Source organism: Lissotriton helveticus, chromosome 2_1 (assembly GCF_964261635.1).
Source record: "Lissotriton helveticus chromosome 2_1, aLisHel1.1, whole genome shotgun sequence".
Classification (NCBI taxonomy): domain Eukaryota; kingdom Metazoa; phylum Chordata; class Amphibia; order Caudata; family Salamandridae; genus Lissotriton; species Lissotriton helveticus.
The window spans coordinates 742,618,963-742,691,051 of NC_136059.1; positions in this window are offsets into that span (position 1 = coordinate 742,618,963).

Genomic DNA, 72,089 nt, shown 5'->3' on the forward strand with positions numbered 1-72,089 from the left:
CAGTAAAAACATTTAAACAACGAAGAGACCGTGGCAATTTCTTTTGAATTCCTGATGAGGACATGTTACTAGTTCTTTCAAATTATGAAAATTCAGAAGATGTTGCCTGGGGGTGGGTCGTCAGTAGCAGTCTGTTGTGCGAATAGTTCCAAGGCAGCAGAACGCGCTGAAATCTAGATGGCACGAAAGTGATGTCTAGTAAGTTGCCGCCCAGCAAATAACGGCGTGGGGCGCCGCGGGGGTGAGTGAGTCCAGTAGGCACCACAGCTATTCTTACCGGCATTGCAGAATTACTGCTGGGGACAATGCCTGTGCTGTAGCAGGGTCACAGCAGAAACAAAAAGGATTCTGTTGAAGATGTTGTTGGTTTTCAATTTGAATACAGTTCTGGTGTCAACTGCTATGCTAATGTAGTGGTTAATGTTTTGTTTTCTCTAGAAAATGTAAAAGAGGGGGAGGCAGTCCAAAGTTCCGTTAAAAGGGCAAAGGAAAGGATCGGTGGTTTGAACTATCAGTCAAAAAGGGGAGGGGGTGCAACAATTTTTCCTACCGGGTCACACTGTGCTTTCACCGGATCTGAGGTCTGCAGGATTCTAGTAATTCAAAGTGAGGCTGGCGCCAGCATGGGAGCGCCGACGTCCCGCGGATACAGTTTCGTCACTCCACGGGCGATCATGGCAGTCATTCCCCATCGGGGGTCGGAGACTCCCGCGGCTCCTCTAGAATCTTCAAGGTCGTGGAGGACTACGGTGGTGGAGTCAACCAGTGACCGGGCCATTTCTTTATGCTGGGCCCGCTCTTGCCAGGTCGACCGCCATTTTGAGAGTTCGGTAGCTACTGGCGATCGCGGGGTCAAATGAGCGGACGGGCTCCACCCTGCCGGGCGAGACGTTGCAGCATGGCCACAGTGGAAGAACCCTTTTCCGGGCGCCTGGAGCGCTGAGGGTGCAGCTGGGAAGCCTCCACCTGGGGAGGCGGGAGAGGCCTGTTCGCACCGTCTCTCCCTCCCAGTGCACCCCACGGCGTCTCGCTTGAGATTTGTTATGGCCGGACCAGGCGATGAGGACGAGGGGGGGGGGTCGGAGGCATGTGCAAGACATCCCCCCCCAGTGTTGTCGCAGCCATTATTCAAGAAAGAAGAAGTGTCCCGTCCGTCTTCGGGCCGGGCTTCCGGTAGATGTTGGCCGGACGCCCCTGGCTCTGGCCCCATGAACGGGTTTCTTGGTTTATCGGCTGCAGCCGGATCCCGTCGGCCTCGGCCCCCCGACCGTTGGTGGCCGGACCGGAAGAGCATGTGGCGGGACTACCTGAAACTGTCAAGGGCCACCGCGGCCGGACTGGGAGAGAGAGGGGAGGGTCGAGGAGACATTCCCCCCCCCTGCAACTGTTCAGCGTTGTAAAGGCAATCCCCTGGCCGGGTCCCGCTGGCCTCGGCCTCTCCTCCGGCTACACCCTACGTTAGGATCTCCTGGCCGAGGCGTGGCAGCAGGACCCGCCTTATATGGGCTGCTCCCGGCTGGGCGTAGCCGCAACCCTGCCCCACCTTGGAAGTTTCCAGAGTGGGGGCGGATGTTCTACTGACTTGCATTTTCCCTACTCTATCGATTTTTTGGGCGTGGCAGGCGGTGGGACAGCGAGGGGTGATTTGGTTTCTCTTACTGTTTTTCTGGTCTCTCACCACTGGCATATTTTAACGTTTTCTTGTTTCTAGGACATTAATAGGTTTTATCATTACGTTATGTTATCGTTTCTTTGTTCGTTGTTTAATAAAAGTTCATGTTCATCAGTGGCCTACTGATTTTCGTTTTCGTATTCTTTTCTTCCAGGTTGTTTCATGCTAAAGTTTCTGTTAACAGGATACAGTGATCACTTCGTTATTATTGCATATGTCCTTTTCACTAGGGGTGCTCTCTGGTCGGGCCAGATGACGTATCTCTAGTAAATGGTCCGGGTGAAACAGGTGCATCAATCAGTGGGGAGTAGATAGGCATGACAGATTACAACGGGGGAGAAAGGTCCGCATTACGTACCCTTTCACTATTTGCAAAGATTTTCCTACGTATATTTGCAAACAGGGAATACCTCCAAAAAGAACCAATTCCCAAACAGTCAATATTTGGGGAAACAATCAATCAATGAGGAACGAAATAGGCACGACGTGTTAAAGGTTTGCGTTACCTACCCTTCACTATCTGCAAAGGGAGAGAGAATATTCCTATTCTTCCTCATTTGCAGGCAGGGAAGATTCTTAAGAGAATCAACTTCGAACAATTCAATGCTCGATTCAAACAATCAACAAGGGGTACTGTGAACACAAATGAACGCCGCTTATGTACATACACATTGGTATTATCAACAGGTTGTTCCTAATGTTTCTATTTTAGGGAGGTCAAAAAGAGATCCCATTAGTGGCCTACTGATTTTGCTCGATTCCTTTTGTTTTTTTACACGATTTTTCGCTATCTGCAAAGACTAAACAGAGTATTGCGACTCTGTGCTTGTTTGTAAATAGAGAATGAACCAAAGAGAACAATCAATCAAATGGAGAGAGAAGCAGGCACGACGGATTACAACGGGGGCAACGGGGGCAAAGGCCTGCGTTAACTACCCTTCACTATCTGCAAAGAGAGAGTACTCCTAATAGAAATGAGGGGTGGGGGGCAGCATTCAAAGCAGATCAGTGTGCATAAACACGAAAATGTTTTTACTTACCACGTACTTGACATTCGACAGCTTATGATATTTGCTATTAAAAAAACATTGAAATTCACTGAAAAAACCATAGGTTATAGACCATATATAGTTAGGAATTAGCATTTAAAAAACCTTATTTTACTCACACAAAACCATTGAAATTCCATATATAGTTAGTTGCACTAACTATATATCGCGCACCCGCAATCCACTGCTGATGATGTCACATATTACATCATTCATGACATGGCCAGTGACATCACTGATGACATCACTGATGACATCTCAAATGACATCACTGATGACATCACTGATGACAACATCCAGTGACTGTATGTTTCTGTAAAGTTAAAATGTGTCTTACATATTGAAGAATGAGTGGAAGTATAAGTGTCTGGACAAAGGATTTAGTAGGTGCATGACTGAATGTATGAGTGAGTGATTAAATGTGTCTCACTGAGTGCATGGGTTAGTGACTAAAGTGTCTTAATTTGTGCATCATTATGTCTGTTGTTCTGTAAACTGCTGCATGTGTTGATCAGTAGCTATATGATTAACTATATGGGTTACTGATTGATTGTCCAAGTATTTGTATGGGAGACTGAGTGTGTGGGTGGCTGGCTGGGAGGTGTGTGACTCTGTGCAGATCAATGTGTACTTGTATCAATGATTGTATAAGAGAGTAAGTATGTGTTAGTATATGTTTGAAAATGTAAGGTGCTCTATGTTTAACTGTATAGACAAGAAAATGGAAGTGTGATTGATTCTTTACAGGACTGACTAGGTGTGTGAGTAACTCCATGGATGAGTGGCAGAGTGTGAGTGTCTGTATAGGTGTATGAGTGCATATGATAGTGTTGTAAAGATGAGTGATTGTATGTATGAATGATTGTATGGGTGAATGAGTGAATGTGTGTGTAGACGTAGGAATCAGTGAGTACATATGTAGTAACTAGTATTGGTGTGTCAATGGTTTAAAAAATTATACTCTGTATTTAACACTGGGTGAAACAGAGGTTATATTAAAATGTGAGGAGATGCATTGTATTGTCACATGAATGATATCATCAGTGATGTGGTCATTGATGTCAAATGAGATGTCATCAGTGATGTCATCAGTGATGTCATCAGTGATGTCACTGACCATGTCATGAATGATGTAATATGTGACATCATCAGCAGTGGATTGCGGGTGCGCGATATATAGTTAGTGCAACTAACTATATATGGAATTTCAATGGTTTTGTGTGAGTAAAATAAGGTTTTTTAAATGCTAATTCCTAACTATATATGGTCTATAACCTATGGTTTTTTCAGTGAATATATATATATATATATATATATATATGACGCTCAGAATCCCTCCGGTCTCTCCCAGGAAGGACAACACAGCACTCGAGGGTGGAGTTTCAAAACACGCTTAGATTTTATTCAGCGGGGGGGGTGCACACAGACGCGTTTCGGCGGTCTGCCTTCGTCAGTGTGTGATGCACTGGGGTGAAACTCGACATTATTTTAAACATTACACTTTTAGTTCACTCCCACCAATCTAGTGGCATTGACATCGAGAGGGGACTCACACCATACACAGAATAGTGGCGGCCATCTTACAGTGTTGATTTCTCATGGCGCTCATTAGCATTATACAAAACAATATTGCATCAAGATCACTCAAGCCCACAAATGGGCAGCCTCCTAATACTTAGTATGGTATATCATGTATATTTCGGTCTTCAATTAGACAAAAACATTTAGCCGTGGATCGGCTGGTGTCCCCTCATAGAAAAGTTAATCGAAAAGTCAATAACCAAAATCAAAGAACCTTCAATTGAGCATTCAAAATGCAAAAAGACTTTCGGGTGGAGTGAACAATATATACAGTGAGATGCGTTACGTGCAGCAGCAAAGGGTCATGTGAAAACATACATGAGCTGTCATTCGCATATCAGATTTCATTTTAGAGATACACACCAATTCGTATTTCAAACTAGAAATCAATTTTCAAAAGATATAGTGAAACACTGGGTTATATATACATATATACAAATATCTCCATAAATATATATATATATGAAATACCAGTATTTGTAAAGTGCACAGCTACCTCCAAAGTGGTGTCCCGGCGCTAGGGGCCCTCGGGAACATTAAGCAAGCTATTCCCCAGAGTCACATGGTGCTGGGCTAACCTGGCGCTGGCACTGGCGATCGTACTGTGAACCCCGTAGTCTGGAGTCAGGCACCTTGACCACTGCGTCACACCTCTTCCACATACATTAACCAAGGCTAGAGATCTTACATAAGTGAATTTCAGAATGACACACAATAAGTCAGGGGACACAGTCTCGATTTCCCTTGCCGAGCATCCTAGGTAGGTGGCAATCCATGCTGTCAACCCCCTTGAAGGTCTACTCTTCCTCCTGTCATAGCAGGTTTGGAGAAGGCTGCATAGCCAGGGTGCCTTAATTCATCCATTGACCAGGTTTCCTGAAAAGGCACCATGCCATAATTGTCTATAAATACCCCCCCCCCAAGTCACTAAGATCTAGCTCGTTCCTAAATCCTGCCACATTCCAGAATCTAATTTTATGGTATTTGTCAGGGTTTTGACAACTGTCAGAGCCCCGTCCACTTTTGGCTTTCGCTTACCCACCCAGGGTAAGTAGTCCATAATTTTGGGGCTAGGGGCACAGCTCAGGTCTGCAGCCCCCTGGTTCGCATCAGCTCTTACAGTTACCCTCCACCCCTTTTCATGCTAAGAAGACCCTCGTTCTCAAGAAAGGGTACCACAGGATTTGGGTTAGGACTTCCATCAGGCCCTTCTCCACCCAGGATGCAACCCAGCTGTGCTGCAGACAAAGCCATTGACAGAAGACCCTCGTTCTCAAGATAGGGTAACACAGGAATTCGATCAGGACTTCCCTCAGGCCTTTCTCCACCAATGATGCAACCCAGCTCTGCTGCAGACAGCTAATGTTGGTTAAACCCTGCTTTGATGACACACCTGACCTGGACTATCAGGCTCTCCCATCAACCAGTTTTGATGGAGATCTTCTGGTAGGGTGATAGGAGTTGTGGGCTCAATTCTGTTGTATACAGGTACAGCATAACTGCAAGGTTCGGATGTATAAAATTGATGGAGGGTGGGATTAGGACTAAGGATCTAGGGGTGGACATTAGAATGATGGAATCTACCTAAAGGAGGTCTGTAAAAATAGCCTAGTGGAAGAATAGACATAACTGTGTTCTCTTGCTGCATGGCTAGAACAAAAGAATCCAAATCCATTACCAGTTGTAGATCCCTAAAATTGATAACAATACAGTCCCCTGATTTGTCTTTTTGGCTTTTCCAAATCCAGCAAACCCTGAGAGTTAAAATTATGTCCCCTGCTCTGGAAAGGGGAAAGAGCCTATGCCTCATAAGCAAAATTAAACATTTATATTCAAATTCCTCATGTTATTCTCTCCGGTTGCTATTCAATTCTGAGACCCCAGTTAATATTGCCACATAGGGGCATAAATATATGACAGGTAGCTTCACTGCAACAATCCTGGGGACCTGTTCGGGCACCCCATGCACTTTACGGATATAGATATCTGCAGGCAAAATCAATTTCATGCCCGTAGATCTCAGCCTGGCCCTCTTACTATTAGCCTGTGCTGAGATGATACTGCCCTTTAGGCTCAGTGGTCGGAATTTGATCAGGCTGGCATCCTACAACCCAACAATCATTTTTAATCCTGCAGCATGGAAAATCAGGCACCCCATGAATCTATTTCAATAAATCCAATTGCATCGAAAGAAGATGCAGCTCTTCTCGGATAATGGTTTTGAGCTTCTCCAGTATGGCTCTTGTAAAATCCTCTAACCATGGGGGATTCTCCAGCTCTGGTATGCTGTTTCGAGCTTTAGGGGATAATATAGCCTCCCTAGATCCGAGAGCATATTTGTTAGATTTCTGCAGGCGACGTTGGTCAGGATTCTTTTTGATGACACCCCTAACTTGACTTTTCTCTATATTGGGACTGACAAGATCCCCCTGGCACCTGTAATATGGGTATGTGTCATTGAATCCCGTTATATGAGTCTGTCGGGGCTATCTGGTAAAATGTGCAAATCGGGCATACCCACGTAAGAGTCTGAAGTCAATGACAGCTATCTATTGGTGAGTTCTATCTCAGGGCTAAAACCCTATCGCTTTTTGTAGCATCTTATTGATAGAGGTTGTTTTGGGAGGAGAGGGTGGTGACACATGACTCCCTTTGCATGTCTTCTTCCCCACTATTGTGCTAAACCAGAGGTTACATGTAGTCACTAAAGTCTCATGGACCACCAGGCCTGGGAGTTCACCTCAGTCTTAAGTTCAAAATACCCAGCTGACACAACACTATAGGCTGGGGCAGGCCAGATAAGTTATGTTAAAAAAAATAACACTCACCATTAGTTGTCTGCTCTAGGTCCACAAATGAAAGAGGGGTGGTCCAGCCTCAAAGGTTTAAGTGGAGTCTCTGGCTTTTGAGTCTGGGAAAATCTAGGGAAAAGCACCTCCTTTTGACCACAAACAGATATGTTGCCCAGTCAATGTTGTTAAAACCAGGAGGTAAACTAAATGAACGTACTGGGAGAAAACCAAGAGAATGAGCCTAGCCCATCCTCCTCCGGACTCGGACGGGTGCTACAGGAGGCCTCTCAGTGCATTTGGGCATGTCTGGATACAGCTGGCCTTGTCAGGAATGCAGGGGGGTGTAGTCTCCTTCCCCTCAGCCATGCAGCACAACCAGAAGGCAAGCAGGCGAGAAAGCCCTGTAATGATGGTCCAGTTGGTCCAGTGGCACTGCAGTCCTTGGCCAACCAGGAAAGAGACCTCATCCTCACTCGCACTGCATCTCCAAGTGGTAAGTCACTCATGGATCAATACAAGGGAAAAGTGCCTCTAGCTCATTCACAGTGCCCTCCAGATGTCACTGGTCTCGACAACCACTCTACCGTCTCCTGGTCCAATGCTGCAATGGCGCTAAAGCAGCCCCTACCCAGACACACGCTGTGTCATCCTCAGTCTGCCCAGAGTTCTTTCATAATTTGTGTATTTGTTTGATATATGCTGGTGCTATATTTTTCTGTAGTCTTTTGAGATTCAATTATTAAAAATTGCTTCAGTCAGGATCCCAGTTGTCCAGTAGTGATTCAGTAGGGTCCACATAAGTCAAAAGGTTCAAAATTGCTGGTTTAGGCTAAATCCGTTGAGCTTGTCTGTAAGCGGGGCTTCAGTGTGTCAGAGTGCCTCCATTGTCATTTAGGTTGATTCCTCTGAATGTGAAACTATTGACCTGGAGCCTCTAGGGAACTTCAGCTGGGCCAGACAGGCCATTTATTACACCAGGCTTTTTCCTCGAGGCCATTTCTTAGGGCAGGTACCACTCCTGGTGCCTATATCACTTTGCCCAGCTTCTGGAAGTTTATTGCAGCAGGCACGAGGAGGCCTCAAGAGAAAGAGAAATAGAGGGAGGGAGGGCAAGGTAGTGTGAAAGTGATCAGAGAGAGGAGAGGAGAGACGGAGACTACATGAATGGAGAAAGAGAGATCATGCTATGAAATGAAGGTAGTGGACCTGGTTTGATAAATTTTTCCAGGGCTGTTTTATTTTACCAGTTCGGCACAACATATAAGTTATTAGAAACACCATTTTTATGTGGTCCTCACTATTAACCATACAAGTATGGACCCAGTAGCGTGTTTTCCATAACTACTAGAAATTGGCTCTTCTGTTTGCAGGCACAATGTACACTTTATTTTCAATTTCATTGGCTTTGCTTTGTTTTCAATGTTTTAAGGTGGTCTCTGAAGAGTAGGCTTATGTAACTCATTTGGTGCAAATAAGATTATTGTCGTGTGCTGAAGCTTAATTTATCCTAAATCCGCCCTTGAGCTTTGTCTTGTTGGGTCATCCATGTCCATTCTGAGAGTAATGGAGGCTCAGATGGCCAACTTTTTGTTGCACACCAAGTGACAGTTTCTTCTGGATTCCTCTGATATCAGTGAAATATTTGATAGTTGAATACTATGGGCTTAAGATGTTTGTGTAGCCTTTCCAAGATGTCCGCCGTTTTCATTAACTTTCTTAGCCCTGATGTCTTTCTACCATTTCTATTAGTCCTCTTTCACTTGTCCTATACTGTTTACGTCTTAGAATTGGCATTAGTCCTCTTTTAGTTGCTCCTCTATCGTGCCGCCATTTTGGAGTACTGTTTATATAGTGATATGCATTGTTTGACCTAATAGGCACAAAGAGCTTTATTTGCAGATTGAAATGTTCTACGCGGCCGCAATTTTAAAGTCAGGCGCGCCGCTTCGTTGTTTCCTCTTTCCTTATACTTTCAGGGTTAATTATTAGTTTCTTCGTTCAAATATAGCCTGCGCTAGGGAGCGCCAGGTCCATCCATCTCTCAGCTCGTGCCTCTAGTCCAGCGCCGCCCTGCCTCCGCTCCCGTCCCTCTCTCGGCTCGTGCCTCTAGTCCAGCGCCGCCCCGCCTCCGCTCCTGTCCCTCACCTCATCACTTGCGCAGGATGAGCCGGTCGGCCCCGCTTCCTCGCTCCTCCTGTCGCTCCGTCCAGTACGGCCTGTACGCAGGCTCTGATCGGGCTCTGTGTCTCGCCGAAGATCCTGGGGGCCAGTGGCAGTGCCTCCCGGAGGGGCACCGAGCAGCCTGGGGTAGAGCGGCAGCTAGCGATCGGATTCTCGCGTCCTTCGTGACTCTGACGTGGCGATCCCCGGTGCACCTAGCAGTCAAGGGCAGAGCAGTAGCCAGCGATCAGACTCTCATGTCCCTCGACGTCCGTGGCGATCCCCGGTGCAAGTGTCCTCTGGAGCCTCAAATCCAACAATGGGACAGTCTGGTGACCAGAAGACGTGCTCGACTGGAATCCCTCTTCTAAGGTAAGCCGCCACCAAACTTCTTGGACGTGTGGTCGGAGGGAGGTGGACTGCAGGGTTTAATCTGGGATTTAAACTATTAAGTTATCCCGAACCCTGGGAGCTCTCACAAAGAGCTCCTACACCGCGGCCATCTTGACCTCTAATAATTGGCCAGGTACAAACAGGCTAGGGATAGGTGCTGCTCCTTCTCTAGCAAGGCCCTAGGCCAAATTATCTAGAGAGGTGTGTTTGCCGAATAGTTCCACTTTGGTTTTATCAGCGAGAGCGGTCATGTAGATGTTGAACAGGGTGGGTCTTAGAGAAGAGCTCACAGATATGCCCCAGATCAGCTTGGTGACATCTGACTGTAAGAGGGGCAAGCTGGTCATCTGAAAGGTTCGGGACATGGATTCTCATGCAGTCTCTGGATGAGGACAGGGTGAGAGACCATGTCAAAGGCTGTCAAGATTTCCAGTAACATGAGTGCTGCTGTGTCCTTCTTATCAGTGATGAGGCATTTGTCACCTTAGCAATGATGAAAGCAGCCTCAGTTCTGTGGTTGGGTTTGAAGTAGGCATGGGCGTCAAATTCAGTTCTGTTCGCGGTTGTGCGGAATTTGGGTAATTTTGCATTCCGCGGAGAACGTGAAATTGCCCAAAATTCTGCTTCAGCGACTTCGTGAAATTTTTTGCATTTTCGCGTTCTCCAAGTGCGTGTTCGTAAGATATTTTCCCCTGAGCACGCAAACAACAATTGGGAACAGGAAAAAAGCATCGCAAACAAGCAATTTCACGTGTGCGTGGAATTTCTGCGTGTTCGCGGAGATTTTTTACCGTTTCGCGGAGATTTGCGTAACGCAATTAGGCAAATTCCGCCCACCCCTAGTTTGAAGCCCAACTGAGAAGGGTTGGTGAGGAGGTTAGTCCTGAAGTGATAGGTGAGGTGCGAGTTGACAGTTGTTTGCAGATCTTTGGCTGTTTGGGTAGGAGGGAGATGAACCTGTAGTTGGACATGGCCAGGGAGTCATCTCATGGTTTCATTAGGAGGGGTAGCATAGTGGTGTGTTTTTAGGATTCCAGGAAGTGGGTGATAGAGAGCGATAGGGTGAGTATGGAGGTGAGTGTAGAACTGATGTGTTCAGGTCCTCTTCTGAAGCTACAGTGAGGGTCGGGTCAGAGGGAGAACCAGGTATGCTGGATTTTGCCAGATTTTATAGATCGCATGGAATTGGTGATTTTCATGGTGGATATTTCTGTCCAGCAGGTTAGAAATGGCCCAGGCTTGACATTGGCCTCTCTGGTGAAGGGGTCAAGAGGCTATGAATCTGGTTGGGGGCAAAGTTGTTGCAGATGGTCTTCATTATCTCTGAAAAGTGTTTGGAATATTTGGTAGATATCGCCTAAGATGGGGGTCATAGCCTTGGAGCTGGTGAGTGGGCAAGTGAACACTTTGATGAAGGCAAAGATCTCTTTGGTGGAGCTCTAGCTATTATGTATGTAGGGGAGGATTGCCAGACATTTGGTGACTTTGAGGTGATGGTGATAGATATGGAGCGCTGATATGCATTGGGGTCATGTGTGTGCAGCGGTTTCATCACCAGCGCTATTTACACTGTTTGCAATGGTGCTTTGAGAATCAGAGGTTGATGGCGTAGTAACCTGCTTGGGGCAAGGTCTGTGGTTTGAGGCTGGCATGAATAGGGGCCAGGCAGCAGGCACAGGTGTTTATCCATTTGTTGACGTTGGAGAAAACGCTAGTCTTGACGGTGGGCTTATGGAAATGGTAATTGAGAGGTTTAGCTATCCATTCGACATCTGGGATTCTGTTCCATTGCTTTTCTGGCGGACTATGTTTTGATTGTTTTTTTCTGGTTTGCTACGCAGATGCTGAATTAGATAGGTGGTGGTAGGGCCATGTGAATAGGATGAAGTTACCCACTGAGACGTTAGGGAAGTTGGCGAAGGGTGAGTTTGGGAAGTGACCTAATGAGTATGTTGGGCCGCTCATGCTTTGGGTAAGCCCCAATATTCTAAGGTCTTCCAAGGGTTTTGTGGAGTTAGTGTCTATTTGGTCATCTAGGTGGAAGTTGAAGTTGCCAGCTTCATTGGCAATGAAGTCAGTGAGGGTGGGGCTGAAGTAGGATCTGAGTCCAGGGGACCGGTTGAGAAGGGTGCTACCTATGGTAGGGGTGTTGGGATTCTAGATTGGTGTCTGCTGAGGTAATAGTGTAACTGATAATTTCCAGCTGTAGGATGGCTATGCCGACCTATGGGTTGGTTGGATCTGTCACGTTTGATTATTTTTTTACCGGGAGGTGCGGCCAAGGCTATGGCTGGGGTTATTGCAGGGTTGAGTCAGGTTTCAATGAGGAAGAGAATATCAAGGGCAAGATCATCTAGAAGGTCCCAGACCTCAGCCAGTGAGTCAGTGTTAAGGAGGAGCCATTTGAGGGAGCTGTGTGTTTTGGAGTCTGTGGCTTTTCAGGGCGTGCAGTTGGAGTGGAGCATATGGTGTGTGTCAAGGAAGGGAATGCTGGTTGTCATGGAAAAAGAAGGTTCTTTCCATCCATGAGGGGGAGGACCTAGTATAGTGTGATTGTTGGTACCTAGGGTTAAGGGAGACGAGCGCATGGGCCAAGTAGGGGCATTTGAGGGCCAGCGAGGGTGGCTGTAGGGCCAGGGTTTCATGAGCTGGGTGTGGGTGGGGCATTGACAGGTGCAGACGAAACTGGCTTTGGCATTTCTTTGGTGCACCAGCGGTGCACTTACTGCACAAATCTGCTGCACATCTGTGCTGTGGCTGCCATTTTGATGTTCCTGTGGAGTCTGCAGTACAGAAAACCATAATCAGAGAATACATTAGTAGTTACCCTCCATGGAAGGAATGAATATGTTTAACTTAGACATTAATATTTCTTTTGATAACAATTGCATGTGGTCAAATAGAAATTCATAGGACAATGAAGATTTAAAATGGTGAATGGATACTGTGAAAAAATGGGATTTGGCAATGACAATGCACTGAAGCTTTGATGAAAACGGAAAGGAAGGCATTTATCCACACATAATTGGGTCCTCTAATGGTAAAAGAACAATTTGCAAAAGACTTCAGATAAGTGCTTCCAAGTCAGGTGCAGTTAGAAGGAGCGAATATGTAGAGCCTTGTTTGGTACCATTATTTATGCCTTCAGGGAAAATTGGCTATCACAGCAAGACGGTGATGGAGGTGTCAATCTGATCAAAGTGATAATTGCCTGGTAGAGATACCTTAATGTTTCTAAGAGGAAATTATTAGATTGCATGCCAGTAAGCGGCTACGTGTAAACAGGGGTAATCTATCCATTGTCTCTCAGTCCCGTTGGCGCCACTCTGATACACATTTATGCCTATTAGCTGAGTCATTGTTGCCAGATGATGGGCTTCTGATAGTAATGCCCCTGACAAGCCTAACAAAATAGTTGAAAATATACTTGTTTGGCTAATTGGTCTCAGACCATTCATATTTTCTTTCCATCTAATTGTCCTCTTTTATTTTTCTGTGATACTGTCCTTGAGATATGATACACTTGGGCAACTGTTTACACTTTACAAATTAATACATTTTGCATGAAATTGTTAAGCTAAAACGTATTTGGTAGTAACTCACAAATTAAAAGGTCAAAACACAACACAGAAAAAATCCCACAAGCAATTAGGGAAAAATATGCTGGAGTTATTTGTGCAATTTCAGGAATGTCATGTTAAACTTGTCACACAAATTCCTGAAGTTGCATCATTATGTCAATTTGTGTAGTTACATAGCATTCATGATGAAGTTACAGTGAAAACACACAAACAAAAAGATTTGGAATGGCTGTTATTTGCTGTGCCTTTAAACAATATTTGATGCAAGAACATGTTTCTCTCTAAAATGAAGACAAAGTGACAATTCACCTAATTACATGTGATTTTGCATAATTTTACTGAAATTTCACATCATTTCATGATAGCAAATTACATGAATTTCACACATCCCTAGTTTTGGCAGGAAAAGCTCAGAGTGAGAGAAATTCAAATTTAATGACTGCTGAAGTCTATGCATCAGGCAAATATTTTTCACACCTTCACCCAGTCATGATTTCTACTACTGGACGTAGGGCTTGATTTAGATTTTGGTGGACAGGTTGCTCCACCACAATGGTGATGGATATCCCATCTGCCCAAATATAAATCCCTTAGGACATAAAAGGATTGATATTTCAGCAGAGGGGTTTCAATCAGCATTGTAATGGAGTAACTTGTCTACAATAAGTCTACGTGATATCGGGCACTGTTTCTTTACGGTCTAGCAAAGCTCCTGAGATTTTGGATGTACAAAGATGTTCTAACTACCAACTTTTCAGACTTTCTGGAGTAGCCCCTCTTGGTCAATTCCTGACTTCTAGGCCTGCAGGGACAGCCCTAAGGGCCAAGACTGATTCCAGCAGAGGTCACCAGCAGGGACCAGTTCTAGTATATACTAGTCATCTAGGCACTTAAAGACAAATGCCTCTTGCAGCAGGGTTGTGTCCTGTAGCCATACACGATGTCAGTCAGCTGACCCTTGGAGTCCACTTCTTAGTTTTGAACACAAGTGGAAGCAAGTCCAGCCCTTCAGTTCTCCTTAACGTTCGCAAACAGAAGGACTAGTCCTATAATGTTCTTCTAGCTTTGGAAGTTTCAGTAGCCAATGGGTGACTGTGACTCCTGGATACTCCCTAACCCATGGGAAAAGGTTTCTTCTGGTCAACTCCTCCCACATTTACAGCTAATTATGTTTGACTTCCTGCAAACTTTCATAAAGTGCACTATTCAGAGGCAAATTCAACACAGCAGAATATTTCCATACCTGAAAGAGCCAGGGGTATGGTTTGGGAAATGAGCGGACCTCTTCTCCTCAGCTACATCAGACTAGTTCTGAGACCAGCTCCCCCACACTTGGGCTGGTGCTAAACTGGCTACTGAGGTCCTATGGAACAAATGGCTTGTCCTCCGTGGATTTCCTTTTAAATTTAACTATGAATGGGCAGGCCTCACCCTGGTCCTTTTACAGTTATGAAGTTCCTGAACACTCCCTTGGCACCCTTCCTGAATGAATGTCTGTCACATACCTCACACCCAAGTCTTTCAGTGAAAATGCCCAGCCCATTGTTTCTTCTTTGGGACAGTATACACATTTGAACAAGGGGAGGTACTGGGAGTTAATTCTAATTAGTCTACTGGTGGATCAGGCAGGTAAAGTATAATTTTTTAAAAGTTGTTTTTCCTAACGAGTTCCTACAAATTGGCCTTCGCTCAACTGAATTTAATAAATAATAAAAATAGTGGCTTGATTGTCTCTGTAGCTTATCCCAATCCACATTAGTAGACTTATGATTTTATTCTGTATTTTTATTTTTCTCATAGGATAGGTACCACATTATACAGTGAAAATAGCAGATGGAGGCTACTTAGTGTAGGTATATGTCAACATTAGCTTCTTGCATGTACCAATTTTAAATACGAGGCATCCTACCTTGTGGGCTACAATGGCTACGTATGGGTTCCTTGTTTAATATTTACAAGTATGGCTTTTGCGGAGTTTGGCCTTGTTGAGGGTGGCCACTCTCTAACTTGCTTCACTGCAGCCGCATCTGATGTTTTGATATTCCCTACTCTATGGGGGATGGGACTGCTTTGCTCAGCCTGGAATAACTGAGGGAGGAGCTGGTACAGTTTCTGGGGCCAGAAACGGCAAGCATTGTGATCCATGATCAGGGTGCTGCCGCCTCTCCTACAGCCCATGACTCTCTTGTGACTTTGTGGGTACAGGGCAACTACAGATCCTGATAGGCTTCTTCTTTTAAGGATTGCCTCGCGGACCTCCATGTTAGGTGCGGAGTGATTGTAGGCCATCCTCATTACTTCACTATTCCTGTCACTGCGACTGCCTTGCCTTTCCCGCCTATCCTTCCATTATTAGTCCCATATGAGCCCTATGCATCTTACAGAGAACAGCAGCTGCAACTGGTGCCACCCCGGTGGGATGCCCAATCTACAGGCATCCGCCACTCCTGGTCCTCTGAGTCTCCTTCATAGGAGACTGAAAGCCCTGCACTTACTGTCATGGCCATTTTGGATTTGGGAGGTGATGCCCACCTAGGTCTGCTTGGTCTGATATTGCACCTGTAATCCGGCCATCCATGTATCTTTTCTGCGCTTGCTAGGAGGTGCTGGTGCTGCCGCTTCGTCTATTCTGTGGTAAGCCGCCTCCCAGCTACTACTGATTTTCAGATTGCATGTCTTTTCCCACTACAGCTGTACTGCAAATATGTTGGACATCTTTAATTAGGGGAGTGAGCACTTGACCTACATCCTACCCATTACTATGGCTGCTGCCCACCTAGTTGGTGACTCTTCTTTGCCTCAGGGGAGAGGGGCTGGTACTGTTACCTAATCCACCCAGCATGAAGCCACCTCTCCCCACCTGCCACTTGTCTTGGGCTCCATTTCCACACCTTCAGAGATCTGCTCATCATTGGCATATGAGGTGCTGGAGTATTTTTCTCTCCACCATTCGCCCTTGGGTCTCAGTGGTGGCCCTTTAGGACTAATTTGGTGCAGTGCATTTTGTAATTTGTGGTCCCTGATATCATTGGTCCTGCTTTCAAGTTCACACAGCATCAGCTATCTTATGCTGTGAGGGGTCCATAGTAGGTGGCTTTCTTCCAATCTTGTACTTTCCACCACCTACACGCTGGATGAGAAACCTCTAGCCAAGTTCATCAGGTTGGTGCTGCCTCTACCTTCCTCCTTCTTCCATATTGCATTTGCCAATGTCAAAGAATAAACCCTCCAGACAACTTACATTTTCGGAAGCCCTCACACGACGGAAGGACAAACAGCTTCAACATGCCATTGAGCCTGGTTACACCGTCACACTAGAGCAGCTTCTGAAAGAACTCACAGACATCAAAAGCACAGTGCAAAAGGTGGAGTAATGTTCAACAGGTACAATGGCTGAGATGAAAAATATTTGTGCCACCCTGTCTGCGTTTCAATACAAACATGATGCCACGGGGCTGGGGGTTAACATACCAGAGGACAAATTCTACAACTGCCTGGACTGTGAACATGAAATTTGGACTTTGCAAGGTGAGGTCCTTTATCTGGAAGATTGGAGTAGGTACGATAATGTCAGAATCCAAAGTTTACCCGAAAATGAGGAATGTAAAGATATTCATACATTCCTTCAGGTTTTTCTGCTGAGATTGCTCAATGCCAAATTTTCCATATCCCTGGAATTTCAGATACTCACTGGATGAAACACTGTGCAACTACTCCTTCCAACAGACCAAGTCAAATCATCATGTGTCTCTTGTGTCATACTCAAGTCAGACCGGTGATATCGCCCATGAAAATGTACCTGCTTCCTGGGTTAATGAACATTCAGAATCACCCTCACCCAATACTCTACAAGAACTTGTCGCAATGGTTCTCTAAAAACACTCTCCGCAATCCGACACGGTCAGCCATGCCATTCTGGTCAGGAGACTGGAGGAAATTGGGGTGTCTGGCCTGGCTCTGTACTGGCTGGTCTCCTATCTTGGTAATAGACACCAGGTGGTAGCCTTGCCGCCCTACAGATCTGACATCAAAAAAGTGGGGCAGGGCGTACCCCAAGGGTCGGCCATTAGCCCTATTTTATTCAATCTTTACCTCCGTCCCCTGGTTAGATTGATTAAGTCCTTTGGTATTGCGGTCATTAACTACGTCGATGACACGCAACTTATCTTCTCTTTTGAAGGTAGGGATGCAGTGTCTTAGGAGACCTTCCATCGCTGTATGACAGCCACCGCGGATTGGTTGAGTCAAAGCTCCCTGCAATTTAACAGCTCTAAAACGGAGGTACTGCACTGTTCGCTGGATCGTACCCCTCGGCCGTTGCCGTTGGACTTTTGGCCTACTTCTTCCCAGGGTGCAGTTTTGGCAGCAGACTCTGTTCGGAACCTGGGTGTGATGCTTGGATCTAACTTACAGTTAGACACGTTTGTGAAAAAAACAGTGGCTACCTGCATGATGTTGCTCCGCACACTACGGAAGATCCTTCCCTTGCTCCCAGTCCATGCCCGACCAGAGGTAGTGCGTGGCATCATCTTAAGCAGACTCGACTACTGCAACGCACTACTTCTGGGTACGCCAGCCACCCTGGTGGGTAAACTGCAGCAAGTACACAACATGGCTGCCAAGCTGGCTCTTTCTCATCGGCGCTCTGATTCATCTTCCTTGGCGCTTATGGACCTTCATTAGTTGCCAATCTCCCAACGCATTGATTTCAAAGCACTTTGCTTAGTGGTTAGGGCCCTTCGTGGGCAGGGTCCGTCTCCTCTGCAGGAGCTGTTTTCTTGGTATACGCCTGCCAGATCTCTTCGCTCCTCATCAGCCTGTCTGGTGGTAGTCCCTAAGATCTTGAGGACCCAGATGGGCGGATGCTCTTTTAGCTTTACCGCAGCTAAATTGTGGAACTCCCTACCTCTGTCTTTGAGAAGCCTGGGGGACCTTTCTTCCTTTAAAAAAGGATTAAAAACGTTTCTCTTTCCTAGGATAGTGTAAGTATTGCAGCAGTGTAACATCGCGTATGGTCTGCTAAGAGTCAGAGCGCCAGGATACCCTTTGGGTGATAGTTTGCGCTATATAAGTATGCGATACAATACAATACATACAATACATACTGTGGTATCCCGGGAGAGGTACAAGTCCATATCACCTCTCAAACTGTAATTGCCTTTAGGCTCCATCCTCGGCTGGTGCTATTCATTCCTTGATTGCTCTGTCATCTTCCCCAGAGACTATGGTCCTTCTAGAACCATCTGAGAGAAGATGGCTCTTCCTTATTGTGATGTCTTTTATACTCTGTTTCTCTGATCACACCCCCATCTCATTATTGCTTAATTTTCATAGGCAGACCCCACATGAGAGGACGTGGATAATGGATACACTGTGTTATAATCTTCCGGAGGAGAAACAGAAAATATTTGGTTATTTAGCTGCCTATTTTGATATCAATGAAGCCTCCACCCTTTCCCCACAGCTGCATTGGGCTATGTGTGATCGTTAATAATACTAGACTTTCAATTAGCCAAACAACAATCTCATAATTGGAAAGGGGATCTGGAATAAGAAGTTAAAGTCTAATTGCAGGATTATCGGCGCAACCTGTCGCCCACTACTTTATGATGATGAACTTAAAAAAAATTACCAGCTAAACACTCTACACCCAATAACTGTTGAGAATGAGGGGAAAAGGCAGGTCAGCTTTTTGCTTTTCAATTGCAACAAAGAATGCTGCGCTCTTCCATCTCAGTGCTGCGCAATCACACCAGTGGCTTACTCACACGACTCCTGGAAATTCTCACATTACTACTTGGAACTCCATGGGCCTCATGTATGAAAAGTGTTGCATCGCTGCGAGAAAACAGCGATGCGTCACTTTTCATTGCGCCCTCCTTGCGACCCCAATGATGCGTCATATTTACAATATGACGCATCATTGCGCATGGGCTTACATATCCGTCAGTATTTCTGACGTATCTGTAAGCGCAAAAGTGACGCATTGCTGTAGTGTGTCACAAAAGTGACGCAACTCCAGCAATGCGTCCTTTCACATGGGCAAAGCCCCATGTGAAAGGGCTTTCGTCAGTCTTACGCCTGCTGTGAGGCAGGCGCAAGATTTTGACACAACAGCGTCCTAAAAGTGACGCAGTGAAATCACATAGATTTCACTGCGTCACTATTACGAGGCTTTTTGCGGGGGAACGCCCCCTCTGCATACATTATACCTGACGCAGGTATAATGTAGCGCAGGGGTTTACAAAGTGACGCATCTGCTTAGATGCGTCACTTTGTAAATAGTGCGCAACAGGAGGCATGTTTTACGCCACCGATGTGTCACAAAAAGTGACGCACCGGCGGCGTAAAAGTGACGCACGGCCTCATAAATGAGGCCCCATATTTCTAAGGCTCTAGAGGATCTATCTTTTTGACACCTAAAATTGAAAGGGACAACCTTCGATGTGAAAACTATCACTGCTCAATTTGGATGTAAAAATCTTAGCCAGAGTTCTGGAAAATGGCTTGATAAAAAATATTCCATACTTGGTTCATAAAAATGTAGTGGGATTCCTACCTGGTCATTCATAATGGAATCACCTCTACTCATTGTGCCACCTCCTATGAACATTCGACTCATGATACCAAACTAATAGCCCTTTCGTCCATGCCCAAAAGGCATTTGATTAGGTTGAATGAAAATGTGTGTACAGAGTAATATGGAAAATGTTATTGGGTCTGACTTTCCTACCTTGGGATCAATGGTTATATCACATCCCTCAGTGGTAATATGCTGCAATGCATTCCATTCCCTTCCCCTGTCCATTCATAGAGGTACTAAGCAAGGGTGCCCATTATCCCTCTTGCTATTTCTTTTGCCACTGGAACCCTTAGCAATCTTCACGTAAAATAGAGGGAACACCTACTGCATCAGGGGAATTGAAATTGTGCTCGATGTAGACAATATAATATTGACCCTGTCATCTTCCACAACCTCCATCCAGGTGTTCATGTAATAGTGAATGACTTTTCCACCTTCGGCAATTACTGTGATATTTGGTGAAAAGTGAGACTCTTCCCATTACGCCAGTCACAATGATGGGTTGCTTTTCTGGTTTGCATTTCAAATGGATGCCAAGGTGTATGAAATACCTGGGGATTCTCACTGGCACTTCCCCTCAATAGATTTTGACAGACAATGTTAACTTCTTCCGCGCTGATGACGGAACTGCTCGTCATCAGCCGCGGTAGCACTGTGCTGGTGACGGAGCGGTTCCGTCATGGCCCGCACGACGCGCCTGCACGGCGCGTTCTATTGAGCGGGCGGGGCCATGACGGAACCACTCTGTCATGAGCACAGCTCAACCGAGGCTGGTGACGGAGTGGTTCCATCACCAGCATGGGCGTGCTGCGCGGCCCCCACCCCCTTATCGCTGCGGCGGAATAGCCGCCGCAGCGAAGGTGTTAAACTTCTTACTGACAGATGGCAACAAGATTTTTGCAAGTGGGTACACTTGCAGCTCTCACGCTGGGGTAGAATTTGGACTGTCAAGGTGGTGACAGCCCCTCGTTTTAATTACATCTTCAGGATCCTGCTTATACTAGTCCCGACATCCCAGCTAAAACTGTTAGATTCCCAGATCTGATGTTATGTTTGGCAGGGACAGACCCTAAGGCTGGCAGCCTTAAAACTGTATGCCGGGACTACAGCAGGAGGGCTCTGCCTGCCGCAATAGGAACTGTATCATGCAGCCATACACCTTTCCCAGCTGGCTTATCATTTTCAGTCCTCCCTGGAAACCCAGGACTGACTAATTATGTAAAAACATCTTCGGGATGCTTCAGATAAGGTGTCTATATTGTATAAAGGTAGGTTATCTGTCCCCTTCCGCACTCAACTAAATCTCCTGGGTACCCGTCAGATCTGGTACTCTACTCATAAACTTTTGAATCAAAAAAGTTTTCTGCACTCTTCTCTATTCATATGGAATAATGAGGTATTTACATAAAGTGGTCAGCCACTTTTGTGGGCATCATGGATCAAACAAGAAATTTTGACCTTGAGCCTTCTCCTGCAGGGAACCAGCTTTAGATCCTTAGACAACCTTCAACAGGAATTTTGTCAGGAACCGATGCAGTTCATTCAGTATGGGCAATTAAAGGTTCTTCTCTCCCAGTGGTTGGTGAATGACTTGCAGTCTCTGGACGACTCCACTCTTTATTGGTACCTGAGCACATGAGGTAGGTATAAATAACTCATCTCCGTCTTATATCATACCCTCTTTGATTAAATTCATACACAGCCTACAATTAGTTTGACCTATCATTGATGGCTGCCACTCCTTGTCGACTCTAGGACAAGGCAGATTGGACATAGTTTCTGTGTGTCCACGATAACAACCTCCCGGAAGCCCATTTGAAATTCAGTTATTTTAAAAATGTACATGACTACTTTAATTTTCAGTATCTTTGTACTGAATATAATGTTTTCTTCAAGGTTTCTTTTTGCTTTCATTGTTGAATTGGGCATAAGTATTGCTATTTTCAGTATACTTTCTCTTTTTCTTTATATATTCTATTCTTTCTTTTATCTTCAATTGGTTTCCATATTCAATATCTGTGTACTTAATATATCTTTTCTTCCATGCTTTATTTTCATATTGTTGCTCAATTTATTGGAAATACTACTGTTCACAATGTGCAAAGTTTTCTTGGGTCACATATATCTCAATCACTCCTAACTCATACATGTTTTTAAAAATTATCACATGGAATGTCAGAGGCTTGAAGTCCCCCATTAAAAGACAGAGGGTTTTATCCCACTTATCAAAGTTAGATACTAATATTGTATTATTACAGGAAACACATCTCACTGAAAGTGAATCACTAAAACTCAAAAGAAATTGGGTTGGTGAAGTTTTCTTCTCACCAGGCGATGGTAAAAGGAATGGGGTTGTAACTCTCTGCCACAAAACACTGAAGGCCCAGCTTGTCTCTCAAGAATCTGACATAGAGGGAAGGTGGGTTTTCACAAATCTCTTGTTAGGGCGAACTTCATTATCACTGCTCGATGTTTATGCCCCTACCAATGGAGACGTTACTTTTTGGTCACGCATCTCCCAACTGCTCCTCAAATATCCGTCAGAGAACTTCATTCTTGCAGGCGATTGCAATCAAGTGATGGATCCATTCATAGACAGAAATTCTAACTCCCATTTTACCTCAAATGCAGCACACAAAGCTTTCATACGAACTATTGAACAAAGAAATTTATTAGACTAATGGCGCCTTTGCAATCCATCTGCAAGAGAATACTCTTTTTTCTCTCATCCTCACCGAACACAATCCCGAATCGACCATATTTGTATTTCGCGGAACATTTCCCAATCCTTACGCTCTGCTAATATAGGCCCTATACTTATTTCAGATCATGCTCCTGTTTCGATTCAATTGGACCTTCTAAACCACAACACATCTCCCAAAAAATGGCGCTTCAATAACTCTTTACTCTTTGATCCTAAATTTAACTTGTCTTTTGTATCCTTCTCTCAAGAGTTTTTCTCTATTAACCTAATGACAGATGTTTCTTTTCACACAGTATGGGATGCCTTCAAAGCTACTGCTAGAGACTTTATTATTAGATTTGTATCAAACAAACGCAAAGCTTTCCGCATAACACACAACACACTTCTTGATAAGATTAAAAAGCTCGAACACTCTTTTCATACCTCCATATCAAAGGAATCTCTCAAGGATCTCATTAATGCAAAGATTACCTTTAATGAATCAACCACTAAACAGGCCTCCCTATATTTACTTAAATCCTCAGCTTAGTACTACGGCGGACAAAATAAGTCAGGCAAACTTCTGGCTAATTATTTGAAAATTAAACAACAAAAACTTCACATTGACTCGATTATAGATGACAATCAAATTCCAAAACTTGGCGGCCCTGAAATTCTCCAAGAATTTGTACACTTCTATAAGTCCCTTTAAACACCAGAAAGCACACCTTCAGATACAGACCTTTCCCATTACTTTTCCACAATTCAAAAACACATCAATCCCCAGATGGATTTAACAATCCTGGAATCTGACCTCACACAAGAAGAACTTCCTAACGCTTTGAGAACCCTTAAAAAAGACACAGCCCCTGGCGGCTTTACAGTGGAATTTTACATGCACTTTGCTCATTTATTACTCCCACACTTATATTCTCTTATTGCTTCCTTCATCACTTCACATAAATCCATTGGCTCTTTTTCTGAAGCCTTGATTTGTCTAATTCCAAAAGCTGATAAGGACTTACGTTTTTGCAAAAATTATAGACCCATCTCCTTAGTAAACATAGACTATAAAATCTTTTCCAAAGCTCTAGCTCTAAGACTAGAACCCCATCTTCCACTATTACTTGGTAAGGAACAATCAGGTTTTGTCAAGGGTCGCAGTATCACAGCTAACACACGTCTGTTTTTTGACATTATATCCAAATCATCACCTTAGTCGGATTCTCTGGCAGCAATAGCGTTAGACACGGAAAAAGCCTTTGATCGGGTTTATTGACCATTTATCTTCCACGCTCTCAAATGGTTCGGTTTTGGACCAAAAATTTCATCCTTAATTGCCCTACTTTACTCAGATCCCAAAGCTGCAATATCAACTAATGGTCTTATCTCTCCTTATTTCAGTCTCAAACGAGGTGTTCGTCAGAGTTGCCCCTTATCACCTTTTCTTTTTAATTTAGCTTTAGAACCCTTTCTGCCAAAAATTAGCCAAAATCATTCCATTGAGGGCTTTGTCTCAGACCCTCAACAAATTAAAATAGCAGCATACGCTGATGATATTCTCGTTTTTCTCTCCCAACCACAGTCTTCCCTCACAGCCTTTCTAGGAGAAGTGGAAGATTATGGGCTAGTGTCAGGTTATAAATTGAACAAAGGGAAGTGTGAGATTTTACGCTTAACTAAATACACCTCCAGGGAGGATTTTAGGATCTCTAATTTCGCCTGGAACTCCAAACATAAAAAATATCTCGGCATCTGGTTCTCTTCCTCCATTAAAACATCCATTTCTCTAAACATTGATAAATGCTCTGCCAAACTTAAATCACTAACTGCAAGATGGCACCCCCTCCTTTTATCTTGGTGGGGTCGCTTAGACACTATCAAAATGATGCTCACACCTATAGTCCTATACATCCTTTCTAACATACCAACGTCCATTCCATCTCTCTTCTTTGAAAAAATTAATTCCATTCTAACATCCTTTTTCTGGAATGCTAAAAAATCACGAATGGCGCTACAGAAATTAACTAGACCAAAATCCGAAGGAGGGGTTAACTTTCTCCAGTTCTCTAATTATCATAAAGCCTTCCAATTAAGACAACTGTCAAATTGGATTACTACTCAATCTGAAACTAGACCTCTTTGGGTGGATCTTGAACTCTTATTTTTAAGCCCCTTCTCATTCCAGGAATACCTTTCCTTTACTCGGAAGCCACAAAAGCTCTCTACTCACATAATTAAGCAATCAACTAAACTATTATCTATTGCACCTCACTTAGCAACACATTACTCAGAAACTTTTCTCAACTCCACAATTTGGCATAATAAACTGATCCTTTTTAAAGGGAAACCCATATACTAGAAGGTATGGAGGAATAAAGGTCTTCTTTTGGTGCACCAATTTTTTGACCAAGGCTTACCTATTCAATTTACACAAATGCAATCTCGTTATCACTTACCTCCTTCCTTTAAACCTAAATTTATGACTTTGCAGAGTGCAATAATTGAGGCACGTGCGAAACTCACCACTCCACTCCCTTCACAATCCCGTCCCATATTCCCATGGCATAATCTCCTGCTCATAAACCCCAAGGCGTCCAATATTTATTCTCGTCTAATGACACCTCCCGATAATAGACAGAAAACTATAGTAGAACTCTCATGGGAATCTGATCTGGAAGCGAATTGGCCCATCACTCTATGGAATAGAATTTGGATGAAACTCAGGAAATCTTCTAGAGCGGCCAGTACAACACAAACACTTTTCTTTATCTACAATCCCTTATTTTTCAACCCTGTTCACCTACACAAGATACACAACACAAATCGTAACACATGTTGGACATGCTCCCGAGGTGACGCTGACTTCAAACACATGATATTTACATGCACACATGTTTTTAAATTTTGGAAACAAGTTTGGGACCAGATAAATGTTATATTTCATACCAACACACCCCTCTCCCTTACTAACATTTTCCTAGGTAGTTTAGCACCGGAATGGGGGGAACATCAACCCCAGCTAAGACTCATTGACTTGCTACTGGCTGTAGCGTTTCAACAGATTTAAAAAAATTGGAAAGACTCTTCAAAACTATCCTATTTAGCATGGTGGTATGCAGTGTGCCATAACCATCGTTTAGATACAGCCCTTGTCCACCCTATCTCTTTAGCTACGAAGAGATTACACCTCTGGTCTCCTCTCACACATTTTTTAAATACAACACCAAAGAACACTTCTTCACCAGTTCCTTCAATGCAAGAAGTTACCAAGCCGCCCTGACTTCCTACTGTTTATTTTCACATTATTGTGCTCAATTTATCACTTCCTATTACACCCTTTCAATTGTATATTTTTTGACATGTACTAATACTTAAAATATCTATGAACCTTTAAATGTATTCATATAATTCCTTAAGTGGAGAAGTGTGGCTCAATGGTTAGAGCGGCAGACCCTAATGCAGAGGTCTAACCCGGGACCAGGGTTCAATTCCCCGCCTTGGCGGGTCTTGGGCTCAAAAATTCCACGGACCTGATAATTTTCGCCTCGGTGCCTATTCCAATCATGGAGTCCCACTCTGCAACTCTGGGCAATAGCTTGCTTAATCTCCACAACGGCCCCCACAACGCTAAGGATGCCTGGCCTCCACCTTGGGGGTGCCCAGGAGTGGACACCTCACAGGGAAAGCTCCATCGCAGCCAGCCAGAACTTGGGAGGTTGTCTCCAGATAAACACTGTAGGCGCATTGCTCTTTTTTGAGCTATTTTCACCTAAATCTTTAAAATTGCATATCTCAGGATCATCTTATTGGCTTGTTGTTGTTTGTTCTTGTTTTATTAATAAAATTATAATCTATTTTTCTAACTTAGTGTGGAGTTTTTGTCTGGTGTTTTCACTGAGTTATTGCTTGAAGTGTTGCACAAATACTCCACATTGCCTCTTAAGTTAAGCGTGACTCCTCTGTGCCAAGCTACCAGAGGGTGAGCACAGGTTAATTTTGGGTGAGTATCGACTTATCCAGACTAGGATTGTGGTCGCTACCTGGAAAGGGGACATACCTCTGCCAATTTAAGACTCAATTTCAAACATTGATGATCACTGGTGAGGATAGGACTGGTGTTTATGCAGTGCTTTACAGTCATGTGGTGTACACTGCCCATCCACATCCAAAACCACGTTGAATTTTATAATTACTCCCTGATTTACATTTTTTGACTTTCCTTCTAAATCATGTCTCTGGCTGCATGTTCCACAACCGGAGCCATGAAATTTGAGCTGGTCAATTTGGAAACATACACAGTGGTCCTGGTTAAAGACTTTTGCAAAGAGATGAGAGTTCCCCCCAAGGGTGCCTCCAAGAAGGAGGGGCTTGTCAGAAGTCCACTCCAAGGAGAATGATGGATTGGGGGAGCCTGGGAATAGCTTTACTTAGGAACCACCAGCAGTGGCTGCGGGTGAAATCCCTGAATTTGTACTCCGTATGAGAGCAGGAAGCAGTGTCTTCTATCGACTCTCTCCTATCTCTCCTATCTCTAGAAGAGCAGAGGGAGAGTAGAGAGGGAAAATAATTCAAACTGTAGATGCTCAAGTTAAAATTGGAAGCTGAAAAAAAATGCTAAAAGGGAGGCTGCAGAGAAGAAGGCAGAAAAGGCCTTGAAAGAAAATAAATTGTTGGTAGCTCATGAGAGGAGTGTAAAAGAACTGGGTATCCAAGCCAGACAGGTTGTGTCCTGCAGTGAATTGTGGCAGCATACATGCGATAACTGATAGGGACTAGAGATTTTGTATGCTCAAGGATTTGGAGCCCAGTTATGTGGTGGGAGATGACATTGATAAGTGTTTTTTTGCTTATGAGGTTGTACTAAAGGTACACAGGGTTCCTGAGGAGCACCAGGGGGTGGGTCTGTGGAAATACATATCTACACACTGGAGAGGGCCACACTTCTCACACTAGAGGTTGGAGACCAAACCTAGTATACATCTATGAAGAGCAATTGTATTGACAAATTTGGGCTGACCCCTGGGAAGTATTGCCAAAGATTTAGAGACAGCCAGAAGCTCCCAAGCCAATCCTGGGTAGACTCTGTTGATTATTCCACTATGCAAACAAATGATGGACGGAATGCTGAATGAATCATGCATCCACCCCCAGTCAAGAGATCTAGGTTAAATCCGCTGTTCTTTTGCTCACCATGCCACCCCAGTTTATACCCAGCCATATGCAAATCAGTCTTGACCATGTGCCTCATGGGAACAGTCCAGACCGAACTGTCAAGCCGGGTCCTCCGTGGACAGGAAACAAGCATCCTGGGACCGGTTTCAGGGTATGTCAACCTTCATCAGGCAGGCTAGATTGAATCCAGTGGCACAATGAGTAAAGCACTGAATGGCTGGTTGAGGGGCAGCAAGGTTAGTGATTTTAATGGGTTGTAACATTTGATCATAGGAGAGCACATGCTTGGTATCTGTTTTCCTGTTTTGTGCCAGCATCTAGTAGACAGTATGGTAACTGAACCCATGCAGCTTGATGAGGAGGCAGACCTCTGAGCTAGGACCAGAGTGTCCAATAATGTACCTGGGAGTGACCCCAAGAAGGGAAGGTTAAAGGTGACCCAGGCAGATCCCAGAGTAAGGGGGAGGAAAGGGTTTCCAAGCCAGGTGTGGTTCTGATTGGCGACGGGCCCAGAGCACCGCATTTCCAACCCTGGTGCTTTGAGTGCTCCCAACTCGCACACAAGCAGGGGGGATTTGTCTGTCCAAAGAAACATCCAAACACCCACTTGTGGGACCTCGACAGGGTTGGCCAATGTGGCCGTAGGGGGAAGTGGTTCCCAAGGGGCAGGTCATAAACTATGTCAAGATCTCCCTCAGTTGGGAGATAGATTTAAGGGGTGTGCTGGTAATCCCTGAGGGTAGGAGTTGTCACTTTCACTAGGTGGAAGTGAATGGAGTCCAAATCACTGCTCTGATGGACACCAGGGCTAGCCTGACCATGGTAGTGGAAAGGCTAGTCTCCCCAGAGCAGTACACTGTTAAAATCTCTGAATAACCTAAGTACCTAAGTCTATTCCCCTCTGAATCCCCTTGAGGAGACATAATCATTTTCTGGGACATCTGCTTTTCCCATGTACATAAAATCTCTGACTGACCCCAGTTCTTATCTATATCTGACTCTGTGTACCAGTATGCCAAACTCACGCTTGCCCTTCCAGCATTTGAATGCCCTAATTGAGAGCCTCTATGACGTGACTGAGTTGAGTGCAGTATTCACTGCCTCTGATGGCTTACCAATGGCTACCATTGCAAATTATGAGTTCTTGGAAGATTTTGGCTGACCGAACTTCCATAGACATGGAGGCAACACTTTCAGTAAAAATCTTTGGCAGTAGGTCCAAGACACTGGAATGATGTATTGGCCGAGACTTTTTTTTTATTCTTCCATTCACAAATCCCCAAAGCAGGAACTCCATGTTGGTATATCTATATTAAATGTCCCTAGCTATAGTGTGTTTTATCTGTCTTGTTTAACCATGGTATACGTGGCAATTCCAGACAGTAAAATAGCATGGATTATGTTGAAGGGGCTAATCTAATTAGTGTGACCTCTCATACGCAATTCTCACAGGTAAATTGCAGGGGGAGAGATTGCCTGATGGCAAAACTGGAAGATACTCTCTTATCGGAAACACAGGATTTTGTGCACCTGAAAATAAAATTGGAAACACAAAGATTAGCAGACTGGACATCTGCCAACCTTTGGCAGAGTCCCGTCACTGACAATCCCTAATTGAGGTGCAAAGTAATTTTTCCTGAAATTTGCAAATTCCTTATCTACTTTGTAGCAGAACTTATTTCAATTACTTTCTATGCATGAACTTACTTTTCATCTTTTGGTGTTCAGTAACAACATTTCAGGCTGTATATTTACTTAGTTTTCAGCTTCAAATTGTAAATTTATTGGTATATAAAGCATTGTTACACTCCACCCCTCGTATATTCCCTGGTTAGAGTTGACTGTTCGCATAGCCATGCTAACACATGTTAGATAGAATATATCTCAAGATGAAATATTGGTTCTCTTTACCAGGTTGTGTGTGAGCTCATTCAATGTAATAACACCGATGTTAGACCTGCCTGCCTTAGGGTGACCTGCCACCAAACATTTTGCCCTCATCCCTACTATTTTTGCTGATCTCGTTGTTGTTGGCCTTAGGTCTATGTCCACTTTACCACTTAAACTAGTGCTAAAGCGCTTGTGCTCTCTCCCCTAAAGATAGCAGTAATGGCTTATACCTAATTAACACATGTAATTTACTTCTATGTACCTACTAAAGTGGTACCCCATGTACCAAAGATCTATAACTTAAATGCTACTAGTGGGCTTGCAGCACTGATTTTGCCATCTGCTTAGGTAACCCTGCAAAAACAGTGTCTCAAGCCTGTCACTGCAGCCTGTGTGTGCAGTTTTAAAAGTGTCATTTCAACCCATAAACCTTTTACCAGCCCCAAACTGTAATACATAGAGGTCACCACTAGGTGACTTCAATAGGCCCTGAATAGTGCAGGGGGGAGGGTTCAGTGAATTAAAAAAGTTGGAGATGTATTTTTAAGTTTTACATGTCTTGGTAGTGAAAAACTCTTACATTTGTTTTTCACTACTACAATGCCTACCTCTCCAATAGGATAGCATTTGGTAACCTTATTACATTTAATAAGTGATAGCTGTCAATTGGGAGCAGGTAGAGAGGTCGGGTTTGGGGTTAAAGAATTGTAAATTAAAGCCCTGCTTAATAGTAAAATCTTATTTTTCATCACAATTTTAGAAATGCTACTTTTAGAAAGTTGTAAAAAAGGGGGTGGTGATGGACGGAGCATCTGAACCAATCAAACACTCAGACCCAGTCAAACGATGGATTTAGGCCCAGATCCTTGTACTGGGGTGAATGTATGACATTGTTCTACATTCTGTCCATCAACTGTGTTTTTTGCACTTTTAGAAAGTTGGCATTATTGTTTCCTAACCATTTGGTGCCTTCAGTCTGTTCCTGGGTCACATGATGAGGGATAGCTGGCAGTTGTTCTTGTGTATTGCCTGAACACACTTACAACAGGTTTGTCACTAGTTCTTTCTGTCCCCAGACAAGCTGGGGCCTGGACAGGGAGGTAGGGGATGACACCTTACAGGGGTGACAGCTTCTAGAAATGTCTCCATTTGCAAAGTGATTACCAGGTATAAATATTGGACCACAGATCCCAACACTTCAGCACACATCTGGACCTGTGGAAGACTCAGAAGAAGGACAGCTATGCTGCTTTGCTGAGAGAATGCCTGCCACTTTGCTGTCCTGCTGTGCTGCCCTGCTGCCCTCATGCCTGTAGGAGAAAAACTGGACATGCATCTTAAACTCAGGACCACTAGAGTGACTCTAAGGGCTAGTTGGCTGGCCTTATGATCCGATCCTTAAGGGACAGAACAGGATCCAACAACCTTAAACCCAACCCCTGGACTCTAGTGGCTATGAGTCTTGCCCTCCCAAGTGGTGCTATCCAGTTCTGGACCCTAGGAAGGGGTCCTGAAGGTGCTTTGACAGCCAGCTGTGGTCTCAGCAGAACCAACACAGCACAATGCATTGCATTCCAAAACTTCGTATCAGAGCTACAGTATAGTGCATCACCTCACAGAGCTCCACATCTCCTCACAGAACAATGAATCGGAACCACTACGTAACGCATCTCTAAAACAGCTCTTCGCATTGCAAGTACCTCATCAACCGCATTCTTGACAACGACGCAGGACACCACATTGCAACTCCCGCTGCACTTCAAAACCAGCCAATGCAATATGCACATTTGACACAGAAATTAGCAATGTAAGCCCCTCATCAACTGCATCTTTGATAACGACACAGGACCTCATATCACAGTTTCTTAGCTTCCCAGAACCATCACTACATGGCACATCTCCACACCAGGAACGTGCATTGCCTCAGTTTCACGATGCATCCTTGACGCTAGATCTCACATTGCTCCATAACGATCCACAACTTTAAAGTTGCATATTTACAGTTCTACTGATTTAATTTTTGTCATTTTGATCTTCATTTATTTCTTACATTTGTATCTATTTGTCTAAATTGGGGTGGGATTTTCCTTGTGTTCTCTATCCCTTTATTACTGTTTGAAGTGCTGCATAATTTCTTTGCACATTGCCTCTGGGTTAATCCTGCCTGCTCTTTTGACAAGCTACCAGAGTGTTGAACACAGGTTAATTTGGGGTTTGCTTGGGACTTCACCCTGACAGAAATGGTGGCTTCTGCTTGAGTATGGTTTCACCCCTTTCAACAAGTAACAACAATTCTTACAACTTACCACCCAACTACATGACTAGCTTTAATACCCCCACAACAGTTTGTATATTAGTCATATGTAAAAAGTGGAATGTTTCACCCGTTACCCCCCTTTTTGGTCAATCAAGTGATTTCTCTAAAGTGGTGGCACACACAGGGGTTTTCATCTAGTGTGAGTCTAACAATGTCTCAACAGTAGATAAGCTATACTTTTTTTTATCGATTTGTTCTCTGATTGAAATGACAGTTCCTTCCTTTATGGATCTCTGCAGTGAGAGATGTTTCGCTCATTTCTTTAAAGGCAAGAAATAAGAACTGGCGGATAATCCAGGCACTGTGGTTCATTCATACCCAAGAATAGGTGCATACGTCTCTCTGCCACACCTGGAGGTTAATTCAACGTGTTTACTCAAAATCTGCCCCAGGGAACAGAGAGACTACTAGACACCAGGGGAAAAATGCGACCATTAAAATGAAAAAGGACTGGGGATGCTCATCCAGGCATTGTGCCATGCTCCCACCACCAACCTTTGGTTTTTCTGCCATACCCTGGGGTGGTTTGAGAGTGTGGCACAAAATCGGCCCCCAGGTGGCAGAAAGGCCATTAGACTCCATGGGAGAAAAAGGTCCAAAAATAAAAAGTGAGATTGCGGTTTACCCAGGCATTGTGCCAGGCATTAGTCTTTCTGCCCGCCCAGCGGTGGATTCAAGGTGTTTACCCACTATTATCCGCAGGGATAGAAAGACCATACACCAGGGGAACATAGGTCCACAAATAAGAAAGCGGTTGGGGGAATCTCACCCACATATTGAGCCTTGTCTCTAGTCCAGAAAGGCCACAGCAGTGTTTCTGAACCCCGTAGGGTAAATCTTGGGTAAACACCCCCAACCCCTTTTCTATATGGCACATAACAAATATCCCTGGTGTCTTGTGGCCTTTAGCAAACTGGAGGTAAAGTCTGCCTATATGCCCCCAAGGGTGCAGAAGAATGTTGGAGTCATTTTTAGGCTGGGGGCTCAGCCCATTATATGGACAGACTGCCAACACCCCTGCAGCAATAAATAACAACTCCCTGTTGGTTAGTGGGCTTTCTAACCCCCCTAGGTGTGGCAAATTGAGTAAAGTCCTTCAATCTGCCTCCTGGCATGGCAAAAAGACAGTTGGAGTGGTTTGGGGGTGGGAACTTGGACAGCATGATATGCACGATCTTCATTACAAAGAAAAAAATACAGTCACTGGCTGCTGGGGATTCTCTTCCCCAGCAGCCGAAGCTGAACATATAAAAACGGAAATCCTTCTAATGATCCCACTAGAGGGATTTCCTGCCTCTAGTGTTGCAACTTTCTGGAGCCATGCACGACACCTGAGGGCTGCTGTGATGGACAACTCTAGCACTTTCTTAGCATGGACGAGGTTAACACTTGCAGGACCCCTCAATAACCGACAGTGTGCCTTCTGCCAGCAAGGCCTAGAAGTCATTAGAACACCAAAGTTCCTGAGCAAAGGCATACTATGCCAATTGACTGAGGAGGTTGTCATTGAGGTCCTGTGAGCCATTTTGCTCATCTTTCTTAACTTAAGACAAGGTGACAGTAAGCTGAGGAGCAATCCAAGCAAGGGGGGTCCAGGCCAAATATCCATGGACAAATTTAGTTTCAGCAAGTTAAGTGATGTGTAATAATGCAGAAACGAATTGCACTTGATAAAGCACACTGTTACATCACTAGTGCAACCTGGCATGGAAGAATGGACTAGACATTAGACTGTTTAAACAGTAGAAGAAAAGAGACATTTCAGAAACATTTTTTAACATTCTAATAATTTCTATAAGAGTGGATAGTAGAAGCCAGTCCCTTCCGATGTTCAGCTGCTAAGAATGAAAAGGATTTTCATCTCACGCATGTTATCCTGATCGGAGGCATTTTAGACCAATGGGCGCAAGATTAATGAAGGGGTCTGGATGAAATGTTATGGGCGCTCACTGCTGAATAACCACTGGCCTTGCTTAGGAAGAGCTTGCTGCCAAATAGCAGGGAAACAATTGCTATTTGTCCAAGAGTAGAGGTATTGAGAGGCTGGTGAGAAGTCCTAAAAGCAGTATAGCAAATAAGTTTTGAATGAGCTGCAGCTTGTAGATAAGGAAGTTAGGAAGTCACAAGTGTTTATATTTCCCAAAGTAGACTTGAGATAAAATCAGTGGTTTAACTACACATAATGAAAGTCCATAAGAGGAAGGGCCAGCTGAGTGTTCAAATAAGACAACGCAATAAACTAGGTGCTACCTGATCTCATACAAGGATGATATTCCATCTGAGAAATACCCAGCAGATTCTAAGATTTAGCAAATGCAGACACCTGCAGGAACTCCTTCTTAAGGGTTTTAAACTGGAGATGTTATCATCAATTGTAGACTACCTTGTGAGCTTTAGGAACAGAGCCGCTTGACAGTTAGATGTTACAGAGTTGTGAGCGCAGGACAGATCAGTATAGTCTGACCCTTTGGACACAGTGTGGGCTGGGCACGAATCTAACAGAGACCACGATTCACTCAAAGAACAGGGAGTGCAGTAGTTTGATCCAAAAGTGAGAAACTATCAATGATCAGAGTAGTAAAAAGCATTGCAACTTTAGATACACGAGCCAAAGGCTTTACATTTTATCACAGAGGAATTCTGATAAAGAATTGAATAGATCTGGTGATGGAGGTTTTGACGTAGATGTGGCCCGAATTTGTTTTAAGTAAGATTACATGGCTTAGATTGCTATCTTTGTGCTAGGATCCACTTCTTACTGCCATATTAGTTGGAATAATGCACAGTGTTGCATGGCAACTAACAGCTTATTTGAATTACATGGAGCAGTGCAGAACAAGTAGAGGGTTTTCAGAGATGAAGTGCAGTTCACAGCTGCCTCCAACTACCTGTAGCAGGCCTCCACCTACCTGTAGCAGGCCTCCACCTACCTGTAGCAGGCCTCCACCTACCTGTAGTAGGCCTCCACATACCTGTAGTAGGCTTCTAAATTATCTCCACGTCTGTCAGAAAAGCAAGACATGGGGGGCGGGTTGTTAGACCACCTGATTAAGAATAGTTGACGTTACTGTAGACCACACTCTTGTGCTTTGAGTATAATTTCAACCTCCAGGTGATTGCTACACAGTATTTAGGAACTGGGAAGAAGTGGTAAAAATGTTAAAATTGGGTTGGGAGTATAACGCGATAGTTAAATGGTTGCACAGACCAACTGCATATGAATCATGATGGAAGGAAGTCTGTTATGGAGATATCAACCAGATGCCAAAGTCCGGTAAGGCAGTAAAATTAGGAAATTTAAACATAAGCTATATCCCAAATTCATTGGGAACAGGCCTGCGGGTGCCAGCAGTGTTCAGTGTGCTAGCAGTCAAGGAAACTGAACACCTCTGGCTGACCATGTTTTGTAAAAGAAGATTTGAAGCCATAGTAAATGGAGAGGATGTTGACATAGCCAGGGACTCCCAAAAACTAATGGCAAGGCCTCCTTATGACTTACTGGCATTCAGTATGTTATAAACTGGAAGCCCCACTCCTACAGTGTTAGAGCCAAAGAAATCTCAAGGCCAGGTCTCAGGGAGGAAAACAATGTTGAAGTGATTAGAGACAATAAGGAGAACTAATTCAGGTGTGTAGCATGGCAAGGAGTACACAACCTTCCTCTGTGAAGGGGCATTTTGCTAGTTATGGGTTGAAGCAATTTGATGAGAACTGCCAGGCAACACAAAATAATCGTTTTTTGATTGCATACTTTAGACCTCAATAGTATGGCACACTAGGTGCAGGTTTCATTGAGTGTATATTTCTTTACAAGGAAATGACATAATCTTAGCTATAGGAAATACTATATACATTCAGATAAAATAAGCATTTGTGAGGAAGTTTGGCCACCTAAAAACCTTAGGGACAAGGCTAATAAATAATGCTGGTCTAAGAAGCATGGTTAGACATTGTACTAAAATCACTGAGTGAAGAGATAATGTATAAAGTGCATTCATATGCTTTTTTCCAAAGTGTATAAACAGATTCAAGGTTTTAATAATTTACATTAACACTTAGGGATTCGAGAAATTCGCATAATTTGCTGTTGCATTGATAGACTTGGCATTGTTTCCCCTGACTTTTTGCTTTCTGACCTCCCGGTTTTTACTCTGTTTTTGCTGGTGTAACGATTCTGCGCTCTTTCCTCACTGCGGTCCAGTGGTAAAGTGCAAGTGCTTCTGTATAAAATGTGTTATGGATTGGTGTTTCCATGATTGGTATATTTGATTTATGTGTCAGTTCCTAGTAAAGTGCACTGTGTGTGCCAGGACCTATAAATCAAATGCTGTTGGTGGGCAGCAGCACTGGATTCTGCCACCCACGCAAACAGCCCATAAAGTGTAACTCTGGCCTGCCATCGCAGGGCCCGTGCACAGCCTGGGGCTGCCATGTCGAATTGGCAGGTGCACACACTTGCAATCCCTAAACCTTCGCTTTTCTCCATGTGAGTCGACCCTACGGTAGGCTCAAAGTACCCCCCTGGGCAGGGTGCATGGTATGTAAAAGGTAGGACATGCCCTGGTGTGTGTGGCATGTCCTGATAGTGAATTACAGCCTACTTAGTTTTTCACTATCGCAAGGCTGCCAGTTCCCCATAGGCCAGAATGGGCAGTTTGATCATTGCATCCTATGATCCTAACTTACTCAGGGAACATGAAAGAAATTTGAGTTTAGTATGCCTGTACTCAGAATGATAAAATACATTTTAGTGTAGATGGTTTTAACATTCTGTGTTTGAAAATACCACTTTTAGAAAGTAGGTATTTTCTGACTTAACCATCGAGCCTGCCTCTGCTAGCGTGTGTATTGTCTGTCTGGTTTGTGAGTGACAGGAGCTGGGTGAGACAGGGGGAGACAGCCGGCTGAATAGGCACATTTACACCTAGATGGGTGGAAGGAATAGCCTCCAGGTCTGAATAGGGCTGAGCTCACCTTCCACAATGTTGGCTCCACCTCCTGTGGTGTGTCTGAGGACCCTGGCCCACACTGACAAAGGAAGAAGGTGCACCCTGGCAGAATGCACCCCAAGCTGGTTTGAACTAGGCCCCAGGCCCCTCTGCCCTCAGAGGACAAAGGATCTGCTGGTATAAATATTGGGGCCCTGACCCCAGAGCTTAAGATTACTTCTGAATTAAGGAACCTGCCAAGAAGAAGAGCTGGAAGAGCTCCCAGGAGGAGCGCTGCCCCTTTGCTGTGTTATTGCTTTGTTGGGTTGGCCTGCAGCTGCTGCTTCTGCCTTGGGCAGTGAAAGGACTGGACTGAACTTTCTCTACTTGTGCTGAGTATCTCCAAGGGATTGCGGTAGAGCTTGCCCCCTGTTCACGAAGTCTCAGGAACATCAAAGACTTTAAGCCCGACGCCATATATGATGCCCCTGACGACACCGTGTCCTGAAGGCACCGCAGAGAGCACCGTTAAAACGCTGCACCACGACCCTGGTCTCTCCGACGACACCTGCTGAAGCCGCCACCGAGCTGCTGCTCGCACCGCGACCTGTGGGCACCGCACTCCGCACCGCCTCGCTTCACGACATCGCCTTGGTATCCCCGTTGACGCCGCTCCACACCGGACCTGACGCCGCTCTTTGCACCGTGGTTCGGGGGCACTGCTCATAAAGTTATACGATGCACCACCCTCATTCGGCACCACAGCCTTGGCCTACAGACGACGGTGCCATGACTCCAGTTGTGAGCCAACGACAACGCTTCAGCGACAGCGACGCCGCTGCTGCCCCGTCACCTGCCAGCACTGTGACGAGCACCGTTAATCTCACACCGCGACCCTAGTCTCACCGACGACGCCATCTGATGCCGCCACCGAGCTGCTGCTTGCCCCGCGACCTGAAGGCATCGCACGCCCCACTGCTGCACTTTGCACCTCAGCACCCGACGCCTGCCAATGCCAGCACTCCAGATTCCATCAGAGAGGAGATCGACCTACAACGGGCATGACAACAAAAGGTCATCAACGACCTGCATCTCTGAAAGGTACTGTTGGCGGTTCTTCCCGACACTGCAGCTGACCCGCGACGCCGCGGCCAGCCAGAACTGTTTGGACTTGCTTGTTCACGACACCATGATAGCCCGGACGGAGCTATCGACATCAAGGAACTGTGTTTTTAAGACATCTTGCAATGCAACTATTTTTAAATGACTGTACTGTGGAATTCTTATCGTAATTGGTCTTGTTTGGGTATATTAAAATATTGGACATTTTTCTAAATGCGTGTGGTGTACCTTTGTAGTGCTTACACTGTATTACTGTTGGTTATGTGCAAATGCTTTACACACTGCCTCTAAGATCAACCTGACAGCTTGTGTCAAGCCACCAAGGGGGTGAGCAGGGGTTATTTTAGGAGTGTAACTCCCTTATCCTGACTAGAGTGGTGGTTTCTGCCTGTCTTCGGTGCAAACCTTAGCCAACCAGAAATCCCATTTCTAATATGCATAATTCTACTTACTTTTGAAAAAGTCAATAATCCTTATAATAATGCAAAGTACAAAACTGGCATTTTGGCGCTATATTTTAGGGTGAGAGGTGTCCTTAAATCTATCTTGGATACAGGAATGCATTTTGTACTAAAAGAATGCATTTAAAAAAACAAGCACATCAAATAGCGTCCACTCACGATCTAGTCATCCACATTGTTCCTGTGCACTCATGTTTTTGCTGCAAAAAGCACATATTTACGCAATGTGCAATTGGTGGGCACATCCCCCAATCCATCCCATCAGGAGGATTACACTCCTCCCACATAAAACCGCCCTTTTTGTTATCTTTCATGGGAGCCATTTACACCTTCTTGTAGGGTGCTAGAAGGCTGCCTGACCATGTCATGAATGATATAATATGTGACATCATCAGCAGTAGATTGCGGGAGCGCGAGATGTAGTTAGTACAACTAACTATATCGGAGGAATTTCAATGGTTTTGTACAAGTGAAATGTCCAGCTAAGTATAACACCCCTAAAACCTACAGTTTGTTCAGTGAATTTCAACGTTTTTTAAATGCTAATTCCTAACTATATCAGGCCTGAAACCTTTGGTTTTTTCGGTGAATTTCGAAGGTTTTGTAAATGAAAATTTTTAAATGATTTAATTGTTATATTTTTTTAATTTTGATTTACTATATTTTGTAAACTATTTATTTTTAGATATTTTATTTTTTAACTTACATCGTAATTACATTATACATTACTTTACAAAATATACTTTCTCAGAATGAATTACTTTAGTTTAAATACTTTGCAAATAGGCAATAGACTTTTAAGTACAGTAGTTACAGTTGTTGCAATGGGCAACTCAATTTCAAACACAGAGCAACATTGGCCTCAATGTGTTTTTCTAGTTAAATGCAATTAGTTACTTTATGGATTACTTTTCTAACCACAGGACTGGATCGTAGATTCAGTCCTCGGACACCTCCTGTAAACGGTTGAGTAAAACTCTTTTAGTTACAGTAGTGATTTTTAAGGAATATTATTGTATTTTAAAAGTTGACAGAATTTTTTTCACATAGAATCACCAATGTTATCCTACAGGAGGAAATTCACTTAGCAGGTAAGTAGTGTTATCATTACTTTTTCTTACTCAGTCGTGTATCCTGGTTCCAGCACTGGTGCATCTCCTGTAAACAGTTGAAAGAATGTGTTTAAGTCATACAGGCGATTTTTTTGAAATATTTTTCGCTTGTGAAAATAGACGGAAACATTTCTGGTGCAAACCAGACAATGGATTCCTATTGTAGGAAATTCAAGTTACTGGTAAGTATGGTTAGAATTACTTTTCAGGATCAATACTGGGCTCAAAGATGCAGCACTGAGGTCTCTCCTGATAACAGGTGAGTAAATCGGAATTCGTAGTTCGGCTGATTTTAGAGGAATTTTTTAAAGTTCCAAAACTCCACACTTAGAAAAACTTCCAAGTGAAACCAGTCAATGGTTAGTCTATGGAAGGAAATTCAAGTTACTGTAGCTATGATTAGAATTACATTTCAGGATCAGTAGTGGGCTGAAAGATGCAGCACTGAGGTCTCTCCTGATAACAGGTGAGTAAATCAGAATTCAGAGTTCGGCTGATTTTAGAGGAATTTTTTAAAGTTCCAAAACTCCACACTTAAAAAAAATTCCAAGTGTAACAAGTCAATGTTAGCCTATGGAAGGAAATTCAAGTTACTGTAAGTATTGTTAGAATTACTTTTCAGGATCAGTAGTGGGCTCAAAAATGCAGCACTGACGTCTCTCGTGATAACAGGTGAGTAAATCGGAATTCGTAGTTCCGCTGATTTTAGAGGAATATTGTGCTCAATAGTGAAGGAAGGAGGTGGGGCCTTAGGTGACATGTGTGCAAACACGCCCTGTGGCGCGTTTTAGGTTGGGGAATTAATTCCTCTTCAATCCTGAGGTACCCTGTGAGCAAACTAGCCCACCAGGTACCTCCAGTATGCGCCAGGGAGCTGCGTTGCAGAGAGGTGTTCAGAGGGCACACCCCCTTTCTACAACACTCTGCAATGCAGCTCCGTGGCGCTTACTGGAGGTACCTGTTGGACTAGTTGGCCCCAAGGGGACCTATGGATTGAAGAGGAATTAATTCCCCAACTTAAAACGCGCCACAGGGCATGTTTGCACACATATCACCTCAAGCCCCACCCCCTACCTTCACCACTGTGCAAACGCGCCCCTTAGCACATTCTAAGTTGGGGGATTAAGTCCGCTTGCATACTGCGTTGCAGAGAAGTGTAATGAGGCCACGACCCTTTTTACACCTCTCTGCAAGGCAGCCCCCTGGCGCGTTTGCAGAGGGGGAACTAATTCCTCTTGCATATTGGAGGTCCCTGGGGGCCAACTAGCCCACCAGGAACCTCCAGTATGCATCAGTGGGCTGCATTGCAGAGAGGTGTAATGAGGCCAAAGTTATTCCAAATAGAATGTTGCGGATTCTAGATATATATATATTTTTTCTTTTGATTTTCTCAGGAACTACTGGAGGGATTTACACCATTTAAGAAAAAGCGTGATCTATGAATAAGACTCTACCATTTTGCCAAATTTCTTGTAATTCCGTTCAGCAGTTCGGGCTGTAGCCATGTCTAATCGTCCTATGGAAAATAAAATGGGGAAAACACGTTTTGGGACCCCCCTTTTTTCTCAGCCCCCACTTGACAAATCCCCCCCCAAAACTTTAAGGGAAGGAGCGGAGCAGAGCGGGCCATCTTCTTTGAGAAATTCGCGAAGATTCATCAATCGGCGCCAAAGTTATTCCCAATAGAATGTTGCGGATTTCCTATGGAAACTAGGTCCGAACTATATCTACCTACTGGCGACTGTCTTTAAATGTATAAACAACGTAATTTGCTGCTTTATACCACACACCTTGGAAATGTGCCTTACACTGTTAAACACAATGTTCCTTTTACTTCAATTTATTTTTGTAATGGCGCATTTGGGAACTCTGTGTGGCGTTAAACACAGAGTCTCTCTTCCCTTGTTATTATTTTGCTCACTATATTGCTTGCAAAATGTCCGTGGTGGTCATGTGACCAAGAGCCAGTGTGCTCGAAACGCGTCTGTTTTTGTGCCCAATAAAGAAATTCTAAATCGTACCTGGCTGGTGTGGCTTGTCGTCCCTTCGTTCAGCGGGAGGATCGAGTGGATTTACCTGAGCGGTGGCGCCCGCTCAAGAGACAAGCCCTGGCCCGTTTGGAAGGGTGGAGAGTTGCGCCGTGTTTTGGAAGTGACGCTGAGTCAGGAAATCTCCGCCCGCCGGCTGCCCGAAGACTTCGCCTGTAAAGATCTCCCCCAGCGCGATTCAAGCCTGAGGTCGGGTTTCCCTACACCTACACTGAGAGCCAACAAACTGACAAGCGGGTGAGTGGAGGCCAACAGCGAAATCAGCAGCCAGGGCTCGCACGGCAACTGTTGCCAGTAGCGCGACCAGGCCGTGTTGCATTCTGGGCAATGGAGTTTCTAAAGGGGCGGGAGGCCTCGGCGGAAAATGTTTTAAAAAAAAAGAAAGCACCCGATGGAACTGAAAGTGGTGGATCTGGTGACACAGCCCCGGCGAGTGCAACATCATTAAAACAGAAAGGGAATCAACTAGAGAGACTATGAAAAAAGGAACTCAGCCGGTGATGGGAGGCGACATCTCTGACAAACTACATTGAGATGGACCACGTACCCAGAGGCTTGAGGATCTTTATCGTGCCCACATTGAATAAACCCAAACCAGAGGTCCTGAAAGCATGGCGCGAGAACACCAACGTCTGCTCAAAAACAATGATGCAAATCCTAGTCAAGAATGCATGGGAAGAACATGATGAGTTATTAAAAGAGATACAACTACTTCTTGACGACCTAGCAAATGATACTGACCAAACTGAGGTGACAAAGACTCTGTCTATGGTGGATGATAAAATAAAAAGATTTGAGAAGGACATTATGGCCAGGAAACAGCGAAAGTTCGAGCGTGACGAGCGCGACTACATGTCTGGAAGGATCTTAACTTTTGCTAAGAAATTTAATAAACTACATTCCTCACTGTTAAGAGACAAGGCATTGGGAATGGCTGACAAAGACAGGCGGCAATCGGGAACAAGTTTAAGTTCTGATGCAAGTTCACTGGATGGCAATGTACAACTAAGCTCAGATATAACGGCTTTTTCCGATGAAATGCGCCTCGTGTTAGAGGCCAACGAGCAATCAATCAGAGGGAGAACACGAAACCAAGGCCGAGGAGGAAGGGGAAAAGCAAAAGGCGAAGAGAGCGGCGATGGAAAACCAAGCAATTCTGGAGTGGGAAACAAAAACCAGATGCCAAAAGCCAAATAATGGATGTACAAGACAAAGAGCTAACGGTAATGAATCTATCTAATAGACAGTTATCTAGAGATGAAGAAAAGGTCCTACAACTAGGGTTAACATTTTGTCCAGACTCACAGTTTGACTATACACAGACACGTATAGACATGTACATGTTCGCCAGAAAACTCAAGATACACAAAATACATTCAAAAAAAAAACCCGTTCATCAGATCCATGACACAGCTGATGTGTCACCCGTACTTGAAAATGAGTTACTGGTGGTGCTAGAGAATCTACATGAGGAGGGAGGAGTAGATCCAACACAAACACAGACACACACACCTGACACTACAACTCTTGGGACTGACACCCAACCTCACACTTCTGTGACTCCTTTCAAACCCAGATCCAGATATAGACCACAACTCCCCAGAGATAACATTGATCTCTTCCACGATTTGGTCGTTAGCGACATGCTCAAACTTTTAAACAAACCTCCTACCAAGCAGAACATAACACCAGAAATGAGGGAATCTCTAACAAACTTGAGGAATGATGACTCAACCATTATCAAGCCCTCTGATAAAGGGGGAAACGTAGTCCTATGGGACAGGAAATTGTATGTCAAAGAAGCAATGAGACAACTGTCAGATGTTGCATGTTATGTTAGAGTTGATCACACCTATCTAGCTAAACTACAGAATAGAGTACACCAATACATCCATGAGTGGAACAATAACAAACTATTGAACTGGGATGAGACCAAGTTCCTAATAAATAAAAATCCTACAACGCCCACTTTTTATCTACTTCCTAAAGTACACAAACACCCAACAGCACCCCCGGGGAGGCCCATTGTGTCCTCTATCAATAGCCTTATGGAGAATGTATCTCACTATGTAGATTATTTTTTAAAAGACTATGTGAAAGAACTAACATCTCATATAGAGGACACCAAAGACTTTCTTCAGAAAGTGGAAAACATTAATTGGGAGCCCCATTTCTGGTTGATATCCCTAGATGTGGAAAGCCTTTACACATCAATAAGACACAGGGATGGTTTGAAGGCATGCGAATACTTTTTACAGGCAAGAAGTAGACACTTGGAAGCCCATTCTATAATGCTTTTACAAATGATAGAGCTCTGTCTTGAGGAAAATGTATTTCTATTTGATGGCACTCTGTATAAACAGATACAGGGCACGTCGATGGGCACCTGCTTTGCCCCCAACTATGCCAACCTACTGGTAGGCTGGTGGGAGGAGCAGGTGCTCAGAGACGATACCCTTGAACAATGGACTAGTAAGGTGAACATCTGGCTTCGTTTTATTGACGATATTTTCTTTGTTTGGGAGGGAAGCGAGAAGGAACTATTTAAGTTTGTGAATGTACTTAATTTGAACTGTTTGAACTTAACATTCACAATGAGGCACAGTCAGAACACCCTAGACTTCCTAGACATAAGACTAGAAATTGTTGAAAATCAGATTGAGACTGAAATCTTCAGGAAAGAAACAGCCGGGAACTCAATACTCCATTCAACAAGCTGTCACCCCCCCAGCTTTAGATGGGCAATACCCTTTGGCGAGTTTCTACGTGCCAAGAGGAATTGCAGTTCCCAGAAATCCTTGGAAAAGCATAAAAAAGCAATGCATGAGAGGTTTGCTGTGAGGGGCTATCATCGCAATATGCTCCAGAAAGGAGAGGCGAGAGTTTCTCAAATTGACCGGAAAGATGCCCTATTTCGAATACCCAAGAGTAAACAGAATACATCTAGTGCCCCCATAAGACTAATCACTACGTACAATACCCAATCCCCCGAGTTCAGCAGGATTGTAAGGAAGAGATGAGATATCCTTTTACAGGATAAAACATTAAAGGAGAGACTAGGTCAACACCCATCGATAACCTACAGGAAAGGCAAATCCATTAAAGATCTAATTGTACAGAGCCACATGGAAAAGAAAAAATCATGGCTGGAAGCAAAGGGAGGTTTCCAGAAATGTGGAAAATGTAAGGCCTGCAGGTACAGTACTAATGTGAAGGAGGTTGTACTCAGTAGGGTAAACAAGAAATGGAAGATCAACAAAAAACTCCTCTGTACCACAGACTTTGTAGTCTACGTAGTAACATGCCCCTGTGGAAAATGGTACATTGGGTCTACGACCTTTCCGGTAAAAAAGAGAATCCTGGAACATTGGCGTGCTATCACCAACAAGGATTTTTCCTACAGCACAGCCAAGCACTTCCATACCCATCATGGAGGGGACTGGACAAAGGCAAGATTTTTTGCCCTTGACTCAATTCCCAAACATGTGAGAGGGGGAGATTATGTGATTTTAATTTTATATTTTTCACTGTATATATAAACTGGTGTTTTTGTGTGTAAATGCAAGCAAATTGACGACCTGGAGGACTTAGACTACTATTTATGATTGGTAAATTGAGACTAGACTGTATTTTCTATAAATGTTCAGCCACTATGGCTATTTATGAATAGTAAAAATTAACCCCCCTTTTTTTCTTATCTTTATCATTTTTAGAAACTTGGCTGTGAATGGAGCACAAATGTATATCACGGATAGAAGATATTGTTACGAGCACAACGAAATCCACAAAACTATATACATTAGAGATATGAGCACGGACCTATATTGAATCTTATTATAGATACCACATTTCAATATTGATTTCCTATTGGTAAAACGAGTAGAAGGGGTAATACTCTGTAGGTAAAGAGTACATTATTTTCGAAGGCCTTATAGTTTACAACCACTAGTCTCTTTAGTCTCTGCTCTCAAATGTGACACTCTCAGACAACTGACCGTAGAAAAGAATTAGGATATATAATGATATGGGAGTAGTGGCTAGCTAAATAGCATACTAAACGGGATCGTCATGGGTACTATACCTGACCGGATTAGAGCTCTCTCTCCCTCCGTTCTTATCTCTTACTATTCTTTCTCACTTAATAATTCTTTTTGTTCTACTACTCAGCATCTACTGTCTGTCACTCATGTATTGTTTCCTTCACCAATCGGATATTGTCTCCTCCATGTTTTCAAAGTCCCTTTGAACGCAGTATGAATTGGGTACTATACCCTTCATTGTCTTTAAATGTATAAACAACGTAATTTGCTGCTTTATACCACACACCTTGGAAATGTGCCTTACACTGTTAAACACAATGTTCCTTTTACTTCAATTTATTTTTGTAATGGCGCATTTGGGAACTCTGTGTGGCGTTAAACACAGAGTCTCTCCCTTGTTATTATTTTGCTCACTATATTGCATGCAAAATGTCCGTGGTGGTCATGTGACCAAGAGCCAGTGTGCTCGAAACGCGTCTGTTTTTGTGCCCAATAAAGAAATTCTAAATCGTACCTGGCTGGTGTGGCTTGCCGTCCCTTCGTTCAGCGGGAGGATCGAGTGGATATTATATATATATATATATATATATATATATATATATTCACTGAAAAAACCATAGGTTATAGACCATATATAGTTAGGAATTAGCATTTAGAAAACCTTATTTTACTCACACAAAACCATTGAAATTCCATATATAGTTAGTTGCACTAACTATATATCGCGCACCCGCAATCCACTGCTGATGATGTCACATATTACATCATTCATAACATGGTCAGTGACATCACTGATGACATCACTGATGACATCTCAAATGACATCACTGATGACATCACTGATGACATCTCATTTGACATCAATGACCACATCACTGATGATATCATTCATGTGATAATACAATGCATCTCCTCACACTCTAATATAACCTCCTTTACACCCAGTGTTAAATACAGAGTATAATTTTTGAAACCATTGACACACCAATACTAGTTACTACATACGCACTCACTGATTCCTATGTCTACACACACATTCACTCATTCACCCATACAATCATTCATACATACAATCACTCATCTTTACAACACTATCATATGCACTCATACACCTATACAGACACTCACACTCTGCCACTCATCCATGGAGTTACTCACACACCTAGTCAGTCCTGAAAAGAATCAATCACACTTCCATTTTCTCATCTATACAGTTAAACACAGAACACCTTACATTTTTGAAACATATACTAACACATACTTACTCTCTTATACAATCACTGATACAAGTACACATTGATCTGCACAGAGTCACACACCCCCCAGCCAGCCGTACACACACTCAGTCTCCCATACAAATACTTGTGCAACCAATCAATAACCCATATAGCCACTCATATAGCTACTGATCAACACATGCAGCAGCTTGCACAACAACAGACATACTGATGCACACTTTCAGACAGTTTAGTCACTAACCCGTGCATTCAGTAAGACGCATTTAATCACTCACTCATACAGTCAATCACGCACCTACTAAAACCTTCATTCAGACACGTATACATCCACTCATTCTTCAATATGTAAAACATATTTAAACTTTACAGAAACACATAATCACTGGATGATGTCATCAGTGATGTCATCAGTGATGTCATTTGAGATGTCATCAGTGATGTCATCAGTGATGTCACTGACCATGTCATGAATGATGTAATATGTGACATCATCAGCAGTGGATTGCGGGTGCGCGATATATAGTTAGTGCAACTAACTATATATGGAATTTCAATGGTTTTGTGTGAGTAAAATAAGGTTTTCTAAATGCTAATTCCTAACTATATATGGTCTATAACCTATGGTTTTTTCAGTGAATTTTCAAGGTTTTGTAAATGCTAATTCCTAACTATATATGGTCTATAACCTATGGTTTTTTCAGTGAATTTCATTGGTTTTTTAACAGCTAATATCTGTAGCTGTAAAATGTATTCTTCTTTAAATCCAAAAATATATTTTATATGTTTATTAATAACTTTTTTTTTAAATATTTTTTTTTCTTCGCGAATCGCGAAGCTTCCCGTTAGCTGACCTTGATGCCGCGAAATAGACCGCGAGCCGGTAAACGTTTCTTTACCGCAACTGCCGCGTTAGAAAACAACATCGTGACGCCTCCCGTCCGCATGACGTTTCGCGTTGTCGCGTGATACGTCATATGACGTGCTACGTTAGCGAACTGGTACGCTTACCGAGTCGCAAAGCACAGGTTTCTGGAAGCAAACCGGGAGGTCCTGCAAAGCGCGTAAAGTAAACACAGCAGGTCATGTGACTTGGTAATAACACTTTTCATTGGTTCATTTCACTTTTGGTTTCCTAATGATGTAAGACTAGGTCATATAATCTAAAATGAACACTTTTCATTGGTTGAGAACTATTGTTTTTCCCAAATGATGAAAATCCCTCCTTCTTTCCTCACTCTGACTTTCATCATTGTGAGAGAAAGACCCTTTGTTACCAGTGAGCAATGGCTTCTTTAGTAGCTTCAGCTGGTGCTTCCCCACCACCTCACCACATCCAAGGAAGAGTGGACCACCTGCTAAAGTTATAATTCAGCAAGAAGAGGAAGAAGAGGAACAGGACGACCTAGATAATCTCCCTATTATGGCCAGAAGATCTGTTGTACCGGAAGTAACGGGACCAGAGGGCAGGGAGATGGTGCCAAATATACAAACGAGATTTCGTGAAGTAAAACAAGTCTGCGTACATTGCAGTGGATTCATTTGCTACGGAGAAAGTAGCATCACTCTGATCAACAGAGCTATTGACAATCATGCTCATGTTTGTCCGAAACGCCCCAAACAATAAATTCTTTTTTTTGTTTTGTTGCTCCTGTTGAGCCCTTTACAATGAATCGTTTTCGTTGCCCCCTCCGAAAAAAAACCAAAAAAAATATAAAACTGTTCAGAAAAATTCAAAAAAAGTAAAAAAATGTTCAGAAAAATAATAAAAAAAATATAAAACAACAAAAACAATTAAAAAAAAGTTCTTTTCAGAACTACCTCCCCGTTATTAAAAAATTGGTACAATATTTGGAACTGTGCCAACCTCTATTTCTCTTAGTTCGCTTCCCAGTTCGCTCCCCGGTACGCGAACCGGAAGCGAACCCAAAATTTTTTTTTTAAAAAAAGAACAGTAAGTATAAGGGAAGGAAACAGACAGTTATGTTAAAAGAAAGACAGCTATAGGGGAGTAAACTAGAGATACTATTACCCGTAATCCACTGCTGATGATGTCACATATTACATCATTCATGACATGCTCAGTGACATCATCAGCAGAGGATTGCGGGTAACAGTATCCCTAGTTTATTCCCTATAGCTGTGTTTCTTTTAACATAACTGTCTTTTTCCTTCCCTTATACTTACTGTTCTTTTAAAAAAAAATGTTTAGATCAGTCAGAAACAGTGAAAGTAATGAAATATAAAAGACTACGTAGAATATTAGCACTGTATGCAACAACTTTGACACTTACAGAAGCCTCACCTTCTCCATGCCTCCTACACAGTTCTACATGTACATCATAAATGCAAACAGAACAGAATTAATTATACATGTTAAATGGTTTATTTTTGCTGTTCTCAGAATGTATCAAATTTCACTAAAACAGTGACTTGAAGGTATTCATCATATAACAGCGGAGAAAAAAAAACACAATCAAAATGATTGTGTTTAAAAAACCCATACAACATAACAAATCAGAATTCAGAACTCCTTAAAGTTAACTTACTTTCCATGACGGCCAAGGATGTCCTATGAACAGCTTACACTCTGTTGTGCTCTTATTACTTTCAACCCGCCACTTTCTGAAAGAAAACCTCCATCGTTTTCAAAAACATGTTACATACAATAAATGACTTCTCGCTCTCTACCACACGTTTCCACAAGGCCAAATCGTGTCTGAGCCATTTATAACTCTTAGAATTCTTTTAAGCCAATCCCGTCATGTTGTATTTCCGCAACTTTCACAATTAAAATGTTGAAGATCATTTTCACAATCCTGGACTAGTAATATCTTCCCCTTCTTGCTCAATCATGTTCTACATTTCCTATCACACTGATACTGCTTACTATGAAGCAGACTTACACTACCTTTATGACTAGTACAATTATTTAATTCTCTACATCACTTTTAATGACAAAGCAATGTAAAACAGTAGACAGCATTGCAGACTTACATTCCCTCTACTCCATGTTTTGATTGGCTGCTTCAATTAGCTTATAAAAAGAAACAGTTTTTCTGAACTCATTCAAAGTGCACGTATTTCTCCATGACGTCCAGTGTTATGGTAAGAACTTATGTCTCTGTAGTACACTTATCCTCAAGGCCAAATCGTGTAGGAGCCATTAGAACTTCTTGAAATTCCTCAGAGCACATCCCGAGATTGTTTCCCTAAAATTTTGGTTTTAAAAACACCAGGTAAGAGTTTTTAAGGTCATACGGCAATTTTTTTTTGAAAATTAAAACAGAATCATTGCAGAATGACCAGCCATTTCTACACTTTAAATAAGCTGTATAATGTCCTGATGTTATTGAAGGACCATCATGATATATAATTGCTACAGTTACAAAAGTCCTTCCTGATATTGACAACTGTGAAGCCACAAAATTTTTAATTAAAGTTGTCAATTTTGTTCCATCAGGCCTACATCGTTGGAACATTAAAATGACATACTGGCCATATGTTCGTATAAATAATGTGGACATCATTTCAGATTTACATTGGCTACACTCCATGTTGTGATCAGCTGCTTTTACTAGCTTATTAAAAGAGACTGATTTACTGTCTGGCAAAGTTAAATATATAAATCTTTCTGAGTCTACACTAGTAGTACTTGATACCCTACAGTTCTCGCAGTCATGCTGCCATTGATAAGAAAGCCCAAACAGGTGATCTACATCTACACCTTCATCATGCAATACATCAAGCATATACATTAAAAACTCCTGACAATCTTGCTGACTATTTTGAGAGAATTGTGTTTGGCCTGAACATCTGTCTAACAGATTTCGAATTTCAGACACACTTTCTATGTTTGTTCTATCAGTGCTACATTTCTCTAACACAGAATTTAACAAACTGCAAAATCTTTGATCAGAATTGACCACAATCTCTTCTTTTACATTTTCTAGAGAAAACAAAACATTAACCACTACATTAGCATAGCAGTTGACACCAGAACTGTTTTCAAATTGAAAACCAACAACATCTTCAACAGAATCCTTTTTGTTTCTGCTTATAATTTCAGGTTCATCGACTTTTCGTCTTTTTGCTACAACCTCCCCAGTATTGGTCACATTTCTTCATTTCCGGCCTACCACACGTTTCTCAAACAAAGGATACTGAGGCAAATGTGGCGCATACTCTCTTCTTAACCTATTGTATTCCTTAACACAATCTAGATCCGCACAAATGTTTGTGACATCACACTCAATCAAGTACAATCCCGATAAAGTTCTAACTCGTGACAATGCCACATATGCCATACCCTCCTTGAACACAGAACTGCCAATATTCACCAATGCACAGTCTACACTTAAACCTTGCGATTTATGGATTGTCACCGCATATGCCAAGCAAACAGGAAACTGCTTACGACGAACATATAAGTCTTTTACAAGCAAAAATCTAGCAGAACAACGAGCAATTAGCTGTACTTCCTCAATGCCATCAAATTTAATTTTTAAAAATTCAATTCCATCTCTATTTCTGTATTTCACAAAATCAACAACATTACCCATTGATCCATTTACCAGACCTCTTTCAACATGTAAATTCCTTCTTAAAATTATACGGCAGTTCAAGCACACATTCAGAGTCTTTTCAAAACCAGCAGTTTTAGATATACTCTTCTCTAATGAATCCAATTTTGTTTTCAGATTCTCAGACAAAATAATTGTTGATCCCATATGCTCTACTCTGTCAATAGCTTCCAGTTTCACAATCTCTTGCTTTTCTAAATGCAACATTTTGTTGTTGAATTTGGCACATTCTGCAAGAGTTGGCATCAAACATATTCCAGATTTTTTCTCAGTAACTTTCTGAAAAATATTCTCAGGCACAACATCTTCGTCTGGATATAAATTTGTCAGTAATCGTGCATGTAAAGCTTCTTTCCCATGCTCGGTCACTTTTCCAATTCTAACATCTTGTAGAATAGTCTTGTAAACTTCATCCTTTGCCTGACGCATATTTTCATGCAGTTCAGCATAATTGAAGTTTAACCATATATTGACGTTGCCAATGCTCCCTAAGCACTTCCTGGTATCTTCATGCGTGAGCATTTTGAACACAGGTTGCCCTTTCACTGGTGTCAGCTGCAGAAGATCTCCGAAAACAATGATGTGTTTGCCACCAAATAACACATCATACTCTGTTTTGAGAACTTCTTGCATTCTCAAATGCACAAAGGCAAGCATGACATTGGAAACCATGCTTACTTCGTCAATGATAAGAAGTTTCATTTTCCTCAAGACTCTTGAAACTTCAAAACAAGCATCTCCAGATAGCTTGTGATATTCTAATTTGTTGTCATGCTCCACTGGCAGCATCAGTAAACGATGTAAAGTAATCCCTTTAATGTTATGTGCTGCCAGTCCAGTTGGAGCGGTGACAACACAAGACAGCGATGACTCTGTCCTTTCCTGCAAATAACATGAAATTGCTTTAATAAGGAAACTTTTTCCAGTTCCTGCTTCTCCACTCACATACAGTCGGACAGGCTTCAATGACGTACATGAGCACTCTTTCTTGTCATGACTTAATCCATGATCAATTTGCATGGTAAGTTCGTCATATATTTTCCTCTGCTCAACGTTGAGTTGTCTTTCCAACTCTTCTAAGTTAACCGCATCCTCCTGAGCATGTGCCATGGCTCTTTCCACTTCATTCATAGCAGTGGCAGCTTCATTTTCGATAAGAGGTCCTCCTAGTGGATCCTGACTCAATGAAGCAGAACTCTGACTGTCCTGAGAACTGTCTCTGGCAATCTCGGCTGCAATCGTTGCTTCCTGCTCAATTTCCACATTCAACATTTCTACATATTTGGGAAAAGCAGGACATTCTATGGTCTCCTTGGCAGCATTGAATGAGTCTTCGTAACAAAGGAAATCTCCAAGCAGTTCCTCTTCTGCACGCCATGGCTTAAAAAGTTGCAAAAGTGCTAAATAGAAAAACTCCTTTTTTTCAGGAGATTCGCCACTCAATTTTCGATGGTTTATCAAGTGGCATTTTCTTTGCTTGACCAGACATCCCTCACTTCCTATTACAGCATACACTCCTTTCTCAGTATCTTCTTTGATGTTCCTCTTGAATATGTAATTTTGCAGAACCTCATACAGACAAACCTTCTCGAGGTGACTGCTTCGATTTGGATAATATGTATCCAACATGTTGCTCTTCAAAATGTCGGTACTGTTTGGCTCCTTTTCCGCCAAATACTCAATTTCCCGCACAGGTTTCAGAACTCGATTACGCGTTGCAGCAAGACCAACACTCGCCCAAACGATACTCCTGGACTTGGCATAGAGACTTGCTGAAGACAACCGGTCAGAGCATTCGTAAGCTCCGATTTCTCGATGCGACAACATCTTCAGACTGAAACTGTACAACTTCTTGCTGAGGCTCTTTTCATGGGAAATGTCCTCCCACATATCCTTCAATTCTGTCTTCTCTTTTTTGGTGATTTAAGATGTCACATACCGAGCCACAGCCATACAGTTATCAGCCACAAACTGTATATCCATGTTAGCATTCCACATGGACAAAATCACCGGGTTGTAGTCGTTGATGTACTTGGACTCTTCGTTCCTCTTCAAATTGTATGTGTTTTTAGGTGATTTCTTCATCACATTATGTCGCAGCGAAGACATCAAACTGTTTACTCTTCCTTTAGAAATCACCGGTCGTGGAAAGCCGAAACGACATTTGGTGTAGAACTTGTCCTTGTTTCGGAATTTACGACGGCAGTACTTTCCACATCGATGGCTTTGGAAATGCAGAACTTTTTCTCTTAGGCTTTTCTTCTCCTTTGCGTTTGGAACAGCACACGTAGAATACTGTTGGATGAAACTCATCACTGAGTCTTCTGGATCCGTTCCAAATTTAGGTGCATCCTTGATCCACAACAACATATGTATATGAGGAGCACCTCTTGCTTGGTACTCCTTTCTCCAGAAGAAATCCAACACCTCTCCAAGAGGTGGATTCTTCTTATTCATGATGAAAGACATCATAGCTTCAAATCTATGATTGAAGTACCTACATACATTGACTGGATCCAAAGAGCACAGTTCTCCGGGTGTCTTGAATTCGATGTTATCTACGTTAGCATTTGCCTCTCGTAGAAATTCAAGTAAGTCTTCCCAGCCATACTCGGCACAGCTCAGAGTGAGGAACCATGTGGGAGTACCTAAGATCCTCAGCATACATTTTAAATCACCATGACGACGGTACCAGTACTCATTAGTACCACGCTGACACGCCATGAGATTAATCAGGTGAGAATCCAAAATACTGTCTTGGACATTGACTTTATCCATAAAGTCACTTGCCGAGATGTTTTGCATGTGTATACCACTTTTCAAGATGTGGTTCACTGCATATGACAGTCCAGACAGATCGCTTTCAAACAGGAGATGAAACAAATAAGGAATGCATTGTCGAAACCTAGCATCTCCTGCATACAATCGCAAAGTCCGGTATTCAGAAGCAGGAATTTGATGAGGTCGCTCATCATATCTTCCTCCCTGACCTGTTGGAAAAAGCTGTGGGAAACACCGAGCTTCCAAACTTTCCTCCCAAACACTAATGGGACTCCCTTTGGCTTGTTTCATTTGAAACAACTCAATAGCATTCCCCATGACTTCCTTGAAATGCAAAGGATGAACACTATAATGTTCATATATTTCTTCACTAGTAGAGGGTTCTACTTTCTCAATTTGACCAGCACACAAATCGCTATCCTCTTCCTCACTTACTTCCTCTTCTGCAACATATACATTCTTATAGAATTTATTATTTTTTTTCAAATACAATGTTGCCTTTTTTAACTTTCCTAACATCTACTAAATCTTGCCATATTTTCTTATTCTTTGTCGGAACCCCATTAACTAAGATAACCAGAGGTTCCTCGTCCACTTTTTCTACTCCAATTGTGTTAATGTTTTTCTTTAAATCTAGAGGCAAATAAACAACTCTTCCCTTTAATCCTCTCTGTAAATCTGATGGAGGCAATTTCCCTGTCTTTGGCTCCATTCTTACAATAGCCTGAAAGGGATGGATACTTTGAATCAAAATAGATTCATAAGTATTTAAATCCTTCAATTCAGAAGGAATCTCAATCAATTCCAGATTATTATGAACTGCTCTAGCAGGCATCTGGTTTTGATTTAATTTGTTACAACAATAAGTACACACACGTTGATCCAATCCCAAATCAAAACAATTTTCTACCATCAAGTATGTTGTGAAATCCTTCCATTCACTATTATTTTCCCTTTCACTTTTTGCATATAAATCCACTAACTTAGTCTGATTCTTATAATAAGTGCGTCGACAACACACACAAGTGAAATTTGGCCTCTCACTTGATTTGACCTGAAACGTCGCAATTTCCCTCTGGAAATTATCTGTACTGGAAACCTGTACACTATCTTCCACATTACCCGCTTCTTCTTGGTCAATTTCAACATTCTCCTCTTTACTTCCAAAGTAACAAAACTCAATTTCTTCACATATATTCTTCACATCTATTTCAGAACCATGCAAAAGAGCAGCGCATAATTGTTTAAGCATAATTGCTGGACTCTTAGCATAATACAACATTCTAACTAATTTCCTCACTTTATTATGATGCACTGCTAGCATCCTGAAATGATGAAAAACACTCTGGCATACTCTCCTGGAAAGACAAGCCAGTGAATGACCATGCAAACCTGTCACTTCTCTCACTCTGCAAGGATCTAATTCTTGCAACAACATCATTTTCTGCTTCAAACTTTTCTTATTAAATGACCGTACAAAATCACAAAGCAAATTGATGGAATCCTGTCGCACACTACAAATACTACTACACTTCCAGGTGTACACAGGACCCTTAGCACGTCTTCCTAAAACCTCATTACCTAACACCTCTTCTGCCTCTGTTGTCACAAGTTTTTCTTTTTCAACTGGACAACCATCTTTCACTTCATAAGCACGACCACTGGTGTCAACTGCATGCACCAAATCATTATCCTGGAAATAACTCTCCTCATTAAAAAATGCCTCAGAGCTTGAACTATGCATCCATTCTCCAGAAAAAACTTCACAAAAATTACTACGATTAACTATTCTCTTCCATCTACTATTTCTTTTGAAATCATAAATTGCCTTCTTTAGCTTCCTAATTCTATTGATTATCAAAATAAATAACTTACGTTTAATTTCAAATGCCTGATCAATAACTTTCTCAACTTTTTTTTTTCTCTTATAAAAAACCACTTTCTGTTGACCTTTCTTAATATTTTTTAACAAATTGCCAATTATCCTGTTGCGGAACATTCGTTTACGAATGTCCCTAAACTGTTGTTTCCTTCTACTATCATGCACAGAGTTATCTCTTGCTCTAGCAGTAACATTTTTGATTGGCCTTTCCTTTCCATTTGAATTCCTTCTCTTTTTATGGACTGAAACATTTTCTGTAGTAATATTTTTTTTACTACACATATTTCTTATGAATGTTTTTGTACTCTTACCCGGTGCTTTCTTCGTGACTTGACAAATCTTTTTGTTAGAGGACTGCTGCTTCTTTTGATTGGCCTGCTGTCTTTGACGTTTTGCAGCCTTTCTCTCTCTTTCTTTCGTTGGCATGGTGAAATGTTGAAATGATCTGCAGTTGAATCTGTGGTAAAATATATTACAAAATGTTATTAACCACTATTACCAAACAGTAAATCAATAACAGTGATCAAAAACTTAACACACTACTTGACATTTTAAATAAAAGATTTTTTAGTCCTTGGCAAATTTACAATACAGAAATAGCAGAAAAGAAATGGAATTTATATTCATGTTACCTGTGCTATTTTATATGTGAATCTGATCTAATTTTATGAGCATATTTTAATATTTTATTGAAGACACTACACATAACCTGTTTTTGAAGGTGTCTTTATTTTTAAATTAAACGGTTTACACTTTTACTTTTTATTTGTTATAAATTTTAAAAATAAATGTTTATAGTTCCATAGGCTCAAGCAGGTCAGCTTCCCACCCTATCTCATATAATTCGGACAAATCTGCATCCTCATCACGCTCTTCTTCATCCTCAGGATTTAAATCATCCAAGGGATCAACATCCACTGATGTTTCAATTACAAGTTCAATGATGAGGTCAAAATCAACTGATTGCAGATTGTCGCTCATGTTGATGTTGTCTTTATCTTTAAAGAAAGATAACAACAATGAGATGTTGCAGAGTAAGAGACAAATCTCAGAGATTATAATAGTAAAATTGTTTAACAAGAGTAACATTTTGCAGCTATTATTTAGCCATGTCCAGCGATGCTGAGCAGGTGAAGCCTATGTCTAATTTTTCAGTGAACAGGACTCATCTCTTCTTAACCTTGGATAAGCCTCACCAACTCTGTGTCCCCTGCACATACTTAAATGTAAAGGGGCAGATTTATGTTAAATGGCACATCCCCAGGCATGCACCAGTTAATGTGCACCGCTGCTCTGCCACCCATGGTGTGCCGTATTTACAATCAGATAGGAAAAAGCTGCGTCAAAACCCTGCGCCTGCTTTAAGCAGGCATAGGTCTTGACGCAACATTGTGGAGATGGGGCACCCCTGAGCCTTGCTTGACCTGCATCGCACTTGCGATACAATTCCAGCAATGCGCCACCTTTACAGCACAGATACGTCACGCATCTGTGCCATTTTTGCCCCATGCTGCGCCGCATTGTAAATGCAGCACACCATGGGTGGCGGAACAGCGGCGCAAGATGACTGGCACATCCCTGGTGATGCGCCAGTCATCATAAATCTATCCCTAAGCTTCTTATCTTGTTACAGATGAACCGCCATATGTACCATCAAACTATTTTGCATTTCCTAAATAGCGAATTTTAAGGAATAAATAGCAATTCTTTACCATTCCTAATTTGCAATGAGCAAATTGCTAATTGCAAATTACCCATTCATTTCCATGGGCTAGGAGGCTCATAGGAATGAAGGTGCAATTTGCGATTAGCAATTAGCTCATCGCAAATTAGGAATTTTTCCAAGGGTGCATGGGTGTCTCAAGAACACCCTGCTGCACCCCTGAAAAAGATATTTGGGGGCATATGGCGCACATCGTCATGTGGCACCTTTTGTTTTTTTAAAAAAAATTCTTTTTGAAAAGAATTAGCAAATTACCACAAACTAGAAGTTGGTGGTAGTTTCCAAATCCTTAATGTCATTTTTTACATATTTTTTGTTTGATACATTGCATTTAAGAAATCGCAAAATTTGCAAATCCTTCAGTGCAATCGCAAAATAAGGAATAGCAAATTTTGAATTAAGGACATTTTAAGTCATTTCCACATGTGCAGTGTTTTGAAATTATGATTTGAAAATCGTTTTTGGGGAAAAGGAATGGTTTGCAAATTTATGACAAGGACATAATGGTGTATGCTTCTCTATAAGGCATTTCACTGTCTCTGATGTCATTTTTCCCACATTACATTATAAGACCTTTCCCCATGGAGCACATTCCTTATAAATATGCTCCCACCTGTGCATGGTGAATTTAGATTTTGACTGTTTGAGTCACATAGCCATGTTAAAAGTGACCCAAAAAAATTGCAAACGCTTTAAAAAAACACATTCATGTGTCTTAAGCACATTTTAAGTCATTTCCCCGTGGACAGTGTTTTGTAAGTGGCACAAAAGAGGCATACACCTATCATAAATCTGTCCCTAGCATTTTAAATGATTAATTCATGATGACGATACGGTGTGGCCTATCCAAAGATTTGTTTAAGGTGAGGCCTACTCAGGATTGCAGATTAAAGTTACGCTTGATGAAGAATACAGAGGACATAATACATGTAAAGCTCTACCAATGAAGTAAGTAATGTCCACTTAATTGCGCCAGTCATCATAAATGTATCCCTAAGCTTCTTATCTTGTTAGACATCAACCGGCATATGTATCATATAACTATTTTGCATTTCCAAAATAGCAAATTTTAAGGAATAAATAGCAATTCTTTACCATTCCTAATTTGCAATGAGCAAATTGCTAATTGCAAATTACCCATTCATTTCCATGGGCTAGGAGGCTCATAGGAATGAAGGTGCAATTTGCGATTAGCAATTAGCTCATCGCAAATTAGGAATTTTTCCAAGGGTGCATGTGTGTCTCAAGAACACCCTGCTGCACCCCTGAAAAAGAAATTTGGGGGCATATGGCGCACATAAATTTTAACAACATTCCATTACCTCAAACACGATTTTCAATTCATAATTTGAAAACACTGCCCACAGGGAAATTACTTAAAATGTTCTTAAGACACATGAAAGTGTTTTTTGAAAGCCTTTGCAATTTTTTGGGGTCACTTTTAACATGGTTATGTAACTCAAACAGTAAAAACCAAAATTAACATGCACAAGTGTGACCATATTTACAATGAATGTGGCCCACGGAGAAAGGTCTTTTAATATAATATGGGAAAAATGACATCAGAGACACAGAAATGCCTTATAAAGAAGCATACACCATTATATCCTTGTCATAAATTTACAAACCATTCCTTTTCCCCAAAAACGATTTTCAAATCATAATTTGAAAACACTGCACATGAGGAAATGACTTAAAATGTCCTTAAGACACATGAAAGTGTTTTTTGATTGCCTTTCCAGCATGGTTGGGTCACTTTTAACATGGCTATTTAACACAAACATTCAAAATCTAAATTTGCCATGCACAGGTGGGAGCATATTTACAAGCAATTTGCGCCACAGAGAAAGGTCTTACATTAAAATGGGAAAAATAACATCAGAGACAGTCAATTGCCTTATAAAAAAGCATACACCATTATGTCCTTGTTATTAATTTTAAAAACAATTCCTTTTCCCCAAAAACGATTTTCAAATCATAATTTCAAAACACTGCACATGGGAAAATTACTTTAAATGTCCTTAAGACACAAAAAAGCGTTTTTTGATTGCCTTTGCAGCATGTTTGTATCACTTTTAACATGGCTATGTAACACAAACATTCAAAATCTAAATTTGCCATGCACAGGTGGGAGCATATTTACAAGCAATTTGCGCCACAGAGAAAGGTCTTACATTAAAATGGGAAAAATAACATCAGAGACATTCAATTGCATTATAAAGAAGCATACACCATTATGTCCTTCTCAGAAATATTATAACCATTCATCTTCCTCAAAAACGATTCTCAAGTCATAATTTGAAAAGACTCCACAGCTCCTATGCAGAAAACACCCTGTCAGTACTAATACTTCACATTTTCTCCAATTACATTTTCTCAAAGAAACAAAATCTATTTGTAAAACACTTGAGACAAAGCAACATTTGAAAAACACAACTTTCTTCATAATTTTCCCCTTAAAGCACACTATTCTCTATCTAAATTAAAGAAATATTTTCTCACCTTAGCAAATACTTTGAGTTTGAAAACAGTCTCAGAAACACACCAATTTGTCTCCAGCAGAGCAAAAGGTATGCACTCCAGAGTCTGCAGCTATCAAAAGCACAGAAATGCTGTAATTCTTCACACATATCTCTCATGTCACCCAATCAAAACTCTTCCCTCACTTTTTTTCAAATGAAAACCCTTCCCCCCTCTGCCATTTCATGCCTTTTCTGCATAGCAACCACCTCTTGCAAGACCTCTGGTGTTTGCAAGTTCACACAACAATGTTGCAATTGAACTCTGAACTCTCAGTGCACCTGCGTATCCACTGCAATCTTTCATTTAATGATTATTTATTGACCATTCAAAATACATCTTTCAAAGAACTCACCCATGCACCCTAACTTTCTGTTTTCAGCAATCAAAATCCACCAATCACTGTTACTGCTTCATTAACACAGAAACTCCACAGTTTTTTTCATTTTAAACTCTCATTTTTTCAACTGCCATTTCATTGCCACACTTCATCTGACTGCAGCAGAACCTTCTCTCACCATGTTTTCTGTCTGGATTGTTGGACATAGTTATATCCACTGGGCTCACAGGTATGCTGAGAACAGAAAATTACCTAACCTCAATTTACAAGATGTGGAAATTAAGTGGTTTGGCCACAGAGGATTAAAATGTCACCAATTGATACCATTCGTGAAAACCTTTATGCATTTGCCCAAACCTGACCTGTTAATTGTGCACTGTGGAGGTAATGATTTGGGCACTTTGACTGGGGTAGGTCTGGAAATGCTTTTAAAGGACACCTTTGAACAATTGATGGCACTTTTTCCTCAGACTGCCTTGGTATATTCAAATATATGCCAAAGACAGAAATGGAGGTGGTCAAACCAATTTTGTCCACAAATTGAGAAGTCGAGGAAGCATGTAAACAAATCTGTTTCAGCTTACATGAGAGACCATGGAATGGGCTCCCTGTACAACAATAACTTGCGTTACTACATGCAAGATATCTACAGAGGAGATGGAGTTCACTTCTCAGATGAGGGCAACAGAATTTTCATTCTGAATTTAAGAATGTGCATTGGTACCTACTTATAAGTACCTAAATGTACCATAAACCCAAAAGCTCTTCTCAGAGCTACCCTACATCTGATCACTCACAATTATTATTTTACTCTAACTTTTTTCACTAATTTTCAACAAAGTACACTCCCCGGGGCGCTACCCGGTACGCGAACCGGGAGCTAACCTCGCGAAATTTTAAAAAAAAAATGTTTTTTTCGCACATATAAGCCTCCTCAGCCATCCTCACAAAACCTAGGGGGTCAAGATAAGTCTACCGTGCCCCCTTCTACCCATTCTGAACATTATTTGCCCTCCATTTTGTATCTTAATTCGACTGAAACACAAAATGGTGGACTCCCGTAACGCTTAAGGTTCGCGGACCGGGCGCTACCCACGCAAAAAAAAACGCGGGGCCCTTTTAAAACCTCCACATTAAACCTAGGGGGTCAGGGAGGATCTACTATGCCCCCTTATGGTTATTTCCCCCTTTGTTTTGGCCTCCTCTTGTCTCTCAATCCTACCGAGAGACAAGATGGCGGCCGCTACGGACTGTTTGGAATGTTGACAGATGCCGGAGAACCAATCAGCTTCGCTTCACAAAGCTCCGTTGCGCGAAAAGTCCGCGAACCGGAGCGCTGCCCGGTCCGCTGTTACAGATATATATCTTTTTTAAACGTTAATTTCTCAAAATCCACTGGAGCACATATATTGAGACTTACAAAAGGCACATCGGGCTACCAGTCCCTACAATTTTGCCAAGTTTCGTGCAAATCCATTCAGCCGTTCGGGCTAAAAGTGAGGCCAACCGCCCTATGGAAAACTCAATGTTAAAAACACGTTTTGGGACCCCCCTTTTTTCTCGGCCCCCCCTTGACGAACCCCCCCCCAATTTTCAAGGGCTGCTCAGAAACAAAATGTTCCATTTTCCTGAAAATTTCAGCCAATTCCGTCCACAAACGCCAAAGTTATTAGACATAGAATTTTCAAAAATCCCATAGAGAAAAAATCCTAACTATATATACCTACTGGCGACCGCCAGTAGGTAATATATTGTGTAAAACATATATTTTTTTCTTTTATTCCCCTGCTGCCACTTTAAGAACAGCTTTTTCCATTGGATCACAGGTGTACATCTCGGTGGTTCTTAAAACTTTTGAAATAGTTTTCTCTATTTATTCAATGTATATGACCATACTGTTTCTTAAAATTAATTTTGAACCACCTTAAACCTCCTGGTATTGATGTCAGTAGCTCTGTTCTCTTGGCCACTTACACAAAGCCAACAATGAAGTACACTATTTGAAAACAAATCTTCATTCCTTGGCCACAGATGTCCTTATCATGTATTTAACAGGTGCAGGATTATATCCACATATCAGAAACCAGACACGATGTGAGGTGGGAAAACATTATATACAAAGCAGGGCATCACTGCTGTGCCCTGAGTGATTACTGGCCTGTCTGAATGCCACATGGAATTGCTCTCCAGCCTTGTCTCCATTGTTCGGTGATGAATTAGGCAGTCTATGTATAATTTCTTTCAACTTGCCGGAGAGTCATATTTTAAAAGATAGACGCATTAGATAGAGTCCAAGCTTCATCTGTAATTCTTTACAGTCACACGCATGAGAGGTTTAGAATTTTCAATCTTTCATTTGCCACGATTCATTGTGAAACCGAAGCTTTCTTTTAAACAAATATAATACAAATGTTTGATGGAATTTAATATATCGATGAATGCAGAATATATGGTGTTCTTTATGATTCCATCTAATATTTTGCGACATGCCTTTAGTTCTCTTTTTTACAGACTATTTTACCCTAACTTTTTTACAATTATCCCTGTCTCTCCGAGCACCATTCGCTTCAAACAACAGGAGCTCATTTTTGAGACAATAATGCGTGCATTTTTTTCTGCATCTGAGGAACAAAAGCCCCTTCACCTTCCTTTCTTACATAAGAGATTCTATTAGAATGTTCAAGGCTCCAGCATTTTCTAATCAATTCGCACAATAGAATATGGAATGGAAATATTTTATGTTTAAAAAAATAACTTCTTTGAGAGAATTCAGAACCGGAGGAAAATGAAGTCTTACTCATTTCTAGGTTATTGTATTGGAGGTCCAATTTTGAGTACTTTATGTCGTACAATGAGGCTGAGACTGTAATGTAGAATTACGCTTTTCCAAACATCTTTAAAACAGCCTTCAGTTGCATTGAAAAATCCATAAATGCAAATTCCATATTTCGTTCATGGCCCGAGCAGAACGGAATTAAACACTCAAGGTTTTCTGCAGCATGAAATTAAGTAGATGACATGGAGAATGCGTTTTAAGGTTGTTTATTTTATGTTTTCTTTATATTCTAGCTCGAAATAGTCCTGAGAATAATATATTTATGTGTATTCATTAAACAGATCAATATAGCCCAGGCTTAGCCACATGGGTAACGGAGCGCTATATAATTAACAGAAAAAACAATAAAGAACAAGCGTGGGTTAAATAACAACATTAAGACGTTCTCCTGGAGTAGAGCTGGAACTAGTTTAAACTGGTATTGTGAGGAAGACTGCTTCGCCGTTTAGAAGAAGGGTTGGTTCGGTGTTTTTATTTTCCTTTTTTTGGGATCTCCAGCATCTGTCACATTTTGTTACAGGTGCTCCGTGAGCAGTAACTTGAAATTTAACTCTTTCTCTGTTGGGGTGTTTGCGCCCATCTGTGCTAGACCTTTTTTTAAAAATGTCAGCTTTAGCTTTCTGAAGGCCATGTACCTCTTTAGTCTGTGCACCCATACATTTGTTTTGGCACATTCAGGGCTATTTAATGGTGCAACACTGGCATCAATATCTCAGTGCAGACTGAAAATACAAAGAAAAATGTGAAGATGCTTATTTAACAAAAATGCTCAATCTTCTGTTGCATTTCTCAAATGGACAAACATAAATCCTGGAGTCCTCTCCTCCCCCCCTCCCTCTCAACAACAGAAGCATTGGCAATAGTGTGTGGGCAGGCCTAAAGAGAAGTTAGAGGAAGTAACAGTTGCCCTTAGCCTCTACCTTAGCCCTTCCATCAGCTAGATTGATGGATGGACCTGTTCAGGTCTCAGGAATCACCATGCCGATCCTAGATGTCTGAGATTTGATTAGTGATTTCACATGCATATTAATGAGGTGGGCCAGACGTGATTGGGTAACAGCAAACTTCTAGATATTATACTTCAGGCTATTAAAAAATTAAGGCCTAGTGCACAGGGGCCACTTGCCTTAATGATATATACATTTGTCATGAAGGCATGTGTGAACATGCTTTCATGATGTATATATAGATCAATAGGGCAGAAAAAAGGGTTTAGAAGGTGGGCTGGCCTAAATAAAATGATTGTGAGTTAAGTATGATATCCTTAATTGGATTTTAGCTTCAAATTAAAAACAGTAGAGCTTTTTCTAGATGTGAATATAGGTTCTGATCTCTTCGGCGTTCTGTCAAAACATGAAGGGACATATTACCAAGGAATAGCGCTATTTAATGCAAAATGCGCTTAGCGCATTTTCTTCATCGCTGCCTATCGCTGGATATGTTAGCGGAGAAAACATGCTATTAGCAACGTTTTTTTCCATTGTGCTAAAATATCCAGCGATAGCAGCGAAATGCGTGAATTTTGCTGAGGATACAGCGATATTCACGCATTAGCAACAAAATGCTCTTAGAAATGTTATCCACCTCCCATTGGATAACATGGCTAAGAACTGGTCTGGGCAGCTGCTAGTATTTGGAGATATTCGCGCTTAGCCCGAATATTTCCATCGCTATGCCTGCCTTGCTAATAGGCGATAGCGACGTTAGCGACTGCTTTCAGTCGCTAACTGGTTGGGTACACCCACTTTGCATGTCATTAGCGATAAACATCGCTGACATGCAAAGCGGGCCCCAAACCGCTCGCTATTGCCTAAAGCGGCGATAATTGCCTATCGCCCTCCTTGGTAATATGCCCCGAAATGTGTCTCTAGGTGGAGTTAGAATATTTTTGCGTTAGCCAACACAAGTATGGCCCCCTATTCCTCTCTAGATGTCCTGACACCTTTCAGCAAGGCTTTTAGTGTCTTTGAAGGTGGAAATGTAGATGTGCTGCTTCAGTTAACTTTTGTGTGTGGGCTTGGTGATAGTCTGATCAATTGTGAAACCCAGAGATGTGGCTGCAAGGACCACAGTAGGGTTGAAGCTTAGGTCGTTTTGGTTGAGAAGCCAACCTTGGACATGAGATAAATGTGAGTGTGTGGAGACGGATGAACTCGGTTCTTTTAGAGTTAAGGTTGAGACACCTTTCTCCAAGAATGTTTTGAGAGGGTTTACAAGAATATTTTGAGGCATTTAATGCCTGCTGGGTTAGACATTTTGATGTAAGGTTGGGTATTGTTGCATAGTGGTGTATTGTTTCCCTTCCATGAGTAGTATTGGACCAAGATGATCTATGAACATAGCAATAAGACAGCTGATAGAATGAATAGCTAAGGAACACTACCATAGCGATGATAATAATCTGATTTGAAATTGTCTATTTTTACAAGCTGAGAATTGGCCTTGATCAAGGATTAGATCCTTTCTAAGACTACGCCATCCATTCTCATTCGGCTATTGAGCATATCAAGTAATGTGCTATGTTTAATCATACCAAATGCAACTGATAATTAGAGCAATGCCAACAATCAAGCGGTGTAAGTGTATGATGTCATCCAGGATATGTAGTGTGAAAAACGTCATGCTGCAGTTTGGGTGAAAATCAGAGTGGTCTATATGTAGGATGTTATTTAGTGGAACTGACTTTAGGTCATGGAGGTTGTTTCTATCTGTGTTTGTTGTTGTGATCTGACCAGCTCTGAGAGAGGAAAGAAATATTCCTGGGTGTTATGAGGAGGTAATGATATTGAGAATCAAGGGTAAGATGACCCCAGAGTTGCTTCCAACCATATCTCTGTTTAGTAAAATGCAACTTGAATGAAAACATAATTCTGAGAAGATTGTGGATGCATGTTTAACCGTGCATAATAATAGCAATATAACAGACATATGTGCACCATTAATGGGAAGTGTCAATATAGTTGTCCATAGATATCAATAAGCCTCTATTTATTACTTCTCCAGCATTCAATATACTTCAAGTGTAATCCTTACAGGAAGGAGCAGCAACAAAGCTATGCATCCTACGTGGTCTACGAATCTTGATTTTTTTTCATGAGGGCCGGGCAGGATGGGCCAGTTTCAGTTGGAAGGAAAGTCTGTTTCAAGGTGTGGATGAAAAACTGGAAAAATACATCTATTGACCTTATGTATGAGGAGTTTGTAACTCCATAAGAAGGTGCAAACTGAACTGAAAATGCAAACAACTGTATATAGGATGTTCAAAACATTACAATGGTTTTGCAAATCTGTTTGAAGTGAGGGACAGTAGAACTGTATGACATATTCCAATGAATTTATCCCAGCAATCTATACAGAGTTTAATTCAGTCTGAGATTCTGCATACATCATGACACAGACTGAATATTTCATATCGTTTGGCACTACTCTAGTGGGACGTGTTCTGTAAACATTCATGACTGAGGCAGATATTTTCAGAAGATAAACTACATTCTTAAGCTTCTCTGAGTGCTTGACCAAGTGCAGCACTATTACTAGGTGAAGTTTCAGAAGCAGACAAGCACGTCACAGGTATACTTGTGAATAGACGTCCACTATTGTTAATAGCACAAAGTATTGCTGTTCATTTTACAAGAGAGCCTAGCCTAGTAATAAGTGGCAAGTATTTTAGCTCACTTAAATAATCTGCTATAATGGCAGACAGGCAAGTTTTAGGTATAATGATGAACTTTGTAAATGTCAGCAGGCATAATGTCAATTTTTTAAAATAATCCTAGCACATGCCAATGTTTTGGCATAGCCGTTTGATTTCACATGGCACCCAGAAAAGTGGAGATAGCCTGTGAGATTGCAGAGCTACTCAAAAAGACAGTGAGCTATTTTATGGATCCACGTGGATTGAAGGTGATGTCCCATAACAATAACGTTTACTGATTGCATGTTTTGCGAAATTAACCAACCATAGAATAAAGTGCACACATTATTTTATTATTACACATGGGGAGAACTAACTTTGCTTGCATGTTGCAAATAAAACCCAGCTAATATGTATTGGTAATGTTTTGTGAATTAATGCACAATAATCAAAACGCAATTTAAATGTGCTTATTGTATTCATTTATGTGGTGGAGAGGTCGAAATGTAAGTATAAAACGCATTCATGTGGCTTATTTGCTAGGTAACAACTAACTGGGAAACATTAGTTAGGTGGGAGGTAAACAGAATGGGTTTAAAATTCAATAATTAATATAAATCTGTGTTTGTTTTCACGATAGTTCTAAAAGTGGCCTCTGAGGTCTGTGCAAAGATGGACGCTTAGGTAAACTGTGAGCAAGAGCTGAACTGCGCAGGCGCGCCAAAACCTGCAAGTCAGAGTGAACTGCCTGGCTCGAGGAGGTTCAAGGCTGATGTGGCCCGGAACCTAGGATGGGTGCCAAACCTGGGCGACTGAACGTTGAGAACATGGGAATATTGCCTGATGTTGCCACTCAAGGAAACGGCTAAGCCAAAGACTGTCCTAAAACAAAGACTTATTATTTCTTGCTGACACGCTGTGAAAATGATGTTGTAATGGTGAAGAGATGCTCACCCACCCAGATTTTGTCCAATCACAGCTCAAATAAGTGGTGTTAGTTACATTTTAGATAGATTAAGTTAGGGATTTAGGGTATAAAAACCCCTGGTTTTGTCTAGGTGGGGTCGCTTTTTCAATTTCCATCGGAGATGCTGCCCGATTGCTGACCGATTCCTGGATGTAAGACTTCTAATGGTTTTTTCTTCCTTGTTTGCTTTGCAGGATTTAAGGATAAGATGAGGGTGTTAGTTAGGGATGTTAGGAGAGAATGAAATTGGAACTATCTGTTCTTTGCTAATCTTTAACTGTTTTCCAAAATAAAGCGATTCTTTTCTTGAGCTCTAAATAAAATGATCATTTTGAAATAAAGTTTAAGATTTTACTGAATAAAGATTTACTAATGCTTAAACGTCAGACATGATAAAGTTTTGCTGAATAAAAATTAGATAAATGAAGAAGTAAGAGCTGGCCTTTGAATTCTTCCTACGCCTAATTTTCATTCTAGCAGATCCATTGCCATTATGGTGGTGTGTCTGAATAATTTAAGTCTGAATAAAACCATGGTAAAATGTTTAAATCTGCAGGTGTAAATAATAGTTAAATAGGTTTAGACGCTCCACCTAAATGTTACAGCTTTTCTCCATTGCGATTCACCAGAGCCTTGAAGCCGAGTGTAAGTGAACCGGGTAAATGCGCAGTGTTATGGGCCCCACTGATGCATGATTTGTGTGTTTTTAAGGTTTCAGGGAAATGGTGAGTATTGATTAGAAATGATTTCTGGAGCCGCGCTGTAGCAAAGGCTGTGCTAACCCTGCCAGAGACCCTTGCAGGTTTGTCTCAGTATGGTCTCCTTCTTGGTTGAAAGAAGTCAACATGCAAATCTCTAATATACGCTGTATGTGTACATAGTCAGGTATTTATTGCATAATTATTAGAACATTAGCAAAGGTGAATAATAAAATAACTGAAAATAAAAACATACTGACATCGAAAAATAAAATCTGACATTACTCAGTTCCTATCTGAGGAGATGTACCCATCCTGCATACCTCTATATTGTGAATAGCCATCACTTTGGCAGTAGTCCAAGTCACTAGGGGTTATTTTGTGTTCATCCAATACATTGTTCTCTTTAACAACTGAAACAATCTACATTTACTACGCTGCAATTAGTAAAAAACAAGTGTTTAAATACAGTTTTTGCTACAATACCTGAAAAGGTAGCACTTCTTTTGAGGCAGCCAGGAGCTAGACAGACGCTAAATGCACAGGCCCCTGGCAGCTTCAGCGGAACATTTCTGGCACAAAGATATAACAGCCCAGTGGGTGTGACCATCTCCACTCAGCGAAGTGACTTGAGGTCCTCCCACTCATGACAAGGGAAGCATCATTGATAGCCTTGGAGGAAGGCTCTTCAGTTTTAAGCCCTGAAATGCCCAGGGCAAACGGTCTATCATTAATGACTTGTCAGATAGTGGGATGGGGTCAGAAGTCTCACTGACTCCATCTCACTTTGAGACTAATGAGGAAGTTCCAGCCTCTCTTTTTAACTAAGTTAGTAGTCTAGTCGGTGTGAAAAGGCGGCAGTCCCAACCCTCCTGAGACCTTTGAGGGTTCCCTACAGAGAAGCTGCAGAAGTAAAGTGTTATGTTATTATTTAATGTTTGGTGCATGTGTGAGTGTGTGTATGCATGCAAGTGCGTGTGTGTGTGAATGCATGGGTGTAAGTAGGCAGGTGTGCTCCCCACAATACATATGCTCTAATTACCAGCGACCACTAGAAAGGTGAGTCACGCAATACTCTCAAATCAATGTGTTCTGCTCAATTTGCAATCTGAAAGAGAACTCTTCATCAAATTCTAATTCAGTAATAACCATCCTTAGCTGAGGTCAATAAAGAAAATCTCTGCAGTCAGTCTGTATTTGTGGAAACCCATGTATCTGAATATTGAGCTTCAAAATAAAGCAATAGGTATGTGGACCACATAAATAACTTCAAAGGGACTGTGAAGTAAAGCACTTTTGTCCCAAACATAGGTTTACTCTCCCAAGTGAGGACCCAACAGTTTACCCACTGCAGATGTGAAAACATCATACTTGCAACAATTAAAATGTGCAGAAATCACTCACTTTATCTGGTATAAAACTACATGTCCTTGTTGTTGTTCATAGACAAGTGTGGCTCCGGATTATACAAGTAAGCATAGGAATGCAGATTTGCAAGAACATTTATAATAGTATATTCATCCCAGCCATTATCAAAATATCCTTGTGGTCTGATGTCATCTCAACTGAGGTTAAGGTATGACCTACAAGTGCACTGTCTGCTACTCCAAGAATGTGGTAGTCCAACTCCTCCCAATTGACACCATCTTCCAGTATAATGGCTATTAAATTGCCAGTAGACAGACTCCTTTCAGAGCGGTGTAATGTATTGCTTGCCATTGAGTACTACAACTGAAAGTCGTCATTTTTTTTCTCCTGGTATATATCACCATGAACCAATGAATTAGAAATACAACCATGGATAGTCAGATTGGAAATAAGGTGATTGTGACTATTCAGACAAGTCCAGGGGGGTGGTGGGGTGTATTGTGTTTTTTAACACTATCTAGACAAGTTGGAGCGGGGGAGTCTTTCTAGATCTTCATTGTGCACCTAACCAGGACACATCTCTTTGCCAATTCAAGTTGTTTCTCTGACTGACAGTCATTTTGAATTTATATGTTTGCTTACTCATTTGATCTATAAGCAAAATTTCACATTCTGATCAGACTGATTTAGAGACTGGTCAGTTGTTGTTCTTGGACCAATTACATCTTCAGTGTTCATGAAGAGGGTTCTCCATTTCTTTTTGTAGTACTGTAAAGGTTATGCATTGTGGTATCACTTCACCAAGTTGATGGACATTTATCTCTTCTTCTCATTTCTGAGTAAAGTTGGTGAAATCTCCTTTCTTGTTCCTGCCATAAAAATGACTGCCACAGGCTCTCTATAGGCCGGTCCAATCTCTTTTGCCCTCCCAGCTTTTTAGCCACTTGCTCACAACCCTTAGCTGTCTAGCCAAGAGCTAGTAGATGGAGAAACAGCAGCTTGTACTTCACTAAAACTCACTCAGTACAGCTGCAACTCCTGTAACAGGTCTGGGTGCGATTAATATCAGAATTATCTCCTCCCTGAATGTCTAGTGTATACATATGTGTGCTATAATAATACGTTACACGGTGAGCAGTTCAGCAGTACATGTTTATCCATGTTTTTCTCTGTTTCTATACACGTTATTTAGCCAAGGTGTAGCATTACTTAACACGTTCCGTGCTCCCGTCGGCCGTTGGCCGATGGAAGCATTACCTCGCGGGTGCTGCCGTCGTCCAACGCCGATGGAGCCCATCACACTCAATAGAACGCCTGCACCGCGGCGGAAAAAACACTGTGGTTAAGGCGTTAAGACCCTCACAGTCAAGGCTTGTTTGCGCATGCTCTTTACCATTAATAGTAATACCACTCAATGTGAACGGCGTTACAAGAGGTAGAAGGATATCTGGAGAAGCGTGGCTCAGTGGTTAGCGGTGGCAGACCTGGAAGCTGAGATCAGCCGTGGACCAGGGTTCTATTCCCCGCCTCGGCGGGTCTCGGGCTCAAAAATTCCACGGACCTGATAATTCTCGTTCCGGTGCCTACTCAACTCACGGGGTCACACTCTGCGACTCTGGGCAATAGCTTGCTTAATCTCCACTACGGCCCCTCGCGGCGGGATGCCTGGCTTTCACCTTGTGGACACCCTGCTGGGGTATCTCACAGGGGAATACCAGGACGGGTTCCCTAAGCAAGCGCCGAGATGCCTACGGGTAGTCGTGCGCTATACAAGAGCATAATCATTTCATTTCATCATTTCATTTCATCTGTCCTCCCACTAATACTTTGGTATAAACGAGCTCTTGATCTGAGTGAGAGGTACATACTCCGACCATTGGTACTAAGCACAAAAAATATGTTATATGTATGTGACTGTGGCTGAGGTTCAGGCCA